Genomic DNA, 72,089 nt, shown 5'->3' on the forward strand with positions numbered 1-72,089 from the left:
TACATGTACATATGCAAACTATAATATAAATCAAAAGCACAAATGGCTTGTTTCAAATTAAATGCTTCTAATGTAAAGTTTAAAACGTTTTTATCAAAAAGTATAGAGATTTTTCTATCACTTGAGATTGGTTTGTTGTTTGAGGTGATGTTATTGCCAGGACGTTTTTTTAGATTGACATTGGCAAAACTTGATCGTTATTGAAATGCTCAAAAGAAAAGACATCTTTTTCTTTTGAGCGTTTTACCCACGATCAATTTTGCCGACTTTTCTTGAAGTTTATGCAACTTCAAGAAAAAGTTACCAAAGAAAAATCCCTTACTTTACCTGGGATTCGTTAAGAGCAACACTCCGAGGCAGTTCAATTAAAAGTTTTACGAAGCTTAACGGTACATTCTATATCACTCACGCTTTTTGAATGGATACTTATTGAATGTACACACGTATTCTGTGTTTAGGTCAAACGATGAATAGTTTTTTAGCTAAGACAACGTATACGTTTAGTAAAAACAATTTTAAGACGTTTTAAACATTCAACATTCCGACGTTGATTCAACACGGAATCAACGTCGGAAAACTATTCGTCACGGGCTAGCCGGGTCACGCACTCAAGGATTTTCGCCACGCACATACAAAACAACACGCTGTTTTTGTTTTGTATGTGCGTGGCGAAAATCCTTGCGCGCGTGACCCGGCAAGCCCGTGCTATTAATCGTATAGCAGTGTAAATCAAATTTGACCAAACCTTTAGAAAAGTCGTTGACAAAATTATTTTGCCGATGGTGGTAATAACAACGCTTATGAATTATGAAAATATGAGGTTTACCTCTATGGCTTTGAATAAAGTGATTTTCTAAAGCGATAACAACCGTTTCGGTAGCCGTTGGGCAAAAAAACAGTTCGAATTAACAGTGTTGAGTTCGAGTTATCTATAGCAATTTATCATTACGTGGGAACGGACCAAAGAAACTGTTCGAATTAACCATGTTTTCGAGCTATCCGTGGCCGAGTTATCCATGTTTGACTGTATGTTTAAAATGAACGAAAGGATAAAAAAGCAAGCTCTAACAATCACCCAAAATATATATAAACCCAGAACATGTGTTTGTATCGGTCGGGCGATAGCACGATTCCCAGACATCGCTGATTATCTAGAATCTTAGTTTATTATTAGCGCTTTATGGGTTTTAAGCACCGATTGTTACGGAAAAATGCAGCCTCGATGGCAGTGAAAGGGATCGATGACGTAAGGCTAAATGCTAATTATGACAACAGGTTGTGAGAACCACAAACAAGTGTTTACTTGTTTGTCCGACTGACTGCGCACGGCGTAAGAAAAAATTTATTTTTGTATAACCACTAACCATTTAATGGCAAATTACTCTTAGCTTATCAACTAAAATAGCAGTAAAAAACTAAATTAGTAATGAATAAATTAGAAACATGTTAAAAGGGTCAAGTTACCATAGACCCCATCTTCTGCCACCTGTTGACACGATAATGCCCTGTGGCCACCAGACTAATAGTTTAATTTCTATTAGCTAACGGGTGCCTATTGATATACCATTGTTAATATAACCAGATCTACGGTTATTCTACCGTAATACCAATATATTGCACCTTACTTTTGAAAAGTCGTGTTGCGTGTTCACAACTCGAGTTGTGCAACTCGAGTTGATCAACTCGAGTTGCGAACACGCAACGCGAGGCACTGTAAGGCGCCATACAATGCTTTGTTCACTCGCAGCAGGTCAGGCAAGTGAGTCATCATTGTTTACACTGAAAGAATCAAGAGTCATTGTTGTTGCTACTTGTAATTTGACATAACTACTAAAGTACACAAGATATTTGTTTCAAATTTTAGATACAAAGCTTATACACTATGAATTTCCGGCCCTGCAAATTTATAAACATAAAGTTGAATATCTCATATGAAAAGTGCGAGTAAAAGTGTATATTGATGTAGTACATGTATTCCCAAAAGATATTGCAAAATTATCAATGTTGCCATATGCTATGGGCTAACATGTCAGATAGCTAGGTGTACAAACTGATTTCAAATGCATACACACTGGTACATCGTACGCTGATTGCAGTCTGCCATGAATATAAATGTTGGGTCTTGGGTGTTATGCAAACAGCATCAGCAAACTCGTAGAAAACAAGCGACAAATGGTACACTTTTCTAGACATACTGTGAAAGGCTACACATGACTAAAGACGACCAGTCGGCTGAGCCTTGATCTGAGATTCCTTTGTTAGCTGCTACCTTTGTAGCCTCCTGATGAATTATAATCCTGAAATATCTGGAGGTGATATTTTAACTAACGTTGCGCTGTGCAGTGGAACGAGCATGGACATCCCTGATGCAAATTGCTTTGTAAAACCGATGAAAGAGTTTTAGTGACCACCAGCTTGTGTATGTCTGCAGTGATTCCTTGTAAGTCGACACCCTGCCGTATGCTCAGTTCTGAGCCTAGACATATCTTTGTGATGACAGGATGAGGTGGAAACATACCACCTCTATCTTTTACACTGATTAGTATCACATCATCCCCTGATGCGTAAACCTGGACAGGAGGCTATAAAGCTGGTGCAGTCATTGCAGTTGAGTTTTAAGCTCTGTACCTCATAACCTGCTAAATAAATATCATATGCTAATATTATTATAAAAAGCATATGTATCAACCATAAAATAAATTTAACTACATATCGCTGATCTGCTGCAGTATTATTTCAAGCCACTCTGCTTTCTGTATATCTGCTTTATACACTAACAATAAGGGAAAGTAGCTAATACCAAAATACATTTATATACCCAAATTATGCACCACAATATGAGCAGCCATGCAGTTTAGCATATGCAGCAAGGCTGCAATGTGTGCCAGATATTTTGTTTTGTAGAAAACCTGGATATATTGGTCATATTTACCTACCGATGCACTCCACTATGTTCGAGCCAGACCTTGACAGTTCGATTTCCAGCTGTTCGCTTGATTTCAAATCATCATGGAAGTCATCGTCACCTTCTACATGACTCTTTCTTGGTTTAGATGAGAGAAGTAGAGGCAGGAGCCATCTGTGTCATTAAAATCACGTTTTAATTGCATAACACAATTGCAAAGAATGTTATTTTTAATAAATTTCGGTAGGTCTCAGGATCTTTTCATGAGTGACATCGGAATACTGTGCCAAAACTTATCCAAAGTTTCCAAACCCGCCATTGTACCTACCACTTAGATTTAATAGCAATTAATTTTAAAAATATTATTAAATTCACATAAAAGCTTTGCATCCATAAAGCTGGTTGCCGTATGACATTAAATAATACTCAGCATTTAGGTGGCTGAATGGCATGTGGTAGAGTCGCAAGTGGTGATAAGTGAGCATGCTAGTCACAGTAAATGTAATAAACATGGGCTAGTTAAGTTGAATCAAAAAGCACTAGAAACAGTATTGCTGTTTTTCTAGCAAAAAAGCCATTTTAAAGCTGATCTAAAAAATAGGTGCGAGCTTAGCAACAAGGGTAGTTACCATTTTTAGAACACATTCTCCTATTCTGTAATATATTTGATTGTTAATGTGTTTGCTTGCAGATTTCGATGCCATCTACCAAGTCCAGCATACTAATAAGTTAAGACGAAGAATCATAGTGCTATACTTTTAAAATTATAAAATAAAACACATTTGTCTACCTTTGGGTTGTTATGTATAGAGTTCCATTATAACATGTTTTATAGAGAAAACAAATAAAGCAATTGAGGATTTCAGGCCTATGCCAACAATAATAAGTCTGACAAAGATACTGATGCTCAGCAAACCAAGCCAATCAAGGATTAACCAGATTTTTGAGAATACAATAGAAACACTCATGAAGAGATCTGCCATCTTACAATATTCAGTTATGAGATACACAGTTTTACAAGCAACTTGTGTGGAGTATAGTATAGAAGTTAGTGATGTACTTGCGGTTATTATACAATGTATATAGTTAAAATCAATACACTCAGATTTTCAACAGTTTTGCTGGAAACAATTTGCTGTTAGAAAGTTGCTGGCAGCAAAATCACAAACTACTATCTACAACCACCACAAACATGCTGCTTCAGTAATGAACTTGTCAATTGAATAGTTCACTGATGACATAGAAATTGTAATGACCCTCTGTTTAAAGGATTATTAACTTTAAGTGCTGGATTGGTGGTTCAAGTAGTTGGTTTATGATTTGCGAATTTATAAAGGACTGTATTTTAGGTGTAGATTTAATGTCAAGAATTAGACTGGTTTGTTTTAGTTAAAAAACTTTAAAACAGAATATATTTATTAAAAATTCAAACTTTCAATTGCAAAAACATGAAATATATGAAGGCTAATCAAGTCAATGGCCGATGCTCATTGCGCAAGTCTAAAAATATAAAGAGTGATACAAGAGCAGAGTGATACGTAGAGCGTGAGTAAAATATGGAGTTCGAATTGTTTCTGATCTACACAGGCTTATATATGTTTGCCTAATCAGTCAGGCAATCGTCACATCCGTAGATCACAGACGATTGGGCGCTGCAAAGCTTCCTAGGCAGTAAGCGAGTAAGTACAAGGAAGCAGATAACATTTATGCTAAGCAGTAAAATAGCAGGTGCTAGGAAGTTGGAATAATAAATCTGCGTGTCAGGCTAGCAAGTAGCCTGGGCATGGCTCTCGTGGGGATTGGGAGAGAGAGCCTGGGACACATCGCAACACGCGGGGAAGACAACTCTAAAAGCCGACTTCTGAAGTCGCTAATATCACAATCGTTATTTCCAAAGGAGTATCATGTGACGGTCTTATTTATGATCTTCGCGAGTATTATGTATTATTTTTAATCTGAATTGGCAGCAAACAAACGCTGGTTAGTAAGTATGAAATGTTGGTTGCATAATAAATCAATAACGACAGTTATATTATTTCATATGTTCAATTAATTATGTTTTGATTTAATTATAATAAAAAATTGAATCAATTGAATAAAAAAAATTCACAATAACAATACAAACATAGCAAACGAATAGCAATAGAACAACAAAAATGAATTGCACGCTGCTAGTAAAGAAAAGTTTATCTAGTAAAAAGTAATCTCAGTTTTATTTTACTCACGAGTATTATTATTCGCGACAGTTATTATGAACAACTCGGATCTACCACTGCAAAACGGTGCCATCTGAAAGCAAATACTCTTTCCGAAGCCAATAGGAAGAACTATAAATTGGTCAAAACCTGCGATAATATGTTGTAAAACTTGAGACTGTTTTGGTCTCAGTGTGACTATGCCTAGCTTTGATAGATGAATTTTGAATGGCTCCATTTTCATCAGTATAGGAAATGAAACTGCTAACGTGAAAACGCAAGAGAATAGTAGCCTATGGTTCCTATCGTTTTATTATCAAACGAGGTATTTCGTAACCACCAAGCCTATCAAAAAAATAGCGCTTTTTACTAGATCAAGTCACGTTACCGTGACAATAAGCTTTTAAACGCGCCACATCTAATACATCGTGAGATACGAATCTAACGACACGCTTTCATTAGTATCAGTCTGAGCGTCATATGTAACATATGTCGCTTGTTTTGCAGAAGTTATCTTACCTTTTTTTCGCTATGTGTCCCAGGCTCTCTCTCCATATCCACCACGAGAGCCATGCCCAGGCTAGCTAGCAAGAGTCCAGAAAGCTGTTTCCTAATCACATCAGAAATGGTTAAATAAAAGGGGATGAGTGGTTATGTAAGAGGTGTATAATACTCTTAAGACAGGATGCATAAATACTAATATAGAAGTTGAATAACATGATGAGTTCCTTTGTTTCACAATGACAAGTATTCATGGGGTGTGTAACTGAAGATTACAAATGCTGGTCGCTTCACAAAATGGCACCACAATGCACGATTATATTAGCTCAAAATTCAAAGGCAGACACTACCACTGAAGCTGCAATAAATTAGAACTGGAAACAATTGCCAAAAATGAACTAAAGTCAGATATATGCTTCTACTGAGAATACCCTCTAGAGAAGAAAAAAAACATCAGTTTCTATTAAGCCCCTACAACAAACTAATAAGCATTAAACCTGACACCACTGCCCTACTAGAGCAGATACACGATGTGACCAACCAACAATATTCGTTATAATAGCTTTTGCATAACATAAGTTTCCTCCTAAAAGCAGAAAGCTAAATCTAACAGACTAAAGCTGCGGTCACAGCAGCCGATTTTGGGTCAATTCTCTGACCAATTTTTCTACTGACCGAGAATCGTATCGTGTGAACAGCGCAAACAAGCCTGATACCGATATAGTCCAAAGAGAAAATTTTTTTTCAAAGCCGATATTTTATTTGAGTAGCCAATGACATCTTTTTTACCGTGAGTCATAGTGTCATTAAAGCCTGGTTTCCATATGACAGCACAATGATTGTGCGCAGCCCAGTGATCGTGCACAATGCATTTTATAGGCCGCAATGCGGTGTTTCCATCTCGCGCGTAGGCACCACGCTTGCATTGGACAGAGTGGATAATTTCCTTACTTTTTCGTAGGAGAGACAGATTTCTTCGGAAAACAGCCCTCCGTTTGAATTATGGGATGGGTTGACAAGGTCTAGCGGTGTATTGTGGGATACATAATCGTGCGCACCCATCGCAAGGACCCATTCTGTTGGATCCTTGCGATTAGCGTACGCATGTCGCGCTATCGTCGTGTGTTGAAGTTTCCATATCACAGCTGGCCTACGCACGCAGGACGTCGCGGCCTTGTGCTGTCATATGGAAACCAGGCTTTAATATGAACACCATATTTGTCTTCACACCTGTGTATGCTATTGTCATAGCTTCACTCATGAGTAACAGCAACCCGGAAAACTGCTGTTATTATAATAGTTGAAGCACATTATGTTAGCAAAAGATCGTCCTCCTTATGGTTATCCATTATTAGCGATGAGCAGTGCAAAATAATCGGGCAGCTTGCTAAAAAAGTTCACTAAAAACATTGTAGGAAACAGTCAGCAAAATTCAAGGAGTGACTCACTAAAATATATCAGCTAAAGTTATCTGACCCTGCAAATAAAAAACGGACAAAATCACCCACTCTCAGATCAAACTTGGCCTCTGCACAATGGCTGATCTGAACGCAGATTAATACTAAAGCCTGGTTCACATATCGATCTCGAAACTCCGGCGGTAACTTGCGCAGCAAAACGCTTGCGGCACTAGGCTCGGTGGCATATGTTCACATATAAGCTACATCGCTAAACATAATCGAGGAATCACATAAAATGTTCGCTCGCCATGCCGTTTCTATAATGGTGACCTTCACCTGTACGAGCATTACATGAAGTTTTTGCCTGCGGCCTTTTGCGACATTTGAACAGCCCTAAACTATTGCGAGGCCGTCTGCAACTATCGGCGGTCCTTGGCTGTACCCGGTGCATAGGTTCCCATTTCACCGCTAATAGCATGCGGTGCTGTCGCCAGTACTTTGCGACGTGTATGGGAACAGGTGAGTGACCAGAGCACACATACACACACACAAACAAACTGCTTATGAATCATTCAATAAACTAGTGGACAACCAAAGCGACACAAATGATTGTCCATCCTGGTTAGGTTATTAAACTATTGAGGCACTCTGCTTGCGCAAACTCTAGTGCGTTCTATACAAGAGGTCAGAGGCTTTTCTGCTCCTTCCAACCTCGGACAAACAGCACAAACAAGCCTAATTGCCAAAGAAATAAGTATAACATCATAATTCATGTAGTAATTGGACAAGCACTGATCATTTTTAGTACCAAAGATAGCTGTGATTCTTTGTAAAGTGCTTAACCTCATCCTATTCTGATATTCGATATTCTAGAGCACTTGCACTATTTAATTGAAAAAATAAAATAAAAATCATGACTAGGCTGAATTATTAATAACAGTGACTATATACATGTAGAAACGTGTGTATACAAAGGTTACTGCTGCAGCAGAAGCTACTTTGAAAAACTATCGAAAAAGTTTTTATGGACGATACCAGTACAAATGTATAGCAATGAAGCACACCACGGTACTTTGTAGATTTAGCGATTGCTTTATAAGAAACCAAAAATAGGAATGTAGCAGGACATCTGAAATTGAAACGTCACATTAAAAGAGAGGTAATGGATTTTAAAATGACTTTATAAAAATGAAACAAATGGTAATATTAGTTAATAGTAAAAATTACATATACATTTAGTTAGTAACCTACAATCGCAATACGGATACTGAAAAAAAGATGGCCGAAAATCACAATCTTGTGGCTAGTTATGCGTGTTTGCAAACTTGCGATTACAATCTTCGCAAGTTTAAATCCTCTGCGAAGCGAATTTTTTATTACTAAAACTATCCGTATACAACTGGACCGACCGACAAACGCTCACATTTATATATAGATTGAATGTCATCCGCTGCTTACAGTATTGCATTTTAACATATTGCGCAATTTATTTTACCATTGCTTTAACTTATTGAATAATTATATTAATTACACTAACTATCATGGTTGTTTTACTTTAATTTTGGTCAGCTGCCAATGACATCTTCGATAACATAACGACTTTGGAGAGACCTCTGCAAAAGGCTATGTAATATTGTATAGCCCTTCGGACCTCTATAGAACCTCTCAGCTATGTATGCATGTATGGACCACGTGATGTAATGGAAGGTGCACCAGTAATAGATTCGCTTACTTGAAACACAGCCTTTTAGTAATGTTGCAAAGGTGACACGCTAAAGCCGTGGTCACGCGATGACCGAACTGACTTAGGTTTGGAGGTTAGTTTACTTTGGGTCGGCTAAGCCACATGTCACATGGCATCTGAAGTCAGTTCGCCTCCTAGATACCATACGCATGGAGACAGGACACTGTTTCATTGGTAGTTTTTATGTATTTAAACTAAATATTTCTATTGTAAACAAAAAACTTTGAGGAACAATTATTAATTATTATTACACAGCAGACTTATCAGAAGATCGTTCAGCTGCTCAGAATAAATCACTCGATAGAAAAATTTTGCCAAACCTTCCATCAACAAAATTATACTTTTTGTTAATAGATGAATGTTTTTCTATGCTGAGTACATAACAAACAAAAACAGTCTTCATCATAGTACTGTGGTTTTACATAAATAAAACAGGCAACGATTATTCATCATGATGAGTATGACACATTACTTATATTCTACAGGAAATAAAACCACAACCATTTTTTAACATTTATGCAAAACTCAAGCACAACATCTTACATTCATGCAACACAATCACAAGTCCGGGAGAGCCTGGTCATACAACTGACAGCGACGTTGTTTTGTGTCATTTAGTTCATTTCGGCTCTCACGTGACCACTGACCACCCTTAAAGAGTATTGATGAGTAAGAAATTTGTAAGCTGCGAGTCTAAGATACACTGGTAACTGCTCAGTTGAGCGATAATCCCATTGAAATACAATTCTTGGATAATACTGTGATAGTGTGGCATCATGCGGATCGATCACCCATAGACTCCCCTTCAATCTATTGCATGTGCGTTTCTATTAATAAGACAAAACTGTCACCATAGAGCTATAAGCTGGGCTGACTAATACTTTTTAACGAATGCCATAGCTGTTTAGTAGTTAAAAGTTACCGGAGAAGTGGAATTGTCTGCTCCAAGGAGAGATAGCTTTATTGTTGCAACAGTATGTGTAGACGTGAACAGAGCCGTATAGCACCCATGTGAGCTCTACGACTCTGAGAGTGAATTTTAAAAAGCTGAAGTTTTTGTTGTTGATGAAAAGCAGCTTAGCCTCCAAAGCTTTAGTTTTAGTTTTAAAGGTTGACTTGCGACAAAATTCACATTACAGTTATTTGGTATCAAAAGATTCACCATGTCTTACATTGTTGTGTTGTAGGTGCCAAATATGTGGAAATGTGATTACAAGCTCTTGAAAGCTCAAAAACAAAAAGCCGCCGTAAATTGGAATCTGTTTATTTCTCTGACGTAGTTCTGACAGTTTGGTTATTGTCTTGTTACGTGATGTTGTCATGTGAATTGAAAGGCCAATAAAAAGCTCCATATAAAACTTATCGTAGCACTAGTTTATGACAAACACTTCGGGTTTTACCGAAGACCCCATATCAAATATAGATGCGCGCTACTTTCAATTTTGTTTTGGCTTGATTTAATCAAGTCGTAATCTGATCATGTGACCCAATACTTCGCAAATAATTTTTGCAGCAATTTTCGAATATCACATGTGACCAACAGGCTCGTCATGATTATCAGACAATGATATGTACGCCTTCGAACTAAGGATAGAAAGTTTAACGACTTTTTACGGTAAGTTATAATATATCAGAGCTAAAAGTGACTGCATTACAATGACGATAAAATAGACGCGTAAGAACAATAGACCTGGTTTTATTGAATGTGTGAAATATATTTGTGAAAATATTTCGACGAATGAGGTTGCATGAAAGTGTAAACAGAAACCATCCTGTAACAACTACGTCCCGTTTGAGCCGCTTTGGAAAGAGAATTCAAACTACGGCGGTCTCATGTGGCTGCGATTAACTGTTGGTTTTTTTAGCTTTTAAAAGCTTTTAATCACATTCCCATATAATTTGCACCTACAACACAACAGAATAAGACATGGTGCATCTTTTGATATCAAATAACTGTAATGTGAATTTTGTTGCAAGTCAACCTTTAACAATAGGTCATATATAACAATCTTATTTTTTGTTCATGAAATGACGAGAACACCTATTGTAGGTTTTCGTAAACAGTGTTAAATAATACAGTGTGATATTCACTGTTCTTTTGAAACCTTTGGCTCAGTTTTTGTCGTTGCTTGTCACAGTAGATATTACAAATAATTAACAAAACAATGAAGTGTTCAGTTATTGTTATTAGCTTGCTTATATGACATTGTCAATTTACTAAACAAATCTTCCTTTTGCAATTACAAAATAGTTTGCGCCCATCTGGGGCATTGGTCAGTAATGACACAAGAAACAACCATCGTAACCGAGACTGTCAACTTGCAGAAAATTCTCACATAGATGATTTATACAGCTTAAAGGCAATTACGCGGCTATATCAAACAGTCAGTTCACATACCCGTTGAAATGATTGTTGTATTGTCAGATTTGCTCTTTACAAAATAAGAAAAAGGGGGATGCACCTTCAAAAAAATTTCCAAACCTTTATGCAATCTTGTTGTTGAATTTAACTCGAAGAGAGATTATCTCATTTATATCAAATTGTAAAAATCACAATTAGATAAATTACAGAATTTAAAACTTACAGTTACTACATGGTCATGTCATAATAATTAGTCTACATGTATTTGCTAGAATAGACCATGGATCCGCATAAAGTTACTTCCACTTGGCAATGCTTAAATAATTTTGGCAAAGATAAATTTTCTTAGAATCGTGTAACATATTAGCAGACAAATCACTGAAAATTATGTTTTTTTGCAAGGAATGTTAGAAGTGAAAAGGTTGCTTTGCTTGTTGTCTGATGGATTATTTTTGGACTCAACAAAGTTTCATGCTGTAAATAAAAAATGATTATTGAGTCTTGACTGACAACTTGCAACTTCGTTTTTCTTTTCAGTCTGTACAATAAATAGTTGTGTAACATAAACATGATGTACTGCTCACAAAAGAATCACCTCAAAATCTCTTTCTCATAAAAGAGTCTTCAACTTATTCACTACGTAATTCATTTTAGGTTGAACATAATTAATTTGTATCAACAAAAGCCATTCAAACAGCTGCTCACAAAATGGGTCAGGCCAAACAAGGCAAGTCTTCGTCGGATGCGATGAAATTCGTATGCTCTCTACGAGCGCGTTTCAGAGCTTTTGTGCTTATAGATGTTGGGAATCATCCGAAATTAACGTTTCACATGAAATGAATACAATGTAATAAAAAAAGTGGGCGACAATTACGACACCGAGTTTCCACCATTGTCGTCGCAGAACAAAACCCTTAAAACAGAAATGATAGCCCTAAAAAGGGCTGAGGTGGTTGGTGAGACTACTGGCACTCAAAAATCGATTTTGACTGGTAGCCCGAGAGGGTCACTGTCGTCCCCGATAGGATCTACTGATGGGCGAATGGTCTTGGACCCGACTTCATGCTTGTAAAAGCGAATGAGCTGTCAATCAGTGTGTACCCGTAATTGTAGACGTCAGAATGCGCAAGAGTTGATGACGTCTTTTCTAAGCCTATAATCCGGCAGCTTCAAATTGCTAACTCAACGGATCTATATTACGTTCATCGCAATTCAGACAAATTTGAATAGTCATTTATAAGGCGCACGCTTAACACTTGTTCAATGTAGAGTGTATGTATGTGTGATACTAGCAATTTTTTTTATGTTAACCATTTATTACCATATTGTTCTAAGATTTGCATGTTACTATACAGACACAAAAAAAATTATTATTACTCGTATTGCGTGATTAGTTAGTGACAAATGTTATCGTTTTTGTATTCGAAATATGTTATTGTGGAATTGGTTGACCTGATTACTGTGCAGCCAATCAATTTGTGGATTTTTCTTGGGATTGCTATATAACCTGCCAGTTTGATCATTGTTGTTGTGTTACTGCTTGGTACTGAGAGATATAACACCAATAAAGATACTGCGTTCTTTACAAACAAGCTCTGCTTGAGTTGAAAAGCAAATAGGTATAACATTCTTGTCACTGTTTCTGACTTTAGCATTGTGATATTAGCCAGCGTATCATAGCTGCATTCACTATAAGTGCTATCGACCGAACATCAAGAATTATTGCGCTTGGCTTGCTAGGGTGTAATAGTTGAGAAAAGTCACCATCGAGTCTGTTTATCGGCTCACCATCGAGTCTGTTTATCGGCTCACCATCGAGTCTGTTTATCAGCTCACTCTCGAGTCTGTTTATCGGCTCACTCTCGAGTCTGTTTATCGGCTCACCATCGAGTCTGTTTATCGGCTCACCATCGAGTCTGTTTATCGGCTCACCATCGAGTCTGTTTATCGGCTCACCATCGAGTCTGTTTATCGGCTCACCATCGAGTCTGTTTATCGGCTCACCATCGAGTCTGTTTATCGGCTCACCATCGAGTCTGTTTATCGGCTCACCCGCGAGTCTGTTTATCGGCTCACCCGCGAGTCTGTTTATCGGCTCACTCTCGAGTCTGTTTATCGGCTCACTCTCGAGTCTGTTTATCGGCTCACTCTCGAGTCTGTTTATCGGCTCACCCACAAGTCTGTTTATTGACTCATCAAGTTGTGTGAACTCGCTCTTGAGTTGGGAGTTGTCTATCCTTGTCGAGTAGAATTTACTTCACTGGTGGCAGCAGTGGGATATTTCTGCTAGAGCAATCTAGACGAACCCAGAATGCCTACACGCACTCGACGACAGAGGTTAGAAAAGGAAAGGTTAGAGAAAGAGAGGCTAGAAATGGAACGGGGGTGTCGTGACCATTACAGTGGTGATGAGGAAGAAATAGGGCGACCACACATGAAGGTAGCTGTCCCACCACATCATCCAATCCCCGCACCCACATTTGATGGAACAGAAGATGTAGACACATTCATCACTAGCTATGAAGCCATTGCTAAACATAATAGATGGAGTGATGCTGAGAAGAAGCTACGTCTTCGGCTATCCCTAAAGGGCCCTGCTACAATGGGAACTAATGGCGACTCATGTGAGGAAGTGTACGATAAGCTACAATCGCAGTATGAACTCACTACAGATATGGCAAATACTCTTTTGCGGGGGTTGAAGTTAAAACCTAAAGAAAGCATTCATAAATTTGGGGAAAAAGTAATGACATTGGTGAAAAAGGCGTACCCAAATTTAACGACTGATCAACAGGATCAACAAGCGAAACAGGAAGTTCTGTGTGCAGTGTCAACAATGCCACAATTGGCATGGACATTACGGTTGTCACCACCAAGTTCTCTCGCAGAGGCAGTCGATATCATCCATAAATATCGCTCAATGACAACTGCCGATGTAGGGATCCACCGGTTAGAGACAGAGGACGTCCAAGACCTGAAGAAGCAAATAGAGCTGCAGGCTGAAGAGTTTCGCAACTCTCAAAAGGAAATGCTGGATAAATTTGCTTCCATGCAAATGGAACTAACCCAGAAATTGGTGGAATCACAAAGACAGTTGGCAACCTCCCAGCGTGAGCTGTTAAATGGACTGGCGGCTAACCGGAGGCCTCGAACCACCAAGGACATACGCTGCTACAATTGCCAGGGTTTAGGACATATTTCTCGTGACTGCAGACAAAAGAAGGCGGGAAACGAATCAGTTCAGCAGTCATAGGCCCCGGACAAGCTGAACCAAACCTAAGGGGTGACACACTAGTTAGTTTCTGTCAACCTTCCGAGGCCACATCGTATTATGTTCGGGCTCAGGTAGGAAAGACAAAATTTACGCTTCTTCTCGATAGTGGTTGTTCCCGATCCATAATTCCTAAAAGAGTCCTACAACAGCTACCCCCGTCTTCCTTCACCCACCCCCTACCTGTTGAAGGCCAGGGTGTGCTTGCAGATGGCCAACGAATTCCATTGGAAGGGACAACAAAAGTCACATTGAAGTTGGGCAATGAAGTATTTGTAACGAACTTCATCATTGCCGAAATAGATAACCATATCCTGCTGGGTTTTGACTTCTTCAAGAACTTTAACTGCAAGATTGATTTCAAGAACAATTAGCTGGTCTGCCAAGGACAGAAGATCGATTGCTGCGCTGCCAACGGAGAGCCCTTGCAGGTCAAGGTACAGGCCAAATACACTACATCCATTCCACCCCGTAGTGAGAAGCTCGTTCAAGCTAGGTTGAATCGCGTTTGGAGGCATGGGGCAGCGTGTATAGAGCACACTGGTGGGCTGCCAGGGCTAGTAGTGGCCTCATCCATACATCAACCGAAAAATCAAGATGTCTGTATACGCATAATGAACTATTCAGATGCGGAAATGGAGCTGAAGTCGGGACAGGTCATAGCAAGCTGTTCCATAGTTGGGGCGGTGGAAGATAACCCAAACATGGGGCCGACCAACGGAGCGCTTCCGGAAGACCTTGAGAATGCTTTTCAACAATGGTGCCATAGGTTGGACGATAACCATGTAAAAAGGGCAATGGGATTATTGCAGAAAAATCAGTCAATTTTCAGTACAGGCAAGTATGATCTTGGAAGGACAGCTGTTGTCCAGCATACCATTCCTTTGGTTAGAGATGCACGACCCATCAAACAAAGGCCTTATCGGCATGGCCCGGTTCAAGAGGCAGAAATCGAAAAGCAAGTGCAAGAGCTCAAGGAACATGGCCTAGTCAAGGAGGGCCATGGCGCTTGGAGCTCCCCAGTTGTGTTGGTGAAAAAGAAAGACGGCAGCTGGCGCTTCTGTGTGGACTACCGTAAGCTGAACGAACTCACCACCAAGGATGCATACCCTCTCCCTAGAATTGATGATAGCTTGGATGCCTTGGGTGGTAGCAAGTGGTTCAGTACTCTAGATGTTGCCAGTGGCTATTGGCAAGTGGAGCTAGAAAGTTCTGCCAAGGAAGCTGCCGCTTTTACTACTAGATCCGGTCTTTGGGAGTGGCAAGTTCTTCCTTTTGGCCTTACCTCAGCACCATCTACATTCGAACGATTAATGGAAACAGTTCTACGGGGCTTGCATTGGCGCACACTGTTGATCTACCTAGATGACATAATTGTGTTCTCTGCCGATTTTGACCCTCACCTAGAATGCTTAGAAGAGGTCTTTCACAGACTCCAGGCTGCCGGATTAAAGCTGAAGCCATCTAAATGCACGCTTTTCGGGGAGAGGGTACATTACCTGGGGCATGTGGTGAGCGCTGATGGGGTGGAAACCGATGCGACCAAAATTGAAGCTGTTAGCGAATGGCCCTTGCCCAAGCATAAGTCTGATGTCAGGGCCTTTCTGGTCACTTGTGGGTATTACCGCAGGTTCATTGCAAATTATGCAGAGTTATCTCGACCACTCAGCCAGTTGTGTTCTACCCGAGCAGAATTTTGCTGGGACAACGAGTGTCAGCATGCCTTTCAGACTCTCAAGAATCATCTGACAACTGCGCCGGTGCTGGCCTATCCGGACTACTCGAAACCATTCATTCTAGATACGGACGCAAGCCAAGTGGCTTCTGGAGCGGTCCTGGCACAAGAACAAGGTGGTCAAGAGAGAGTAATTGCATACTATTCTAAGATGCACTCACCGGAAGAAGCGAACTATTGTGTGACGCGGCTGGAGCTACTGGCTATTGTGAAGGCCCTAAAACATTTCCGTCCGCAACTATATGGACGGAGATTTGAGATACGCACTGACCATGCCAGCTTGCCATGGTTACTGCGAGCTTCAACGCCGACAGGTCAGCTAGCCCGATGGTTTGAGGTACTCTCGGAATTCGAATTTACCTTGAAGCACCGCAAGGGGCTGAAACATAATAATGCAGACGGACTAAGTCGGCAGATCTGCCAAGATTGCAAGCAATGCCAACGCTACCTTGTTCCCGAAGCATCCCAAATGCAGCCAGTACGCATTGATGCAGTATCCACTCATCTAGCGGGACAGCAAATTGATTTGGCCAAGGCTCAGGAGTTGGATGAGCACATTGGCGATGTGTATCATGGGGTCCGGGAACAGAAACCCCCTTCAGACCGGTACCTGGGATGGCAGGCAGAAAAGCTAGTTAAATTATGGGAGCACCTAAAATTAGACGAATCTGGTGTGCTGCACGTAGAGTTGCCTTATCAAAGTAGATGAGTCTCAAGGGTGATATGTCCCCGTGTTAAACAAGCAGAGGTAACACAGACCGCGCACCAATCAGCCCATCTTGGTTTTAATAAGACCCTGGCCATAATCCGCCAAAATTGGTTTTGGCCTGGCATGACGAGTTATGTCAGGAAGTGGGTGAATGGATGTGTTGCTTGTCAGAAAGCAAAACCAGCACTCCACCGACACTCTGATCCCCAAAACAAGCTGGGGGCCGGAAGACCCTGGCAGGTTATTGCGGTAGATTTATGTGGGCCCCTGCCAGAGACTACCGACGGTAACACCCAGATTTTAGTCCTCGCAGATCATTTCACCAGATGGGACGACGCCATTCCAATCCGTGATGGGCAGGCCTCAACAGTAGCTAAGGTTCTAGATGAGCGAGTGTTTAGCTACTTTGGGATCCCTGAAACAATACACACGGACCAAGGAGCACAGTTTGAGTCAGCTCTATTTAGGGCCTGCTGTGAATTATGGAACTGCAAGAAAACCCGTTGCGCTCCCTATCATCCCCAGGGAAATTCGATAGTGGAAAGATTGAACCGGACACTGGGAAATTCCTTGAGGGCTATGCTGGCCGAGTCAGAACACCAGGAATGGGATCGCCTAGTGCCCCAAATCATGCGGATCATACGGGCTACGCCACATCGAAGCACTGGAGAGACGCCCAACTCATTGATGCTAGGGCGAAATGTCCGACTGCCGCATGACCTCCTGGTCAACTACCCAACCGGGTTGGATTTTACAGGGGATGAGTATGCTGCACAACTACAAAAAGACATGCAGACCGCATACATAAAACTACGACAGCATCAAAAATGCAAACCTCGGACGGATGACAGTGAAGAAGAGCCAAAATTTGTCAAAGGTGATCAAATCTGGCTCAAATCATACTTTAAGACAAAAGGTAGAGGAACAAAACTTCAACCCAAGTATGTCGGGCCTTACCGCATTACGAAATCTCTGCCCTATCAAACGTACGAAATGGAGCGAAACGGAAAATTGTCTGTACAGCACGAAGGCCGGATTAAACTGTACCAGGAAGCTGGTACAAGCGCTCCTCCGGGAGAGAATGCTCGGGCTCGCAGACCAAGCTTTGTGGGAAGTGCAGAAGAGGTAGCAACTAGTTTTGAGCCCGAACCCCCTGCCGCGGAAACGTCAGTGAAGCCAACCAACCCTGACGTAAAGCAGCGACCTTCTAGGGTAAGAAAGAAGCCAATGCATCTACAAAATTATTGGCTCAACAAAATGCAAACAGACAATGATAAGCTATCAGCCATTCTGAGACAGAATTCTGCCTTAGGAGGGGACAGTGTAATAAAAAAAGTGGACGACAATTACGACACCGAGTTTTCACCATTGTCGTCGCAGAACAAAACCCTTAAAACGGAAATGATAGCCCTAAAAAGGGCTGAGGTGGTTGGTGAGACTACTGGCACTCAAAAATCGATTTTGACTGGTAGCCCGAGAGGGTCACTGTCGTCCCCGATAGGATCTACCGATGGGCGAATGGTCTTGGACCCGACTTCATGCTTGTAAAAGCGAATGAGCTGTCAATCAGTGTGTACCCGTAATTGTAGACGTCAGAATGCGCAAGAGCTGATGACGTCTTTTCTAAGCCTATAATCCGGCAGCTTCAAATTGCTAACTCAACGGATCTATATTACGTTCATCGCAATTCAGACAAATTTGAATAGTCATTTATAAGGCGCACGCTTAACACTTGTTCAATGTAGAGTGTATGTATGTGTGATACTAGCAATTTTTTTTATGTTAACCATTTATTACCATATTGTTCTAAGATTTGCATGTTACTATACAGACACAAAAAAAATTATTATTACTCGTATTGCGTGATTAGTTAGTGACAAATGTTATCGTTTTTGTATTCGAAATATGTTATTGTGGAATTGGTTGACCTGATTACTGTGCAGCCAATCAATTTGTAGATTTTTCTTGGGATTGCTATATAACCTGCCAGTTTGATCATTGTTGTTGTGTTACTGCTTGGTACTGAGAGATGTAACACCAATAAAGATACTGCGTTCTTTACAAACAAGCTCTGCTTGAGTTGAAAAGCAAATAGGTATAACATTCTTGTCACTGTTTCTGACTTTAGCATTGTGATATTAGCCAGCGTATCATAGCTGCATTCACTATAAGTGCTATCGACCGAACATCAAGAATTATTGCGCTTGGCTTGCTAGGGTGTAATAGTTGAGAAAAGTCACCATCGAGTCTGTTTATCGGCTCACCATCGAGTCTGTTTATCGGCTCACCATCGAGTCTGTTTATCGGCTCACTCTCGAGTCTGTTTATCGGCTCACTCTCAAGTCTGTTTATCGGCTCACCATCGAGTCTGTTTATCGGCTCACCATCGAGTCTGTTTATCGGCTCACCATCGAGTCTGTTTATCGGCTCACCATCGAGTCTGTTTATCGGCTCACTCTCGAGTCTGTTTATCGGCTCACTCTCGAGTCTGTTTATCGGCTCACCCACAAGTCTGTTTATTGACTCATCAAGTTGTGTGAACTCGCTCTTGAGTTGGGAGTTGTCTATCCTTGTCGAGTAGAATTTACTTCAACAAATGCTATATATATAATACTTATAAGAATCCTTTACTGTCAGTTTCACATGAGCACACACTACAATAGTCTCCATACTAAGCATTTGAACCAAGAAAATTTGAATCCATTCACTTGTAGCGACAAAAAGAGAACCAAACCACATAATATAAAAAAGCTCCAATGAGGGGCTTCCGTCTGATTTAAATTGTCTGTAAGCCCCACAGAGGGGCTTATAGTAGTGCATGAGTTAAATCGGTCACCACAAGGCAAATATGGTATTCATTATTCGATATCAAGTTGATTTCAACCATTCGGGCACCATTTTCGCAGGTTTGCGAGTGTGCAGTGGCTTTGTGTAAGGCAGTTTTGTAACTGATCAACAATTTGAGGTTTCTTACCAAATAGCGTCAAATCACGTCCATTAGTAGTGAATAAATCACTCGGCGATATTTATTCAGAACTCTTTTAGCAGTTTTAACACAACATCATGAGTACAGGCAGCGGTAATCACATGGGTAGTTTCAGAAAAAATCACCAACTTGTCGGAATCTCCAACAGGTATTCGGCGTTAAGTATGACTCGCTTGGTCTTCCATAACCGTGGTTTTACGACGTTTTGTCAGTTTACGTCTATTAAATCTTTACAAAGAGATTAAACGCGTTTTTGTATTACTGTATAATGAACCAAAATATCAACCGAGAATGTTTGTGGGCATATACATAGAATTAAGTTATAACTTTTCGGAATTTATGAAGTTCGATGCGTGGGAAAGCTAAAAATCCGCATCGTACTCCTTCGAAAGATTTCAAAGGTATGCATTTACATCGTATTATGCCTGAAAATATCGGACAAGGCAAAACTAGGAGTAGGAAATATCCGCCATATGATTTATTTTTCCGGTTGTTGTAGTTTAATTAATGATTTAACGATGCTTAACTCATCTGCAATACTTGCAATAAAATTCACAATATAGTAATAATTGATATTGACGCTTTTTGCGATCGTTATTGCAGGTGAGTAAAGTTGTTTGCATTGGTACAAATTCAAGTTTTTCTCTGTAAATAAAACCGAGTGTTAAAGACTGTGTTTCTAAATAATTGCACTCCATGGTGGTAAACTGCAGTGGATTATCGTTCTTGGATGCGTTTGACGTTGGAAAACAGCTTGAAAAGCATTTGCGAGTCATAGAATGGATATAATTTGTCTTTAAAATGTCACGCTTCTGTAAACAGGAATTCATTAAAAAGAGTAGGCCTATTGCACTAAAAGGGTTACATATTGCTTTCGTTCTTTAACTGTACCTCTGTGCTTTAAGAGAAGTACAACTTTTAATATGATTTTTTTCACGTATCACAGCGATGTTATCGAATGTCTTGCTCTATCTAGTTATCCTGTTAATTAGTTATGATAAGTATTTACAAGCTATAAATCAAAGACAACTAGAGAGCACATTGACTCACCAAAGTACTTAGGCTTGCGACTTGTTGCAGGGCTCGTTGGTACGTCTACCTCTGAGTGTTGTCCAACTTCAAGTCTGTGGAGCTCACTGAGATTGGGAGCTGCAGATTTCTTATTCTAAAATCAACCACTCAGAGGCAGTATCTAGAAACTGGTAGGCTGTCTTTACCCTTATTTGAGCCATAAGGGATCCAATGCTGTGTGTCTTTCAAGGTTAAATTATTCATTCTTACATCAGCATTGGTTCCGTTGAAGTATGTATAATTAGATGGTAATACTTAGTTCATAGGATATGCCAGTCATGAATCGTGGCTTATGTTTCGGAAGGGTAACTGCGTTAGCTATAGCCTACTATGTATAATTTGTAGTCCTTTGTTTCTATGTGCTAATCAGGTATACTAATTTTGCACATATCATACACCCGCAGTTTAAAACATATTAGTCCCTAATATGAAAAACAAAAATGACATGATCATAATAAAGTAATAATTATAAAATAAGGTCCCACCAAATCAGAGGGTGGAAACCGAAACTACGGAGATTAAAAAAAAAACAATAATTGTACGGTTCACTTAGGCTATTTACGCATGCGTAAACAACATACGCATGGTCGTACTCAGCACTACAGGTACACTACACACTGCTATCCAAAACACTACTATGTCACTGCAAAACCAGTTTATTCTAGCTACATTCATAATCAATTATGCTACTGCTACTTCTACACCTTTTGTAAGTATTAAAATAAAAACATAATTGTGAAGAAACATCATATTTCTTGATCAGGCCGTCATTGCATCTTTTCACAAAGCCGTTATGTACTCTTTTTTTTTGTGCTTGGCCAAAAATATGGCTTTGAGACCGAGAAAGTTTTTTTTTTTCTCGGAATTTTCTTCAAAAATTACATTTACCAGATTATATTAGCTTTAGATTACTCAAGGCACACCTGTGCTCACATAAATGCCTTTTACATTACATATAACTGAATGAATAGTGCACTCGCTATCCATGAGTGCAAGAGTGTACAAACGGTCCCTAACTACCAGGAAGGTAATAGCAACGCCTCACCACTTTCCCAGAAATTTGGTTATCAATATAAGCAGCGTAAGCGTGGCTATGTTTCTAGTTAAAATAAAAATAGCAAAATAAAAATGTATGTTTGTATGCATAGAAAACAGGCTCTAGATATACTATCCATTGCAATACCTAGAAGTGATTGGCGCGTGACTATTTCCTTCCGACTTAATTATCAGATTAGAAACACTTGTAAAGGATGGAGGGGTGTCACAGAGTGTGTCACAACACTGAAGCGTCTTACAACACTGAAGCCTCCTACTACAGCTCCGTTTGTGTTTACATCTACAGCTGAATTGCCACTAGCTATCGGTAATTGTGCTAAGCAATTTATAGTTTACAAATTTATTTATTTACCTTTTTCAGTTCTGCTAGTCATGTCATGTGTAAAAGAATTTCGGATCAATTTACATCAACACACAAGAGTAGCTTGATATATATATATGGTATTCTCTATTGTATTTGTTATCATTGTAGATTGGTCAGTGGTTGGGCCGATAGTGGCAGTCGGTGCCATGGTCCTACTTGTGGGTACAATTTTTTTTTGCTACTTACATAGAAGATGCCAGCGTGCACCCATCCAAATTGAATTAGCACAAGTTGATGCCTAATTGTGTATATAAATAATTCAATAAAAGTAATCGTGTTTACACATCCAGTCTATTTGGTTCTTAATAATGTCTTTGGTTAAAGATAATGCGGTTATATGCGATTATAAAATGACAGATGCCAAGGTTAGTCTATTGGCTGGAGTAGAGAAAGCCTTTCTCTCGTTTTTGCTTTGGCTTCCTCCGCAGACCATATCTGTTTGCTCTTTGCTCGTTAGTGGTGGTAGGGTTGCTGCCTGTTTCAGACTTTGCTACAGACTCTTGATCTGTCGCCAATTTGTTTGCGAGTTTTGTCGAATGTTGCAGCTGACTTCTTGTGTTTGCAGGTTGTTTGTTGTTTGATTGTTGAGCTACTAACTCTTTCTTTTTAATTGTAGGTTTGCTATTTGCCATAGAGCTATCGCTTAGTTCATCACTTCGGCTAATATCTATTGTTGATGCGCTAGTATCATCATCCGACTCGGATTCACTGCTAACGTTTCTTTCCGAATCTCCATCGGTGTCGCTATCAGGTGAGTAACCAAGATCTAGACTCATCTCATGACTACTTCCTCGTACTAGTGGTCCAAGATATAGCTTGAGCGTGTTTAAATGTACTCGGAAGGGTGGCTCATCCGGGTCATCAAAATGCTGGATGTCGGCATTAGTGTCGGATATACTCTTGATTATGTATATTCCTGTCCATCGCTTAATTAGCTTAGAGGTACGATTTTTGTATCCTCTGGGTGTGTAATATAGAACTGCATCACCCACTTGCAAGCTTGAAGGCTTCGCCTTCTTATCATACTGATGCTTCTGCATGAGCTTTCCTTTCTCTATAGCTTCCCTAGCTCGTTGCCAAACCTGGGACATTTTCTCATGTAGTTGAGCAGCAAATGTTCCTGGTTCAATTCTCTCAGATAGTTCAGGTTTAGTTAGGTCGTAAGGTAATCGCATTTCTCGACACATCAGGAGTAGGCTTGGAGAGGCGTTTATTATTGTATGTCGGGAAGAATTGTGAGCCAGTTGGCAAAATGGAATGAACTCATCCCAGTTTTTGTGATTCTCAGCTACGACATGTGATAGCATGTTTCCGATGCTCCGATTGTAAACTTCAACCTGACCGTTTGTTTGTGGGTGATACGGGGTGGTCAATCGATGATCGACTTTTAACAACTTGTTGATATTTGAGATTACATCACTCAAAAAGTTCTTTGCTCGATCGCTGATTAGAATCTTGCTAGCTCCAAATCGACAGAAAATTCTGTGTATGTACGATCGAGCTACCGTTGCGGCGGATTGGTCCTTGGTGGCTTCCATTTCACACCATTTAGTGAAATGGTCTACCCATACCAGAATGTGTTTGTTACCTGACTCGCTTTCAACATATGGGCCTTGAAAATCAACCGAAACTACATGAAAAGGGTGTTGTGCCATCTGATTTTTCAGTGGTACTCTCATTGGTACTTTTGGGTTTTTCTTCTGTTGGCATGATCCACATTGGGCAATGTGACGGCCAACTTCTTTTCGCATTTTCGGAAACCAATAACGATCAGCCAAGGTTAACATTGTTTTTGTCAGGCCAGGATGCATGGACATCACGGACTCGTGTGCCGCATGTAGCAACTCCTTCCTTTGAGAGGATGGTATTGCCAGTAACAGCTTGTCATCTCTAACACGGTATAACACTGTTTTCACTACTTTGAAATGCTTGCTTTTCTCTTTAATGACGTTAATATCTCGTTTTCCGGCATCTATTGGGAATTTTCTTTTCTGGAGATACAAGAGGATTGGTGAGAGATAGTAATCTTTTGCTTGGGCAGCTGATGTTGCCCTATCATTTTCAGTAATCTCGTCATCCAATTCGACTAAAGCAACTTCTGCTCTGGATAGAGCGTCTGCTACTACATTCTCTTTTCCAGGTTTGTGGCTGATGTCAAATGAGTAGTCAGCTAGCTGCACTGCCCACCTAGCTAGTCTTGGTGATAAGTCGCCTTTCTTTACAATGAATGTGCAGGCTATATTGTCTGTTAGCACCTTGAAGTGCGCGTTCATGAGGAATGCCTTGTAGTGCTTTATTGCACATAAAATGGCGTAGAGCTCCTGTTCACAAGCATCCCATTTTTGTTCTGCAGCTGAGAGGGCTTTCGAGTAGAAGGAGATTGGGTGCATTTTCCCATCCTCTCCCTTCTGTGAAAGCACTGCTCCCACTGCAGTTGCTGATGCATCCGTAGTCAGTACAAATTCTTGTTTAAAATTTGGGAATGCTAGAACTGGTGCTGAACATATTCTGTCCTTGAGCGTAATGGCAGCTTTCTCACATTCTTCTGTCCAAATGAAGGGACTGCACTCCTTGGTGAGGGCTATCAATGGTGCCGCTAGTTTACTGAAGTTCTGGATGTAGGACCGGTAGAATCCGAACAATCCTAAGAGTCTCCGAACTCCTGTTTTATCTTTCGGCGTGGGAAATTCCTGTATTTTCACAGTGTTATGTGGTGACACAGTTATACCACTTTGTGAAATCACATGACCGAGATACGTTATCTCCTTTTGGCAAAAGTAACTCTTGCTGAAGCGATATTTTATGCCTGCATATCGCAAACGTGTGAATACTGTGGTCAGTAGTTTGATGTGGTGATCAAAATCTTTGGAAGTGAGTAGCCAATCATCTATATAAACGCAAGAGTTTCCAGCACTAATCAGATCAGCAGTTATGGCTAACGCTAACCGTGTGAATGTGCTAGGGCTTCCGGATGCACCCATAGGCATAACTGTCCATGCGTAGGATCCCCATGGTGTTATAAAGCTACTCTTCTCTTGAGAATCCTTGTGGAGGGCTACCTGATAGAATCCGGAGCTTAAGTCGATGCTGCTGAAATACTTCTTCCCATGCATCACTTCCATGGCATTTTCTATGTTAGATAAGGCCATAGAGTGCTTGACAGTGACAGCATTCAATTTGCGGTAATCGACACAGAATCTCCAACTACCATCCTTTTTCTTAACTAATACTATTGGAGAGCTCCAATTACCTGTGCTCATTCTTATCAGGCCATGTTCTAGCATTTCATCAATCTGAGATTTCACTTCGGCTTTTAGATGTACCGGTATGTTGTAGGGTCTGCTCCGTACAGGTGTTGCTCCTGGTACAGTTTCAATAACATGCTCGACAATGGTAGTTCTTCCGAGCTCTGAGACATTTTCTCCAATTATGTCACTAAAATTGTTTATCAGTGTTCTTAGTCGACCCATTTCACTATCGGTCAGATCTGTGTTCTCTTGCTTCAGGGTGTCTCCTGGGTTAGTAGACTCCTTGGTTCTCGCAGGAACTGATTTCAGATTGAGTATAGGCAAGTCTTGCTCTAAAGTTTCTACATTGCCTACGAACGTACCTTCTTGCAGTGTATAGGATGATGGTCCGGCATTCATCACTGGAATGCGAATTTTTTCTCTATCAACTTTACACACTGACTTTCCCATAATTACACGTCGAGATCCAGCTTTTGAATCTCCTTCGAATATGCAGTCACGTCCATCAATGTTTGATGATTTAACCTGGGCTTCTACTAGTGTCACAGAAAATGGAGGCAGTTCGGTGTTGTGTACAACTTTTACTGCACAGACCATATGATCTGTCCTCGACACTGTGCAAGCCTTGACAGCTTTGTTGTCCATAGGTAGCGTCTCTCCATTGACTCGTATCGTGCATTTGTCAAAGTTATAGGCGACCTCACCCAACTTGGCCAAGAAATCAGTACCCAAGATTATTTCGTGAGAAATTTTATCAGCAACATAAAAACATTGCTGATACTCATGTCTTCCAAGTTTCACAAGTGCTGCGGTACGACCAACAATAGCTAATGCGTCATTGGTTACTCCAGTTGCACAAAGTTTATGTTTATGCAGTGGTAGATTTAGTTCTTGAGCAATGTTCAATCGCATTAGGGTAATAGTGGCTCCTGCATCTGCTAAAGCCATATAATTGCGACTGGCTATGCTCACTTTCACCAATGCATTCTTGCATCGTCTACCGCTATTGACTCCGAAAACTTGTGAGATGTTGAATGGGTCGGCCTCTAGTCAAAATTCTTCTGTGAAGTAAGTTGGAAATGTTACTTCCGGTATCATGGTCAAAGGTTCCTGGGCATACACTTCTGATTCTGTTGGAGCAGATGGTAGTTCCCAGGAGGTCGTGGCGCTACACGGGAGTAACATGGTTTCCTGCTCATTTGTGGCCAGAACTAGATCGTTTGCATCTTGGAAAGCTGGAGTCTGGTCAACAATTACTTCTAGTTCTTCCTCATCATTGTTCTGCGCTCTAATAGCATTTACTGACTCTCTACGGGGTCCAAACCGTGGAATACAACATTTAAGGAGACAGCCATATCCTAGGAGTGCTATAGAAATAACACTAACAATCATGTTGACTGCTAAGGTCCAGAGTTCGAAGCCTGAGGCGACATGTCCTCCAAATAAGAAAGCCATGAAGGACCTGCCTAGGACCTCTTCCTTGGACTCGACTACATTTTCCTCAAATGATTTATGGGGAGAGGTGGCCACTCCCATAGCGTGTAGAACTTGATGCTGTCGGCTGAATGTGGCAAGCATATCATTCAGAGCGCTATGGTCACTGAATTCTTGCCAATTGAGACGATGGGCGAGACTGAAAATACTTTCATGAATCTCTACTGGATGGGCACCTAAATGGATATTTGGCAGAGTAAGGTTGTGAGTTACTTTTGCTACTTCCAGGGTTCCATCCAGTTTGTACTTATATATTGTGTCATTTAGCTGTACTAATGCCTCTTCTTGTAACTCGCATTTTACTTGCATGCTTTTGGAATGAACGACATTCATTACTGGATCCAAGAATCCTGTATGTGTCTTGCCACCAATAGTAACATTCATTGGAAGGTACTCGGTGCAGTTATCCTTGGGCATTGCCACAAAGTTGTACATGCCTGCAGACAGTTGGGTGCAAGGGTAGACTTGCACAAAACTTGGGCCGGCTTTGGCGGTTATGTTTGGATTTTTCAGCATGTATCGAGCGCTAATTGTGGGATGTTGAGACATCAGCAGACTTACTATTTTCAGAGTAGCTGCAATATTCTGGCAAGTGTATGCGTAGTTGTCCCAAAATTGTTTCCGTTCTGATGTTGCAAGATCAGTTGCTACGTCCTGTATCATTGCGTTGAGTAACGCCGTATCATCTCCCCATGCTGTATACTCATTTACAACATGATCATCTAGGGTGATATTTGGTAAAGGTGTCAAGAACCGCACAAGGAGTCCTTGGTCCGTCATGGATGCGACTCTTCCTTGACAGTCCTTGTGATGATGCAGTCCATGTTTAGTGAAAGTAAAGGCGAGATCGAAATCATCACTCACAAAATGTCCATCAAAGTATGTGCCATTGACTGAAAAGTCTGGCTCAAACTCACAGGTGACATTTTCGTTCTTTTCCCAAACGAGCATGGTGCCATCAGCCAGTAGGCAACTACCATGGTCATAATTGCAGTGAGATACGTCTCCTGCAGGTGACTCAAAGTACTGAGTGCCATGCCTTTTATACACGGTTGTTTCGATTGTGCTGCATTGATCAGCACTGAAGTCGTGTTTCTTGCAGCAGTATTTGTATTCTGCATCAATAGGGTTCTTGGTTAGGTAAACACCTTGTTCTCCATAGAGATTTCCATCTTTGCATTCATGGTTGCTGACCATGGTCAAACATTCTTCTTTCGCTATCGAGAGTGGTTCAGAGCTTGTTGTTTTGGTTTTTATATCAGTGAAGAAACTAACTTCTGTGGTAATAGTTTGTCGAAATTTGCTGCATTGATAGGCTAGGCTGTTCCATTTCACTAAATTTCTTTGGTAGACCATCATGCGTAAGGGGGCAGGTTTCAGTGTAGCATTCTGCACCCTACTATCACAGTGGTAGTTTGTATTAACTCGAAAAATGTGAGGACTGTCCTCTTTCCTTGATCCACATATCAATGGGCCTCTAGGATGCACAGCTTCTCCGCCTACAAACTGACAGAGCAGTGTCATCAATGCTAACGACGCGTAAGTGGTCGGAGTTATGCCACTACCTTTCCCTTTCCGATTACGGCGTCGTTTTGGTTTTTCGTCCATCACCACATTTACATGTTCCTTTTCTTCTGCCGGTTGGCACAACATCTCCGCAAACTGATCATCACTCATTTCAGCTGTTACTTCATGGTTTGTGTCAAGGTCCACCGCGTTCACACCTCGCTTGACCTTGTAGCATTTAGCGATATCATGACCAGGTACACGGCAATGTGTACAAAAGAGTCTAGACTTCGGCTGGCTATTAGCAAAGTTTCGAGTTTCACGAGGGTTATTCGCTGATGTTGTATTCTTATGCTGAAATTTTTGCTGATTCTGAGCTTTCGGAACCCATTTCGAGTTGCTGCCTTTCCCCGAACCATTTGATGGAAAACTATGCTTGGAAGATTCATGGCTTTTGGGTGGCCTTGCAGTTTGGGCTCTTACCAACTCAGTTAAAGCACTCATTTGCTGAGTAAGGGCTTGTAGTTGGTCAGGGTTATCCTGAACACAATTTACATGTCCTTGGGATGCTGCCACCAGCTTCTGACCTTTACCGATTGTATCGGTATACTCCACTCTTTTCGCTATGTCCAAAGCCTTTTCAAGAGACACGTCTCCACTGGCCAAAATCTTGTCCTGATACTTGTCTTTGAGTCCATTGATGAATGCATCTCGTATAATGCGATTTTTGTAGTCAGCTGGCATATCAGCATATGCTGATTTGCCTGCGGTCACCACCTCATCATAGAATGTGCCCACGCTCTTTTTCCCTTGTGATAGAGTAAATATACTTCGTCCTTTCATCGGCTTATGCCTCAAAAAGGCGCTGCTCAGTTCACTTTTGAGCTTTGCATAGTCACGAATGGCGGGGCTTCCGGCCTTCACCAAACCTATGTAAGTTTGATACGCTGACCCTTTTAATGACTTTGGTAAGCACTGGGCTAGCTGCAGTTCATCCAGACCAAAGGTCATCATTCCTATCTCCCAACGCTCGATGAATCCTTCCCAGCTCTCTGTCGGTTCATCGGCGAATGTCTCCTTCACATCAAAATTGGGTAGAATGATAGTACCGCTTGCCTTTTGGTCTTTATTATTGACGGATGCGGTTAGGGGCAACTCGTCGCTTAGCACTCGGTTTATTTCCTTAAGCTGGCTTTGAGCTCCTGGTCTTTGAGCCATCCGTTCTTGCTGATTCTCGTATGGGGGTCGAGAAAAGCGTGGCGGAGGCATTCCTGGTGCGCCAAAGATTTTGCCTGGGTGGCCATAGCCATGCCTAGGGTTGTTCGGACGAGGGTGAGCACCCGTGAAGTTCGGCCGAGGCGGTGGTGCTGGAGGGACGAGTGGTGTGCTATGCACAGGAGCTCCATTCATTGTTAATATATATGCTTTCAAGTCATTAGGTATAGAGTTCCATACTGCTAATGCTTGATGTTCTCTGGAAATGTTTGTGTTAGCTTGTGCTGAGCTAGTCGGTGGGATTGCTCCATTTACTGGTTGGCTATCTACCACTGACTGCTGAAAATTTTGATTAGATAATCGAGCATTACACATACCTCCAGAAGCCATATTTATCGGTGGTATGGGAGATGTACCAAAAGATGCTGCCATTTGTATTTGCTGATTTGGTTGCAGTGATGGTGGCTGAGTGATAGTAGAGGTGGTCAGATTGGTAAGCTGCATGTCTTGTACAGACATGTTGGATGGTAGAGGGGGTGTGGCTGAAGGTGCTTGCTGGGCTTGGCTCTCACGTATTTTATCCAGCAAGTCCCTTGGCCTTTGGTAAGGTGTGGATGAATGAAGAGGTGTAGATAAAGGATTAGGAGTATATGAGACTGTAGAGGCAGTGGTGACGAGAGGGGTTGAATTGGTACTAGTGGCTTCTGACGCCATCACTGTTACTGATTCAGTTGATACAGCTTTATATGTGGTTCCACCACGAGTTCTACCACCTACTAAGTTTTTGTACCAGTCAGATGAAAACATTTGATGGTTATGTTCTGTGAGCAAATTGCAAGACAGTCAGCTGTGAAAATTGAATTAATTGATTATTTTACTTTTAGGTGAATATATTAACTGCCAGTTGCTATGTAAATACACTCTTGGCGAATGCGGGTTCACTAAGATAAATGGAAATTGTTTAAATAATATGAACTGCACTCAAGCCAATGGTAATTGCTCAAACAGACAAATTCGCTTCGCTCTCTTGACAGTTTATCAAGTCCTTTCAGAGCTTAGTGTGGGGATTAAATGTATTTTTAATCTACCCTTTAGTTATCTATCAAAAATTTATTGATTAGATAATTGCTAATGACACAGCGCAGTCAGGTTGCCGGTTCCCTGTCAGGCGTATATTAGCTTGTCAGAATTACTCAATTGCGGTCTAATTCAACAACCTTTTAAATTGTTAAAAAAAAAGATTTCCCAGGCCTAGGATTTCTGCTTGCCTAGAAGCGTTATCAAGCGTGCTCCCTGCCCTATTTGAGCGGTACTACACGCGACAACAGCAACAAGGCAACTGACTACAAGAGCAATTAATCTTTTGGTTGGATGGGGGCTATTCCACCAGAGATCTCAAATATATTGTATGTGCAAAAATGTTTTTACACAAGCTTGGCTGCTGGTGCACAGGAAAGTTACCCGGCGCCTCCACCAAAATGCTCTATCTAGTTATCATGTTAATTAGTTATGATAAGTATTTACAAGCTATAAATCAAAGACAACTAGAGAGCACATTGACTCACCAAAGTACTTAGGCTTGCGACTTGTTGCAGGGCTCGTTGGTACGTCTACCTCTGAGTGTTGTCCAACTTCAAGTCTGTGGAGCTCACTGAGATTGGGAGCTGCAGATTTCTTATTCTAAAATCAACCACTCAGAGGCAGTATCTAGAAACTGGTAGGCTGTCTTTACCCTTATTTGAGCCATAAGGGATCCAATGCTGTGTGTCTTTCAAGGTTAAATTATTCATTCTTACATCAGCATTGGTTCCGTTGAAGTATGTATAATTAGATGGTAATACTTAGTTCATAAGATATGCCAGTCATGAATTGTGGCTTATGTTTCGGAAGGGTAACTGCGTTAGCTATAGCCTACTATGTATAATTTGTAGTCCTTTGTTTCTATGTGCTAATCAGGTATACTAATTTTGCACATATCAGTCTTAATAACTGATAAAAACACTTGCTGGTTGAGCGAGCTTTTGCTAATAGAATTGAAATGGCTTTGAAGCCATATATGCGTAGAAAAATGTGTAAAGCATGTTACTGAGTAGTAGCATGTATCTTTTGATTTCATTACCTACTTCAGAGGCATTGTTGATAATAAATCTCATTGCGAGTGACTGTGTGCTGTGTACAAACGGAGTAATGGTGAATCATTAATAGTTTTTGACTGCCATAAAATAGAGAAGACAACTCTGATGTGACAAACTCTGATACAAGTTTGAACGCCATTTCCTAAACTTAATTTGAAGAATTCTTTCTTTGCCATTATTTTTGTCTCCAAAATTGTCTCCATAAAGATGAAGATCTATACGCATATATCAAATGAGTAAAGACATGTTTGTTAGTCACTGAGCTACTAAACTTGTTATTCAGTTGGAAAATGTTGAGCAATATTAGTAGTGACCAACCAGCAGTTTTTAGTGGCCAGATTTAGGGTTTGCAACTACAAGGTTATCGGTTCAATCTCAGTCCAAGTCCATAATCATTAGATTCTTACCATATAGATAGTTTATCGATTTGTTGTTTGCAAGATCTCTAATGTGGTTTGTTTGCGATTTTTTAGAATGAATCTCACAAGATCTGGCCATTATCCTTGCAACTAATCATCTAATCGTTATCTAGTCAATCACCACTACTATGGTCAATTTGCCAACCATACACCGGTTCGGCTCAACAGTAAATTCTCCATAACCAATTGAATCGGTATCAATAAATGTGGGACAGGTGAGATCTAGACATATTTCTTGCATTTTTCCATCACTATTGCAAATTTTCCATGTCTGTGTTTTTATTATACATGTTGTAGGCTTACTAATATGTTATCAATATGCTTTAATTCAGCTACATGGAAAGTTTGTTTATTTGTGCCCTAAGCCCTTAACGTCGTGACAACCATATCAAATCCGATAAACATACCATATAATATTCAGTACATAAGACCAGTCCTTCTACTGCAATGTCGCCTCGCGCACTGACTAGTGTGTATTTATGCTACACCTACAAGATTCCAGCTCGCTGCGCTGGAAGATGTTACCATAGAGCATTTGTGTTTGAATCCCAACAGTGACTTCGTTTCTTTCATGAATTTAAATAGTATTGCTGCGGTGTCTGCACAAAAATATGACGGTAATGTAATTCATGGCACGATTTCTAGTAAAATTCAACTTCAAAAACCGTTGCAAATCAAAATTACATGATATCACATATAGGAATTTATTTATAAAATAGTGAAATACCAGTAATCCTACTCAATGTGAGCTGATTGGAACACCAGGTCCCCATTATTCACCATTCGAAATGTCATCACTAGGATTCTCTTCTGGAATTACGTGATATGTTTTGAATTTGATGTTGGTTTTTGTAGTATCTGCCTACAAGGCCACACTTCAGTAATCCATTTGACACATCCACTATTGGGCATTCACACCTTTTTCTTGTACATGAATCACGATTTCTGACAGAAATCTGTCTTGCGGCATTGCTACTCTGTTGAATACCTATTATCCGAGGTAGCGGTTTTGTTCTTGTATTGAGGTGAACCAGTACGTTGGTTAAGGGCTTGTTTTTTGTTCTCTGTGATCTTCACTATAACATGCTACTCTCAGGCTTTTGTTAATTGTAGTATTCTCGACGGCGCCAAAAAAGGCATCCTTACTGATGGTGTTTTGAATGCCATTTCTTCAGCTACGCATTGCCCGCCTCTGATCCCGATTGAACTATTAGCGAATAAAAGATTTGGGCCATGGAAGAGGTCATGGTATGTACATGTCAAAACCAGGATTTTCGAACCAAACTTCAGATCTCGACTTGTACTCTTGAATTTACGATAGATCTATAGTTACTCTCCCTTTAACTGTGATTTTTGTTATTGAAAGTTGGAAAAATTAGTTTCAAATTTAGAAATGCTGTAGTACAAAACGTAGATTTTTTTGGCAGATTGGAAGCACATTTCAACACTAACTACCTAGCACATCAGAATTTTAAGCAGAGAAAATATGGATATCTAAGAGTTGTGTGCACGTGTACATAATTAAGAAAGCAACTCTTGAAAGTTTGCATTGTGTTAGATTATGTATAACTTGTAATAAGCATGTTAGGTTGAGAATCGTGCTGCCTTTTACCAAAATGGCAACTTAGAGCTAGTAGTGCGATGTAATTTCTTTTTTTCTTTTTATGACATGATTTTCAGCTATTTGATTGTGATATAAGATAAGTATGATTGAAGAATTTGACAATATGTAAGAGGCAACAATAGCTGATTGACTATGTATTTTTAAAAGAGTGTACGCGCTAATTCAAACAAGATTATAAAGGAAATCGAAAAGGCAGGCTGCTCGCATACTTCTAGATCAACTAAAACTTACAAAATCTTATCGTTTAATTTTTCATTAAATATCTGCACGGCGTTTCTTAAAGCTTTGGAACAATCTGCAATAGCATTAGCAGTGCTTCTCATTTACCTGCGTATATAGCTGTTTGCACATATAGCGTCTCATCAGAAAGGTTAACCTCCAAGTAAATAACTCGACTAATGCGGAGTTGTTAGCTTACAGTTTGTTATTATTTTTTAATGGATATGTCCAAGTTCGTGTTTTTTGCTACATGAGATTTACTAATTAATTTACCGCATTGCTATTCTACAACAACTCTTTTTAAATTTCAAATTATTAAAATGATAATTCAGCATAAGAACAATGCGACTAGGACATTAGTTGTTTCTGAAGAAACTTACTATTAGCGCAACCCTAAATATGATATGCTTGTGCATTTTTTCATAATATGCCAATATGAAGTTGCAGCCTTATAGGAAGCTCAGTTATGAAGCCACTAAATAAAAAGCTGATTAGGATGATTTTGAAAATATGGTGGTTGTGCACTCTTGTATCCACCTGTGCCTATTATGAGGAATCGCGATTCCAAAAACTTGAATGAGTGGACAATATTACCTTATTATATATAGAGTGCCCACAAATAGTGAAAAGAAAAGTATTGCTGGTACTATTTCATGTATCTAGCAAATGACACTGTGATGTGGCAGATCAACCTCGATGTTCATAATTACTTTGTTTACAGGTTGTTGCCATATTTAGTTTATACTCATATTTGCTTTGTTTGTATTCGGTACTTTTTAGCAGTTCTCATCTGCTAATATAAATGCTTCTTCACATTTCAGGGCTGAAAGGATTGTACTGTAATCTGAATTGTTGGATGAAAGAACAGCCTTCGCCACCACAATCCAAGGACGGACGAGCTGGAAAAACTTTAGTCTAATGTGGTAAAGCATTTGGTGGACTGTAGCATTATTCACAAATATGATCATAGCTTTGCTTGTTTGTCTCTGTGTATCATTGATATATAATTTATTCTGGTGTAAAGGTTGTGGTATTTTTCTGCCATGTTTTGATGATGACAATATATATAGAGTTTAGTCATTTTATAGCTATATTTTTATTGTGTTTTATATTATTTTTTGTTATTATATCATGCAACTGTTTGTACCAAAATATACAGCTTCGGAACCATGCCCTAACTATTGAGATGCTCACAAAGATTATTTTAAGAATAATCTAGTAAAAGTCTTCGTATATATCTAAGGTGCAATATTTGTTGAATGTCTGTCAGCCTTGAGAAGAGATGTTGTGTGAAGGTTAAGCATGGCACATTATAGAAAAATTAGGTTGCTTCGGAGACGTAATGTTGGCGGAATGTTGTATAGCTTAAGGAAAGAATATTGTCGACGGTTATGCTCGGTACATTATAGTAACATTGTACGCAATTCATTAGAGGAACATTCTGTGAAACATCAAAATGTTAGAAATTGTCTACACAGTTACATCCCACTAATGTTCTGCACGAAAACGTTCCTGGAATGTTAGCTAATATCTTTGAGGCAACATCATGAAAGGCATGCTTGTGGAATGTTCTGTAACATTCTCCCCATGTCGCAGGAATTTTGCACCAGATCATCTGCTGAATGTTCCATAATGGTGAAATGCCATACTGTTCCGAATATATTAGAAGACAATATTATGTGAATGCTTATACCCAGACATTTCAAAGTAGCAATCCTGTAACATTGCTGGGACATTCGATAACAATGTTTTGTAACAACGTTATAATAACGTTAGCAAACTTTTTCCTCGTTCTAACGTTCTAGCTAGAATGGTACAAAAATGCATGATTCATTTTTTGGAAGCTGTCCCCCTTTCATAACAAAAAATTATTTAAAATGAAACAAATTAAAAATGTTATAGATTTTTCATTACAGATATAAAAACAAACAAAACAATGAAAAGAAAATAATGATAAATTTGACTGATTTATGTAAATGAAATAAAAAGTCACTACAAATTTCTATTTTCGCACTTCATTAGACATATCGCAAAAATGACTAGGGTCCATTAGCTCTGTCCATCCGCTAAACGGGTCAATGTCAAACGCAAGAAGGTGAACTCTTCGCAACTGACCAAGTCGCCACATATACATGTTGTGTCAGATATTTGGTGATTGTCTATGTACCGATTGATTAACGCTACGTGTCGTCTGACAAGCCGACGCGTATGTGAATCATTTCGTTAGTAGAGCGAAGCCATTGCCCATTAACTTGCATGCCCTTATAATTATATTTCGTTTTAGCTCAACGAGATTACCGCGGCATTGAAAGCCATGCACATTAGCTAGGAATATTGTATAATAAAGATGGAAATCCCTACGCATCAATGTCCCACCAATGTTCTATGCGTAACCTTCCTGGGATGTTAGCTAATAGCCTTGAGACAATATTATGTAAGAAATGTTCGTGGAATATTACGCAATGTTCTCCCAATATTGTGGGAATGTTATGCAGGATCATTTGCTAACATTCCAGCAACGTAATTCCCACAACGTTGCTGGGACGTTGTGGGAAATACGTTGCTGGAACGTATTTCCCACAACGTTGTAGGGACATTATGGGAAATATGTTCCAGCAAAGTAATTCCCACAACATTGATGGAACGTTTTGAGAGTTACGTTCCAGCAATGTTTTTCCCACAACGTTGCTGGAACGTTGAAAATGTGTCTACAAATAATCTTGTGACAACGTTACGATGTAACGTTTCTGGGACTTTTCGGAACCTCCCTGGAACGTTCTGGGAACGTAAAATTGTTAGTTGGGGATCTCTACACTCAGTCTATGATATTACATAAAGAGATACCGTTACAATATCTTTGCATTTGCATTGCAAAAATTGAACAGTCTCTACATGCAATCTTTAGTCTCAGGCTAAATATATTAGAGACACTATTAAAAATCTTTGTGTACTGAGCTGGTAATTGTTAGTCAGTCTCTAGATGCCTGATCTGCTCTCAGGCTAAAACATCATAGAAACACTGTCACAGTATCTCTGTTTATATAACTTGCATTTTTGCTACTCCAAAACGTTTAGCACCGCCAAATTTTAGTCAGCGATTAAAATAATATTCATTTCAATTTTTCTTATTATTATCAGATTACACAATTTAATATGTTAATCATTCTGATGTCTCTCATATGTTGAGTAGTTATATGAGTAATCAAGGCTTAATTATTTAAATTAAATGAGAAAGTAATATTTCAATTTACTCTTTTCTAGGATGTTGTACTGTGCTGCCTACATGCACATATTTTATTACACCATACAAATATTTTATTACAATTTGTAAGTGTGTCATTATGTTGTTATATTATTAATGTTTCAGGTGAAAAGCGTGAGATTGAGCTGAAGATTGTTTCAGCTGATGACATAGTAGTTAACAGTAACCAGCACGCTGTAGTTCCTCAACCACCACAACTTCCTGTATCCACTCCTCCAAAGTCTATAACTCTACTCAAGTCCATAAAACTACCATCATGGCTTGTATCAGTATGTCAGCATGAAGGAGTTACATATGTAGGATTGATTAATGGTACAGTCAGTAGAATTGATAGCAACTACCCAACTAACAATTTTACGTTCCCAGAACGTTCCAGGGATGTTCCGAAAAGTCCCAGAAACGTTACATCGTAACGTTGTCACAAGATTATTTGTAGACACATTTTCAACGTTCCAGCAACGTTGTGGGAAAAACATTGCTGGAACGTAACTCTTAAAACGTTCCATCAATGTTGTGGGAATTACTTTGTTGGAACGTATTTCCCATAATGTCCCTACAACGTTGTGGGAAATACGTTGCTGGGACGTATTTCCCACAACGTCCCAGCAACGTTGTGGGAATTACGTTGCTGGAATGTTAGCAAATGATCCCCCATAACATTCCCACAATATTGGGAGAACATTACGTAATATTCCACGAACATTTCTTCCATAATATTGTCTCAAGGCTATTAGCTAACATCCCAGGAAGGTTACGTATAGAACATTGGTGGGACATTGATGCGGAGGGATATTCCATCTTTATTATACAATATTCCTAGCTACTGCGCATCGCTTTCCTTGCCGCGATAATCTCGTTGAGCTAAAAAGAATTATAATTATAAGGGCATACAAGTTAAAGGGCATTGGGTTCGCTCTTCTAACGAAATGATATACATACGCGTCGGCTTGTCGGACGACACGGAACGTTCATCAATCGGTGGATAGACTATCACCATCCATCTGACACAACATGTATATGTGGCGAACTGATCAGTTGCGATGTGTTCACACTGTCGCGTCTTACTTTGACACGTTTAACGCATGGTCATAGCCTAATGGACCCTAGTCATTTTTGCGATATGTCTAATAAAGTGCGAAAATATAAATTTGTAGTGACTTTTCATTTCATTTACATAAATCATTCAAATTTATTATTATTTTTTATTATTATTTTGTTTGTTTTTATATATGTAATAAAAAATCTATAACATTTTTAATTTGCTTCATTTTAAATAATTTTTTGTTATGAAAGGGGGACAACTTCCAAAAAATGAATCATGCGTTTTTGTACCACTCTAGCTAGAACGTTAGAGGAAAAGGTTTGCTAACGTTATTATAACGTTATTGCAAAACATTGTTATCGAATGTCTCAGCAATGTTACAGGATTGCTACTTTGAAATGTCTGGGTATAAACATTCACATAATATTGTCTTCTAATATATTCGGAACAGTATGGCATTTCACCATTATGGAACATTCAGCAGATGATCTGGTGCAAAATTCCTGCGACATGGGGAGAATGTTACAGAACATTCCACAAGCATGCCTTTCATGATGTTGCCTCAAAGATATTAGCTAACATCCCAGGAACGTTTTCGTGCAGAACATTAGTGGGGTGTAACTGTGTAGACAATTTCTAACATTTTGATGTTTCACAGAATGTTCTTCTAATGAATTGCGTACAATGTTACTATAATGTACTGAGCATAACCGTCGACAATATTATTTCCTTAAGCTATACAACATTCCACCAACATTACGTCTCCGAAGCAACCTAATTTTTCTATAATGTGCCATGCTTAACCTTCACACAACATCTCTTCTCAAGGCTGCCGGACATTCAACAAATATTGCACCTTAGATATATACGAAGACTTTTACTAGATTATTCTTAAAATAATCTTTGTGAGCATCTCAATAGTTAGGGCATGGTTCCGAAGCTGTATATTTTGGTACAAACAGTTGCATGATATAATAACAAAAAATAATATGAAACACAATAAAAATATGGCTATAAAATGACTAAACTCTATATATATTGCCATCATCAAAACATGGCAGAAAAATACCACAACCTTTACACCAGAATAAATTATATATCAATGATACACAGAGACAAACAAGCAAAGCTATGATCATATTTGTGAATAATGCTACAGTCCACCAAATGCATTACCACATTAGACTAAAGTTTTTCCAGCTCGTCCGTCCTTGGATTGTGGTGGCGAAGGCTGTTCTTTCATCCAACAATTCAGATTACAGTACAATCCTTTAAGCCCTAAAATGTGAAGAAGCATTTATATTAGCAGATGAGAACTGCTAAAAAGTACAGAATACAAACAAAGCAAATATGAGTATAAACTAAATATGGCAACACCCTGTTAACAATGTAATTATGAACATCGAGGTTGATCTGCCACATCACAGTGTCACTTGCTAGATACATGAAATAGTACCAGCAATACTTTTCTTTTCACTATTTGTGGGCACTCTATAATAAGGTAATATTGTTCACTCATTCAAGTTTTTGGAATCGCGATTCCTCATAATAGGCACAGGTGGATACAAGAGTGCACAACCACCACATTTTCAAAATTATCCTAATCAGCTTTTTATTTAATGGCTTCATAAATGAGCTTCCTATAAGGCTGCAACTTCATATTGGCATATTATGAAAAATGCACAAGCATATCATATTTAGGGTTGCGCTAATAGTAAGTTTCTTCAGAAGCAACTAATGTCCTAGTCACATCGTTCTTATGCTGAATTATCATTTTAATAATTTGAAATTTAAAAAAAAAAGTTGTTGTAGAATAGCAATGCGGTAAATTAATTAGTAAATCTCATGTAGCAAAAAACACGAACTTGGACATATCCATTAAAAAATAATAACAAACTGTAAGCTAACAACTCCGCATTAGTCGAGTTATTCACTTGGAGTAAACCTTTCTGATGAGACGCTATATGTGCAAACAGCTATATACACAGGTAAATGAGAAGCACTGCTAATGCTATTGCAGATTGTTCCAAAGCTTTAAGAAACGCCGTGCAGATATTTAATGAAAAATTAAACGATAAGATTTTGTAAGTTTTAGTTGATCTAGAAGTATGCGAGCAGCCTGCCTTTTCAATTTCCTTTATAAGCTTGTTTGAATTAGCGCGTACACTCTTTTAAAAAGACATAGTCAATCGGCTATTGTTGCCTCTTACATATTGTCAAATCCTTCAATCATACCTATCTTATATCACAATCAAATAGCTGAAAATCATGTCATAAAAAGAGAAAAAGAAATTACATCGCACTACTAGCTCTAAGTTGAGATTTTGGTAAAAGGCAGCACGATTCTCAACCTAACATGCTTATCACAAGTTATACATAATCTAACACAATGCGAACTTTCAAGAGTTGCTTTCTTAATTATCTACATGTGCACACAACTCTTAGATTTCCATATTTTCTCTGCTTAAAATTCTGATGTGCTAGGTAGTTTGTGTTGAAATGTGCTTCCAATCTGCCAAAAAAATCTACGTTTTGTACTACAGCATTTCTAAATTTGAAACTAATTTTTCCAACTTTCAATAACAAAAATCGCAGTTAAAGGGAGAGTAACTATAGATCTATCGTAAATTCAAGAGTACAAGTCGAGATCTGAAGTTTGGTTCGAAAATCCTGGTTTTGACATGTACATACCGTGACCTCTTCCATGGCCCAAATCTTTTATTCGCTAATAGTTCAATCGGGATCAGAGGCGGGCAATGCGTAGCTGAAGAAATGGCATTCAAAACACCATCAGTAAGGACGCCTTTTTTGGCGCCGTCGGGAATACTACAATTAACAAAAGCCTGAGAGTAGCATGTTATAGTGAAGATCACAGAGAACAAAAAACAAGCACTTAACCAACGTACTGGTTCACCTCAATACAATAACAAAACCGCTACCTCGGATAATAGGTATTCAACAGTGTAGCAATGCCGCAAGACAGATTTCTGTCAGAAATCGTGATTCATGTACAAGAAAAAGGTGTGAATGCCCAATAGTGGATGTGTCAAATGGATTACTGAAGTGTGGCTTTGTAGGCAGATACTACAAAAACCAACATCAAAATCAAAACATATCACGTAATTCCAGAAGAGAATCCTAGTGATGACATTTCGAATGGTGAATAATGGGGACCTGGTGTTCCAATCAGCTCACATTGAGTAGGATTACTGGTATTGCAGTATTTTATAAATAAATTCCTATATGTGATATCATGTAATTTTGATTCGCAACGGTTTTTTGAAGTATTATACAATATTCCTAGCTACTGCGCATCGCTTTCCTTGCCGCGATAATCTCGTTGAGCTAAAAAGAATTATAATTATAAGGGCATACAAGTTAAAGGGCATTGGGTTCGCTCTTCTAACGAAATGATATACATACGCGTCGGCTTGTCGGACGACACGGAACGTTCATCAATCGGTGGATAGACTATCACCATCCATCTGACACAACATGTATATGTGGCGAACTGATCAGTTGCGATGTGTTCACACTGTCGCGTCTTACTTTGACACGTTTAACGCATGGTCATAGCCTAATGGACCCTAGTCATTTTTGCGATATGTCTAATAAAGTGCGAAAATATAAATTTGTAGTGACTTTTCATTTCATTTACATAAATCATTCAAATTTATTATTATTTTTTATTATTATTTTGTTTGTTTTTATATATGTAATAAAAAATCTATAACATTTTTAATTTGCTTCATTTTAAATAATTTTTTGTTATGAAAGGGGGACAACTTCCAAAAAATGAATCATGCGTTTTTGTACCACTCTAGCTAGAACGTTAGAGGAAAAGGTTTGCTAACGTTATTATAACGCTATTGCAAAACATTGTTATCGAATGTCTCAGCAATGTTACAGGATTGCTACTTTGAAATGTCTGGGTATAAACATTCACATAATATTGTCTTCTAATATATTCGGAACAGTATGGCATTTCACCATTATGGAACATTCAGCAGATGATCTGGTGCAAAATTCCTGCGACATGGGGAGAATGTTACAGAACATTCCACAAGCATGCCTTTCATGATGTTGCCTCAAAGATATTAGCTAACATCCCAGGAACGTTTTCGTGCAGAACATTAGTGGGGTGTAACTGTGTAGACAATTTCTAACATTTTGATGTTTCACAGAATGTTCTTCTAATGAATTGCGTACAATGTTACTATAATGTACTGAGCATAACCGTCGACAATATTATTTCCTTAAGCTATACAACATTCCACCAACATTACGTCTCCGAAGCAACCTAATTTTTCTATAATGTGCCATGCTTAACCTTCACACAACATCTCTTCTCAAGGCTGCCGGACATTCAACAAATATTGCACCTTAGATATATACGAAGACTTTTACTAGATTATTCTTAAAATAATCTTTGTGAGCATCTCAATAGTTAGGGCATGGTTCCGAAGCTGTATATTTTGGTACAAACAGTTGCATGATATAATAACAAAAAATAATATGAAACACAATAAAAATATGGCTATAAAATGACTAAACTCTATATATATTGCCATCATCAAAACATGGCAGAAAAATACCACAACCTTTACACCAGAATAAATTATATATCAATGATACACAGAGACAAACAAGCAAAGCTATGATCATATTTGTGAATAATGCTACAGTCCACCAAATGCATTACCACATTAGACTAAAGTTTTTCCAGCTCGTCCGTCCTTGGATTGTGGTGGCGAAGGCTGTTCTTTCATCCAACAATTCAGATTACAGTACAATCCTTTAAGCCCTAAAATGTGAAGAAGCATTTATATTAGCAGATGAGAACTGCTAAAAAGTACAGAATACAAACAAAGCAAATATGAGTATAAACTAAATATGGCAACACCCTGTTAACAATGTAATTATGAACATCGAGGTTGATCTGCCACATCACAGTGTCACTTGCTAGATACATGAAATAGTACCAGCAATACTTTTCTTTTCACTATTTGTGGGCACTCTATAATAAGGTAATATTGTTCACTCATTCAAGTTTTTGGAATCGCGATTCCTCATAATAGGCACAGGTGGATACAAGAGTGCACAACCACCACATTTTCAAAATTATCCTAATCAGCTTTTTATTTAATGGCTTCATAAATGAGCTTCCTATAAGGCTGCAACTTCATATTGGCATATTATGAAAAATGCACAAGCATATCATATTTAGGGTTGCGCTAATAGTAAGTTTCTTCAGAAGCAACTAATGTCCTAGTCACATCGTTCTTATGCTGAATTATCATTTTAATAATTTGAAATTTAAAAAAAAAAGTTGTTGTAGAATAGCAATGCGGTAAATTAATTAGTAAATCTCATGTAGCAAAAAACACGAACTTGGACATATCCATTAAAAAATAATAACAAACTGTAAGCTAACAACTCCGCATTAGTCGAGTTATTCACTTGGAGTAAACCTTTCTGATGAGACGCTATATGTGCAAACAGCTATATACACAGGTAAATGAGAAGCACTGCTAATGCTATTGCAGATTGTTCCAAAGCTTTAAGAAACGCCGTGCAGATATTTAATGAAAAATTAAACGATAAGATTTTGTAAGTTTTAGTTGATCTAGAAGTATGCGAGCAGCCTGCCTTTTCAATTTCCTTTATAAGCTTGTTTGAATTAGCGCGTACACTCTTTTAAAAAGACATAGTCAATCGGCTATTGTTGCCTCTTACATATTGTCAAATCCTTCAATCATACCTATCTTATATCACAATCAAATAGCTGAAAATCATGTCATAAAAAGAGAAAAAGAAATTACATCGCACTACTAGCTCTAAGTTGAGATTTTGGTAAAAGGCAGCACGATTCTCAACCTAACATGCTTATCACAAGTTATACATAATCTAACACAATGCGAACTTTCAAGAGTTGCTTTCTTAATTATCTACATGTGCACACAACTCTTAGATTTCCATATTTTCTCTGCTTAAAATTCTGATGTGCTAGGTAGTTTGTGTTGAAATGTGCTTCCAATCTGCCAAAAAAATCTACGTTTTGTACTACAGCATTTCTAAATTTGAAACTAATTTTTCCAACTTTCAATAACAAAAATCGCAGTTAAAGGGAGAGTAACTATAGATCTATCGTAAATTCAAGAGTACAAGTCGAGATCTGAAGTTTGGTTCGAAAATCCTGGTTTTGACATGTACATACCGTGACCTCTTCCATGGCCCAAATCTTTTATTCGCTAATAGTTCAATCGGGATCAGAGGCGGGCAATGCGTAGCTGAAGAAATGGCATTCAAAACACCATCAGTAAGGACGCCTTTTTTGGCGCCGTCGGGAATACTACAATTAACAAAAGCCTGAGAGTAGCATGTTATAGTGAAGATCACAGAGAACAAAAAACAAGCACTTAACCAACGTACTGGTTCACCTCAATACAATAACAAAACCGCTACCTCGGATAATAGGTATTCAACAGTGTAGCAATGCCGCAAGACAGATTTCTGTCAGAAATCGTGATTCATGTACAAGAAAAAGGTGTGAATGCCCAATAGTGGATGTGTCAAATGGATTACTGAAGTGTGGCTTTGTAGGCAGATACTACAAAAACCAACATCAAAATCAAAACATATCACGTAATTCCAGAAGAGAATCCTAGTGATGACATTTCGAATGGTGAATAATGGGGACCTGGTGTTCCAATCAGCTCACATTGAGTAGGATTACTGGTATTGCAGTATTTTATAAATAAATTCCTATATGTGATATCATGTAATTTTGATTCGCAACGGTTTTTTGAAGTTGAATTTTACTAGAAATCGTGCCATGAATTACATTACCGTCGTATTTTTGTGCAGACACCGCAGCAATACTATTTAAATTCATGAAAGAAACGAAGTCACTGTTGGGATTCAAACACAAATGCTCTATGGTAACATCTTCCAGCGCAGCGAGCTGGAAGCTTGTAGGTGTAGCATAAATACACACTGGTCAGTGCGCAAGGCGACATTGCAGTAGAAGGACTGGTCTTATGTACTGAATATTATATGGTATGTTTATCGAATTTGATATGGTTGTCACGACGTCACAAGGGCTTAGGGCACAAATAAACAAACTTTCCATGTAGCTGAATTAAAGCATATTGATAACATATTAGTAAGCCTACAACATGTATAATAAAAACACAGACATGTAAAATTTGCAATATTGATGGAAAAATGCAAGAAATATGTCTAGATCTCACCTGTCCCACAGTTATTGATACCGATTCAATTGGTTATGGAGAATTTACTGTTGAGCCGAACCGGTGTATGGTTGGCAAATTGACCATAGTAGTGGTGATTGACTAGATAGCGATTAGACGATTAGTTGCAAGGATAATGGCCAGATCTTGTGAGATTCATTCTAAAAAATCGCAAACAAACTACATTAGAGATCTTGCAAACAGCAAATCGATAAACTATCTATATGGTAAGAATCTAATGGTTATGGACTTGGACTGAGATTGAACCGATAACCTTGTAGTTGCAAACCCTAAATCTGGCCACTAAAAACTGCTGGTTGGTCACTACTAATATTGCTCAACATTTTCCAACTGAATAACAAGTTTAGTAGCTCAGTGGCTAACAAACATGTCTTTACTCATTTGATATATGCGTATAGATCTTCATCTTTATGAAATTTTGGAGACAAAAATAATGGCAAAGAAAGATTTCTTCAAATTAAGTTTAGGAAATGGCGTTCAAACTTGTATCAGAGTTTGTCACATCAGAGTTGTCTTCTCTATTTTATGGCAGTCAAAAACTATTAATGATTCACCATTACTCCGTTTGTACACAACACACAGTCACTCGCAATGATATTTATTATCAACAATGCCTCTGAAGTAGGTAATGAAATCAAAAGATAATGCTACTACTCAGTAACATGCTTTACACATTTTTCTACGCATATATGGCTTCAAAGCCATTTCAATTCTATTAGCAAAAGCTCGCTCAACCAGCAAAAGTGTTTTTATCAGTTATTAAGACATTTGATAACATCGCTGTGATACGTGAAAAAAATCATTTTAAAAGTTGTACTTCTCTTAAAGCACAGAGGTACAGTTAAAGAACGAAAGCAATATGTAACCCTTTTAGTGCCATAGGCCTACTCTTTTTAATGAATTCCTGTTTACAGAAGCGTGACATTTTAAAGACAAATTATATCCATTCTATGACTCGCAAATGCTTTTCAAGCTGTTTTCCAACGTCAAACGCATCCAAGAACGATAATCCACTGCAGTTTACCACCATGGAGTGCAATTATTTATAAACACAGTCTTTAACACTCGGTTTTATTTACGGAGAAAAACTTGAATTTGTACCAATGCAAAAAACTTTACTCACCTGCAATAACGATCACAAAGAGCGTCAATATCATTTATTACTATATTGTGAATTTTATTGCAAGTATTGCAGATGAGTTAAGCATCGTTAAATCATTAATTGAACTACAACAACCGGAAAAATAAATCAGTATGGCGGATATTTCCTCCTCCTAGTTTTGCCTTGTCCGATATTTTCAGGCATAATACGATGTAAATGCATACCTTCGAAATCTTTCGAAGGAGTACGATGCGGATTTTTAGCTTTCCCACGCATCGAACTTCATAAATTCAGAAAAGTTATAACTGAATTGTATGTATATGCCCACAAACAATCTCGGTTGATATTTTGGTTCATAATACAGTAATACAAAAAAGCGTTTAATCTCTTTGTAAAGATTTAATAGACGTAAACTGACAAAACGTCGTAAAACCACGGTTATGGAAGACCAAGCGAGTCATACTTAACGCCGAATACCTGTTGGAGATTCCGACAAGTTGGTGATTTTTTCTGAAACTACCGATGTGATTACCGCTGCCTATACTCATGATGTTGTGTTAAAACTACTAAAAGAGTTCTGAATAAATATCGCCGAGTGATTTATTCACTACTAATGGACGTGATTTGACGCTATTTGGTAAGAAACCTCAAATTGTTGATCAGTTACAAAACTGCCTTACACAAAGCCACTGCACACTCGCAGACCTGCGAAAATGGTGCCCGAAGGGTTGAAATCAACTTGATATCGAATAATGAATACCATATTTGCCTTGTGGTGACCGATTTAACTCATGCACTACTATAAGCCCCTCTGTGGGGCTTACAGACAATTTAAATCAGACGGAAGCCCCTCACTGGAGCTTTTTTTATATTATGTGGTTTGGTTCTCTTTTTGTAGCTACAAGTGAATGGATTCAAATTTTCTTGGTTCAAATGCTTAGTATGGAGACTATTGTAGTGTGTGCTCATGTGAAACTGACAGTAAAGGATTCTTATAAGTATTATATATATAGCATTTGAATTCATTTCATGTGAAACGTTAACTGCGGATGATTCCCAACATCTATAAGCACAAAAGCTCTGAAACGCGATCGTAGAGAGCATACGAATTTCATCGCATCTGACGAAGACTTGCCTTGTTTGGCCTGACCCATTTTGTGAGCAGCTGTTTGAATGGCTTTTGTTGACACAAATTAATTATGTTCAACCTAAAATGAATTACGTAGTGAATAAGTTGAAGACTCTTTTATGAGAAAGAGATTTTGAGGTGATTTTTTTGTGAGCAGTACATCATGTTTATGTTACAAAACTATTTATTGTACTGACTGAAAAGAAAAACGAAGTTGCAAGTTGTCAGTCAAGACTCAATAATCATTTTTTATTTACAGCATGAAACTTTGTTGAGTCCAAAAATAATCCGTCAGACAACAAGCAAAGCAACCTTTTCACTTCTAACATTCCTTGCAAAAAACATAATTTTCAGTGATTTGTCTGCTAATATGTTACACAATTCTAAGAAAATTTATCTTTGCCAAAATTATTTAAGCATTGCCAAGTGGAAGTAACTTTATGCGGATCCATGGTCTATTCTAGCAAATTCAGTAGACTAATTATTATGACATGACCATGTAGTAACTGTAATTTTTAATTTCTGTAATTTATCTAATTGTAATTTTTACAATTTGATATAAATGAGATAATCTTTCTTCGAGTTAAATTCAACAACAAGATTGCATAAAGGTTTGGAAATTTTTTTGAAGGTGCATCCCCCTTTTTCTTATTTTGTAAAGAGCAAATCTGACAATACAACAATCATTTCAACGGGTATGTGAACTGACTGTTTGATATAGCCGCGTAATTGCCTTTAAGCTGTATAAATCATCTATGTGAGAATTTTCTGCAAGTTGACAGGCTCGGTTACGATGGTTGTTTCTTGTGTCATTACTGACCAATGCCCCAGATGGGCGCAAACTATTTTGTAATTGCAAAAGGAAGATTTGTTTAGTAAATTGACAATGTCATATAAGCAAGCTAATAACAATAACTGAACACTTCATTGTTTTGTTAATTATTTGTAATATCTACTGTGACAAGCAACAACAAAAAACGGAGACGGCAAAATTCTCAAATGTTAGTATGCAAGTATTCTTGGCGGTCATAGTCTAAACCTTCAGGTTTTATCACATTCGGCAGTCCATTGATACCTTCGAGTCTTACATCATACATCATGGCAGGGGAGTCTAGATACGTCTGAACTTTTACTTTTCCTAAACCAAACAAAAACATGGCTGTGCATCAAAGTGACTCTGGTAGCATGGTTAGCAAACAGTACACACAACAATCTATGAGAATAACCTGTCATTGTACCGGGGTAAGCTTGGCTGAATAAAAACTTGTGAAAGCTCTTAATTCCTTTAATTTAGAATTATATCCTTAAATTCCTTTAAATTAAATTCCTTTAATTTAGAATTTTCTTTAATTCCTAATTAATTTAGAAAAAATCTAAAAAATGAGCTAATGAGGTGATTGGCAACGGATTCTGACTCTGAGACACTTTTACAAGTAATAGACTTCGTGGCTTAGTGATCGTGTGACCAAGGGATTGATTGCTCATGCCATAGGGTTAATGTCAGCAGGCAAAAAAATAAATACACAAACATTGACACATTGAATAACTCATGTGGCAACTGGCAATCAATTATGAGTGAAAACACACTTAACTCAAGCCTGTGAGTACGACTGATCACAGTGATGTATTGTAGGATGTAATTTTATGTGACTCGGGGAGGCATACGCTGAACCAGCAACTAGTAAGCTACTACACCCATACTATTACTACCAAAAACAAACAGGATAGATCAGAAAAAAAATTCAATAAGACTCACCATGATATTTAAAGTTGCATACTGACCTTTTTCTGATCTTCTCCTTAAGCTCGAAAGGTTTTGTGGTGTTCCCATCATCCACACGAGTAGAAATTCGGACCATGATAATCAAATTTTACTCTGTCTTTGAAATTCCTTTAATGTAAGTCAGCTGACTGAGAATCAGAGTTCTGTCAAAGTTTTTGATGCAGTCACACTTGCAACTGAAGCTAATAGGTTCATCAGACACCATAGGATGAGCTGGTAAGCTGGCAGCAGGTGATTCGGAGTCATTAACCGGAGTATTATACGATTGAATAACAGTTAATCCTTCGGTAAGTTCAACATCGTCCTCTTGTCATCAATAAATTCGGGCATCCGAGCTTGCAGGTCATCAGTAACATGAAAATCTAGGTCTCTAGACATTGTTTCTCCATATTCAGCATCAATTTCATCGAGCAATGTGCCAAGTTCCTCAGAAAAAAAGTTTTTCGAAGGTTTAATTTTTTCACGAGTCGCCATTTTGATGACGTCACGATCGCATAGCAACGACTACGATCGCAAATTTTCGGTATAATGAGCCAATGAAGTCACTTTTTGACTTCAGAAATGAATTCCTCACACTCTGATTGGTTTAGGGTGAAATAATAAACAAAATAGCCATGTGCTCCCCAATAAACCTAATGCAAACTTCGAAGCTTCATTACTAACGATAGTGAATGCCGACTTTTGGTCGATTTTCATGCGAGAGGTCACATATGTATTTTTACTATTAACTAATATCACCATTTGTTTCATTTTTATAAAGTCATTTTAAAATCCATTACCTCTCTTTTAATGTGACGTTTCAATTTCAGATGTCCTGCTACACTCATATTTTCGGTTTCTTATAAAGCAATCGCTAAATCTACAAAGAACCGTGGTGCGCTTCATTGCTATACATTTGTACTGGTATCGTCCATAAAAACTTTTTCAATAGTTTTTCAAAGTAGCTTCTGCTGCAGCAGTAACCTTTGTATACACACGTTTCTACATGTATATAGTCACTGTTATTAATAATTCAGCCTAGTCATGATTTTTATTTTATTTTTTCAATTAAATTGTGCAAGTGCTCTAGAATATCGAATATCAGAATAGGATGAGGTTAAGCACTTTACAAAGAATCACAGCCATCTTTGGTACTAAAAATGATCAGTGCTTGTCCAATTACTACATGAATTATGATGTTATACTTATTTCTTTGGCAATTAGGCTTATTTGTGCTGTTTGTCCGAGGTTGGAAGGAGCAGAAAAGCCTCTGACCTCTTGTATAGAACGCACTAGAGTTTGCGCAAGCAGAGTGCCTCAATAGTTTAATAACCTAACCAGTATGGACAATCATTTGTGTCGCTTTGGTTGTCCACTAGTTTATTGAATGATTCATAAGCAGTTTGTTTGTGTGTGTGTATGTGTGCTCTGGTCACTCGCCTGTTCCCATACACGTCACAAAGTACTGGCGACAGCACCGCATGCTATTAGCGGTAAAATGGGAACCTATGCGCCGGGTACAGCCAAGGACCGCCGATAGTTGCAGACGGCCTCGCAATAGTTTATGGCTGTTCAAATGTCGCAAAAGGCCGCAGGCAAAACCTTCATGTAATGCTCGTACAGGTGAAGGTCACCATTATAGAAACGGCATGGCGAGCGAACATTTTATGTGATTCCTCGATTATGTTTAGCGATGTAGCTTATATGTGAACATATGCCACCGAGCCTAGTGCCGCAAGGGTTTTGCTGCGCAAGTTACCGCCAGAGTTTCGCAATCAATATGTGAACCAGGCTTTAGTATTAAGCTGCGTTCAGATCAGCCGTTGTGCAGAGGCCAAGTTTGATCTGAGGGTGGGTGATTTTGTCCGTTTTTTATTTGCAGGGTCAGATAACTTTAGCTGATATATTTTAGTGAGTCACTCCTTGAATTTTGCTGACTGTTTCCTACAATGTTTTTAGTGAACTTTTTTAGCAAGCTGCCCGATTATTTTGCAGTGCTCATCGCTAATAATGGATAACCATAAGGAGGACGATCTTTTGCTAACATAATGTGCTTCAACTATTATAATAACAGCAGTTTTCCGGGTTGCTGTTACTCATGAGTGAAGCTATGACAATGGCATACACAGATGTGAAGACAAATATGGTGTTCATATTAAAGCCTGGTTTTCATATGACAGCACAAGGCCGCGACGTCCTGCGTGCGTAGGCCAGCTGTGATATGGAAACTTCAACACACGACGATAGCGCAACGTGCGTACGCTAATCGCAAGGATCCAACAGAATGGGTCCTTGCGATGGGTGCGCACGATTATGTATCCCACAATACACCGCTAGACCTTGTCAACCCATCCCATAATTCAAACGGAGGGCTGTTTTCCGAAGAAATCCGTCTCTCCTACGAAAAAGTAAGGAAATTATCCACTCTGTCCAATGCAAGCGTGGTGCCTACGCGCGATATGGAAACACCGCATTGCGGCCCATGAAATGCATTGTGCACGATCACTGGGCTGCGCACGATCATTGTGCTGTCATATGGAAACCAGGCTTTAATGACACTATGGCTCACGGTAAAAAAGATGTCATTGGCTACTCAAATAGAATATCGGCTTTGAAAAAAAATTTTCTCTTTGGACTATATCGGTATCAGGCTTGTTTGCGCTGTTCACACGATACGATTCTCGGTCAGTAGAAAAATTGGTCAGAGAATTGACCCAAAATCGGCTGCTGTGACCGCAGCTTTAGTCCGTTAGATTTAGCTTTCTGCTTTTAGGAGGAAACTTATGTTATGCAAAAGCTATTATAACGAATATTGTTGGTTGGTCACATCGTGTATCTGCTCTAGTAGGGCAGTGGTGTCAGGTTTAATGCTTATTAGTTTGTTGTAGGGGCCTAATAGAAACTGATGTTTTTTTTTTCTTCTCTAGAGGGTATTCTCAGTAGAAGCATATATCTGACTTTCGTTAATTTTTGGCAATTGTTTCCAGTTCTAATTTATTGCAGCTTCAGTGGTAGTGTCTGCCTTTGAATTTTGAGCTAATATAATCGTGCATTGTGGTGCCATTTTGTGAAGCGACCAGCATTTGTAATCTTTAGTTACACACCCCATGAATACTTGTCATTGTGAAACAAAGGAACTCATCATGTTATTCAACTTCTATATTAGTATTTATGCATCCTGTCTTAAGAGTATTATACACATCTTACATAACCACTCATCCCCTTTTATTTAACCATTTCTGATGTGATTAGGAAACAGCTTTCTGGACTCTTGCTAGCTAGCCTGGGCATGGCTCTCGTGGTGGATATGGAGAGAGAGCCTGGGACACATAGCGAAAAAAAGGTAAGATAACTTCTGCAAAACGAGCGACATATGTTACATATGACGCTCAGACTGATACTAATGGAAGCGTGTCGTTAGATTCGTATCTCACGATGTATTAGATGTGGCGCGTTTAAAAGCCTATTGTCACGGTAACGTGACTTGATCTAGTAAAAAGCGCTATTTTTTTGATAGGCTGGGTGGTTACGAAATACCTCGTTTGATAATAAAACGATAGGAACCATAGGCTACTATTCTCTTGCGTTTTCACGTTAGCAGTTTCATTTCCTATACTGATAAAAATGGAGCCATTCAAAAATTACTATCAAAGCTAGGCATAGTCACACTGAGACCAGAACAGTCTCAAGCTTTACAACATATTATCGCAGGTTTTGACCAATTTGTAGTTCTTCCTACTGGCTTCGGAAAGAGTATTTGCTTTCAGATGGCACCGTTTTGCAGTGGTAGGTCCGAGTTGTTCATAATAACTGTCGCGAGTAATAATACTCGTGAGTAAAATAAAACTGAGATTACTTTTTACCAGATAAACTTTTCTTTATTAGCAGCGTGCAATTCATTTTTGTTGTTCTATTGCTATTCGTTTGTTATGTTTGTATTGTTATTGTGAATTTTTTTTATTCAGATGATTCAAATTTTTATTATAATTAAATCAAAACATAATGAATTGAACATATGAAATAATAAAACTGTCGTTATTGATTTATTATGCAACCAACATTTCATACTTACTAACCAGCGTTTGTTTGCTGCCAATTCAGATTGAAAATAATAGATAATACTCGCGTAGATCATAAATAAGACCGTCACATGATACTCCTTCGGAAATAATGATTGTGATATTAGCGACTTCAGAAGTCGGCTTTTAGAGTTGTCTTCCCCGCATGTTGCGATGTGTCCCAGGCTCTCTCTCCCAATCCCCACGAGAGCCATGCCCAGGCTACTTGCTAGCCTTACTGCCTAGGAAGCTTTGCAGCGCCCAATCGTCTGTGATCTACGGATGTGACGATTGCCTGACTGATTAGGCAAACATATATAAGCCTGTGTAGATCAGAAACAATTCGAACTCCATATTTTACTCACGCTCTATGTATCACTCTGCTCTTGTATCACTCTTTATATTTTTAGACTTGCGGAATGAGCATCGGCCATTGACTTGATTAGCCTTCATATATTTTATGTTTTTGCAATTGAAAGTTGGAATTTTTAATAAATATATTCCGTTTTAAAGTTTTTTAACTAAAACAAACCAGACTAATTCTTGACATTAAATCTACACCTAAAATACAGTCCTTTATAAATTCGCAAATCATACACCAACTGCTTGAACCACCAATCCAGCACTTATAGTTAATAATCCTTTAAACAGAGGGTCATTACAATTTCTATGTCATCAGTCAACTATTCAATTGACAAGTTCATTACTGAAGCAGCATGTTTGTGGTGGTTGTAGATAGTAGTTTGTGATTTTGCTGCCAGCAACTTTCTAACAGCAAATTTTTTCCAGCAAAACTGTTGAAAATCTGAGTGTATTGATTTTAACTATATACATTGTATAATAACCGCAAGTACATCACTAACTTCCATACTATACTCCACACAAGTTGCTTGTAAAACTGTGTATCTCATAACTGAATATTGTAAGAAGGCAGATCTCTTCATGAGTGTTTCTATTGTATTCTCAAAAATCTGGTTAATCATTGATTGGCTTGGTTTGCTGAGCATTAGTATCTTTGTCAGACTTATTATTGTCGGCATAGGCCTGAAATCATCAATTGCTTTATTTGTTTTCTCTATAAAACATGTTATAATGGAACTCTATACATAACAACCCAAAGGTAGACAAATGTATTTTATTTTATAATTTTAAAAGTAAAGCACTATGATTCTTCGTCTTAACTTATTAGTATGCTGGACTTGGTAGATGGCATCGAAATCTGCAAGCAAACACATTAACAATCAAATATATTACAGAATAGGAGAATGTGTTCTAAAAATGGTAACTACCCTTGTTGCTAAGCTCGCACCTATTTTTTGGATCAGCTTTAAAATGGCTTTTTTGCTAGAAAAACAGCAATACTGTTTCTAGTGCTTTTTGATTCAACTTAACTAGCCCATGTTTATTACATTTACTGTGACTAGCATGCTCACTTATCACCACTTGCGACTCTACTACATGCCATTCAGCCACCTAAATGCTGAGTATTATTTAATGTCATACGGCAACCAGCTTTATGGATGCAAAGCTTTTATGTGAATTTAATAATATTTTTAAAATTAATTGCTATTAAATCTAAGTGGTAGGTACAATGGCTGGTTTGGAAACTTTGGATAAATTTTGGCACAGTATTCCGATGTAACTCATGAAAAGATCCTGAGACCTTCCGAAATTTATTAAAAATAGCATTCTTTGCAATTGTGTTATGCAATTAAAACTTGATTTTAATGACACAGATGGCTCCTGCCCCTACTTCTCTCATCTAAACCAAGAAAGAGTCATGTAGAAGGTGACGATGACTTCCATAATGATTTGGAATCAAGCGAACAGCTGGAAATCGAACTGTCAAGGTCTGGCTCGAACATAGTGGAGTGCATCGGTAGGTAAATATGACCAATATATCCAGGTTTTCTACAAAACAAAATATCTGGCACACATTGCAGCCTTGCTGCATATGCTAAACTGCATGGCTGCTCATATTGTGGTGCATAATTTGGGTATATAAATGTATTTTGGTATTAGCTACTTTCACTTATTGTTAGTGTATAAAGCAGATATACAGAAAGCAGAGTGGCTTGAAATAATACTGCAGCAGATCAGTGAAATGTAGGTAAATTTATTTTATGGTTGATACATATGCTTTTTATAATAATATTAGCATATGGTATTTATTTAGCAGGTTATGAGGTACAGAGCTTAAAACTCAACTGCAATGACTGCACCAGCTTTATAGCCTCCTGTCCAGGTTTACGCATCAGGGGATGATGCGATACTAATCAGTGTAAAAGATAGAGGTGGTATGTTTCCACCTCATCCTGTCATCACAAAGATATGTCTAGGCTCAGAACTGAGCATACGGCAGGGTGTCGACTTACAAGGAATCACTGCAGACATACACAAGCTGGTGGTCACTAAAACTCTTTCATCGGTTTTACAAAGCAATTTGCATCAGGGATTTCCATGCTCGTTCCACTGCACAGCGCAACGTTAGTTAAAATATCACCTCCAGATATTTCAGGATTATAATTCATCAGGAGGCTACAAAGGTAGCAGCTAACAAGAAAATCTCAGATCATGGCTCAGCCGACTGGTCGTCTTTAGTCATGTGTAGCCTTTCACAGTATGTCTAGAAAAGTGTACCATTTGTCGCTTGTTTTCTACGAGTTTGCTGATGCTGTTTGCATAACACCCAAGACCCAACATTTATATTCATGGCAGACTGCAATCAGCGTACGATGTACCAGTGTGTATGCATTTGAAATCAGTTTGTACACCTAGCTATCTGACATGTTAGCCCATAGCATATGGCAACATTGATAATTTTGCAATATCTTTTGGAATACATGTGCATCAATATACACTTTTACTCGCACTTTTTATATGAAATATTCAACTTTATGTTTATAAATTTGCAGGGTAGGAAATACATAGTGTATAAGCGTTGTATCTAAAATTTGAAACAAATATCTTGCGTGCTTTAGTAGTTATATCGAATTACATGTAGCAACAAAAATGTCTCTTGATTCTTTCAGTGTAAACAATGATGACTCACTTGCCTGACCAGCTGCAAGTGAACAAAGCATTGCCCTTCTGTCACAAAGCATGCGGCTATTTATATAGGACATCACGGCTTTGCATTGCCCAGTCTCCTATAGCTAATAGGTCTTAAATAGGCTCGTAAATGTCACCTTCAAGAAAGGGTAGTGAGCTTCAGCCAGCGCATTGGCATTTAAAATACACCAAAGGTCAAGCTGAGAATTAAACATGAGTAGCAGTACGCAGACCAACACACACAGGCACACATACATATTGAGCTATCCCTGCTACTTCACTCTGTATGGGGTATAAGTGGTAACATCACTTATGAGTTCAATATAGTGTCAGGGTCAGTCATGTAGTAGGACACTCCCCTGGTCATGAATATAATCTCCAACATATCTATGGCAAAACAGTCTTCAGCCATTTTGCAGCTGTTTAACTATGTGAATACAATTGTGAGAACTTTTCAAATTTATGCAATTCAAGTTAGTTTATTTTTATCCTATAAAGTTCTGATCAGACATCAGCTGTAATCAGCAATTTGGATTTAAATGCTCTCTGTTGTGTCCTTATGAGGCTTACAGCGTACCCATACCCGTGGTTTTATAGGACTATTTTGACTATTAGGACTAAAAATGGCTTGAGACAGCTGGAACAAACATTTACTGAACCAAAATGAATCGAACAATATTAGAGCATGAGCGTTTAATTAATCTAGCAAAAGGGCTACCCAAATATTGCAGCAGTAATATTAGGTGCTCAAAATTAGCCAGTTCAACCTTCTTAGGAGGGTTTTTGACATACACTATTTTCCCATGATGGGCAGTGCTTCGGAGTTGCGCCCTTTCCGAATCATGGAAACGGCGTCTTCGCACTGAAATCACTGCGCACTGATCAGTGCGAAGTCTGTGCAAATTTGCAACAAGGAAACAGCAACTGCGCAGTGGCTGCACATATCTCCCATGCCATGAAAACGGATTCTTCGAGGGCCATGAAATAGTACAAAAGCTATCCTGCTAATCTTGTTTTTTTCTAATCTGATTTTCTTTCACCTATATTTAATTATGGTCTGCGCCCACAAGGATGAGGTGATTACTTTCCCAGACTTTGTTATCGACGCCAACACCTTTTGAGAAACAGGAGGCACGTCCTAAATAACGTTTAAATAATATATTGCTTAAAAAATTCTTATTAAAAATATATTACTTTGTAAAAATTGTGTTAAGTTTTGTAAAACATTGTGATTGTGTATTGTAAATAAAAGTATAATGATGACAGAAGCATAAAAAGACCTTTTCTGATGTTCGGTATCCATGATCGATTCAATTTCTCCATCAGGCGATTCGATTTATACAATGTATCTTCTCTGGCTAATTTGCTGAAAACCGCTGCGCAGCATGGTAACGTGTCAATCCCTTCGACTTCGGAGGGGGCTGCATCGCAGTACTGCGCACCATGGAAACATAGTTATAGTCCTTTTAACATTGCTCTAACAATAGACCGATCTTTAAACAGAGCAGCTCGTTTATTGTGAACGATATTTGCAATAAGGTTTCCTTTTATACATTTGGAAAATTTGCAGGTATTTTATAACCATAAAACAGCTAAAGATTTTTGCTTAGATTTTAAAATAACCTATCTAAAGTTTTTTTTAAATTCTGCAACTGAATAAAGCATTGTTGCAGAAAAACAGTGATATCTTATAGAGATGTTGTTTTCATTGCATGAAGCAAGACTAAAGCTGAATAAGGATACTTCATTAATAATAATTTTGTTTGTGTTTTAAAGAACATTGTTAAATATTAAAATGGTTTTCTATTCTGTGCTAAAGTTTTGCATGCAAACAATAAAATAGAAGGAACTTAAATGACAACATAGGTGAAACAAGTGCAGGCCTCGATTGAGTAAAATGTTGATGTATTGTACCTAAGTTCACTTGAAATGTAGAAAAGAGTAAATTGAATGTAATAAAATCCTGCAAAAGTGCTCTCAACTTCAATGAGGAATTAGTACGAGTGACTGCGCGTTACAATCAGAGAATATGAATAATTAAGCATTTTGCTATGTACACACTGTACTCTGCAATCGAGCGTTTCAATAAACACTTGCTGATGTGGATTTAACACCAGGCTTGACCTCATAGGTCAAGTACTAGCCTAATTAATGACTTAATAAATAGCCAAACAGTCTTGTCCCCGCTAAGCCCCGCAGCAATGATTCGGAAGGTTGGCACATTGAGACTGCTGAAATGGAAATAGAAACGACTGAATCGTGAAAATGTTTTTAATGTGATTGTCGTCGATATTCTAATGCACATTAATAACACTAGTGCCGTTTCCATAATTGGCAAGAACAATGGATTCGATAATGTTTTGTAGATCGCAAAACTCGCTTAGTTTGCGGATTTATGCCGTTTCTATGACGCAGATAACTTGTGGATTGGCTCAGTTTGCAAATTATGAGCGTCATGGAAACGCAGCTATTGTCTGTTAATTCTCTAGCATGTTGAACTCTTCTCTAGTTGAGCTCTAAGAGATGAGCGAATTAATCACATCCTTCAAATAGCACTACAGTAGATGGTCTCACTGTCAAGGACTGTTACACAGGCTGAGGATGTCTGACTGCTAACATGAGCTCAGTCCGTTGACTATCTTTGCATCGACTATCTATGCCATCTCACCGTGCGGTGCAATCTAACCATAATGTTTTGGAATGTTGCATATATGTTACAGCCATTCTAAAAATAGAAATACACACAAATTTTTATTAATCATTTTGATACTTATGTGGCTACAACATATAATGGCACTGTTTTGAAGCTGTCTTCCATTATATTTGCAGATGTGTCAAAGGTTGGCTTGCAATAAAATTCACATTACAGTTATTTGGTATTAAAAGATTCACCATGTCTTACTCTGTTATGTTGTAGGTGCAAAATATGTGAAAAGGGATTACAAGCTCTTAAAAGCTCAAAAACGAAAAGCCGCCATAGCTTAGAATCTCTTTATTTCGATGACGTAACCACGAAGTTTGGTTATTGTCTTGTCACGAATGTTCTCACGCGAATTGAAAGGCCAATACAAAGCTCAATATAAAACTTATCGTAGTATTAGTTTATGACAAACACTTTGGGTTTTACCAAAGACCGCATATCAAATATAGATGCTCACTACTTTACAGTTTTGCTTCGGCCTGGTCTAATTGGCAAGTCATAATCTGATAATGTGACCCAACACTTCGCAAATAAATTTTGCAGCGCTTTTCGATCATCAAAGGTGACCAACAGGCTCGTCATGATTATCAGACAATGATATGTACTCCTTCGGGGTAAGGTTAAAATATTTAATGAACTTTTGCGATAAGTTATAAGATATCAGTGCTAAAAGTGACAGCATTACAATGACGATAAAACTGACGCGTAAGAACAATAGACATAGTTTGATTGAATGCGTGAAGTATATTTGTGAAAACATTTTGACGAATAAGATTGCATGAAAGTGTAAACAGAATCCATCTCTCACAACTACATCACGTTTGAGCCGTTTTGGAAAGGGAATCCAAACTACGGCGGTCTCGTGGGGCTGCGATTTTATGTTCGTTTTTGAGCTTTTAAGAGCTTGTAATCACATTTCCACATCTTTTGCACCTACAACACAACAGAGTAAGACATAGTGAATATTTTCATATCAAATAACGGTAATGTGAATTTTGTTGCAAGTCAACCTTTAACAACTAAACACCTGGCCAGACATTTAGTTGTGCTGCCAAAATAGATGACTATGGTATATTTAAACCCACCAGTCTCATGTGCATCGCATCTCCATCATTCGCTCATTGAGCAATGCTATGGCTGTCCCAAAGTAGGTATTATTCATGGAGTAAGCTCTATGACTGCATGAACAGTAATCAATCAAAAGTTTACTATTTTAGTCATGTTTACCAGTTTGCCTCTTCGCTATGACATCACTCAATAGGCTTACAGTGGAAATGTCTTACCTTGTGTTTACACTGCAGCAACTACTATCAATTTTAGTTGCACATGAAATTGGCTGCAATCACATAGCTGCAACTTCCTACAACTCCACCGATGATTGCACAGTAAAATTTTAGATTTACCAGACTTATTTGTTTTTTGAAACATGTAAACAGTTAGAATTTATATTTTCGAAGCTTGATGCAGTTGCGCGAGTGCATTGGGCGGAGTCAATGACTATCTTTGACATCAAACATCTTTGTAAGCTTTTTCCCTTACAGATGTTGTCACCCGCAGCTAAAGCTTGGAACATCAGCAGAATATATAACAAAATCTTTGTGATAGCTTTTGTCATGTTGTGGAGGATTTTGTTCACCCAACCTCAGACAAGCTGACTATTTTACAGCGCTTATTGCTTGCAGTTTGAATTTTTCACCTTTATTGCTCTTCTATATGAATAAACATGTTTCACCAATCATTGCAAATGCTAGTTGACTTTGATCATGTCTCATCGCTTTTCTTCTTTTCACAGTGTATGACTTAGTATGAGGCTTCCTAGTTCATCTACTAGCAAAGTTATGGTAGGGATACTTAACAATAACTTTCAATACGTCTACTTCATTTAAAAGCTACAGAGTGACAAATCTAAACATCTGAGGTATGCATGAGTTGACATTAACTGACTTGCCCTTAATTCGATTATGGAGCAAACTTTGAAGGCATGGTATCAAATGAAACCATATACATGTACCTCTGAAAGGTGTTATGAGGTCACTTAAGTTAAAGTTAAACTAAGCCAAAATAAATTTGGGCCTACAAAAACAACACTTGAGCTAAGGTTAAAATGGTCCGCTGCTTCTGTAAAAAGTATTCACAAAATTAGCCATTATTCTTCTTTGAGGTGGGTTTTCAGATAATATGTCACATATTTCAAACATTCATCTTGTTCATTGCTAATAAGACTAATATGCTCATTGCTAATATGATTAATTTATCTCTGCAAAACAATCCAGTTCATTAGAACATTGTCAAGACATGCACAACGCTTCATTTATTACTAGGTGAATGCCCTGCGTTGCAAGGGTAATAGAACTGCTTATAAACACTACATTACCTACTACATTACAATTACAGTACATTATCTGCAACTGTTTATAAGTTGTTTTATTACCCCTGCAATGCCAGGCATTCAGCTAGTGAGGCTATGAGCCCTGAAGCTAGATGGTAATTATTATCATTGCTATAACAGGACTACACTTAGACACAGATTAATATATATATATATAAATATATATATATATACATATATATATATATATATATATATATATATATATATATATATATATATTGTAATGGCTTGGCCGGTAGCTGAGCCAGCCTTACTATCCTAACAAGCCGGTGCAGCCTGAACTCTGGGCCTTCCCCTCGTCGGCCTGCCTGACACACCTAGTGGTCTGATCAGGCCACGGCTGGTTGCCCCAATCTCAGGCTCACTTGGAACGCTAACACAGCCTGCTCTCTGAGACCCTATCTAGGCGAGTCTAGGTTCCGGGCTAGCTTACTGTAGGGCCTGATCTCTAATGCTATGGCATTTCTGATCAGGTCCTGTTGTAGCGTAGCCAACCCTTAGCCTTCCTTAGGTATCTCCCAAGCAGTCCTTACTTGAAGCTAGATCAGTTTTGGTAGAATGGTCCTGACTAAGCCACCCAGGCAGGCATAAACGTGATCAGTCGGTGTGAGTGAATTTAGCCTATTTATTATATATAATCATGAATACATGTTGCACAGTGTCGCCCACTTACATAATGATTACATAACACCTAATTACGTTGCGGCAAGCCTGTGAGGCAGGCCTAGATATGCAGTGTTACATAATAGGGTATAATAGAAAAGCACACATAAGGTTGTAATACAGAACATTGATATCTAAAGATAAGAGCATAGTTAATACATTTGTCTAGTCCTCCACAATATATATATATATAAAAAATTGTTTCCTCACCCCGGATACCCCGTATGGGTGGTAAATTCTGCTCTAACTCGGGTCTCCTACCAGAGACCTGGGAGTTTGAGCACTCGCCTCAAGATCTTAGCTGTTCCCAATAGCGCACTTTTCTGCAACTCACCTGAGTTGATTGCTGTTGGTATTTGGGCAAGCCACATTTTATGCGCCGGTGTTATTGCGCCCAGTGCCCCAATGACTACTGGGATTACAGTTGTTCTTACATTCCAGCATTTTTCAATTTCTTCTCCAGAAAGGGAGATATTTATATATCTATGTATGTATCTATTTATATATCTATTTATGGATGTATATATATATACATATATATATACATACATATATATATATATATATATATATATATATAAAGTTTATTAAAAACTACAGGTTAAAATCATTACTAGTATTAGTTTCATGCAATCGTGTTGCAATCTTCAGGTAGAATGACTAAAATGTATAATGTACAAGCTATAAAATTACTTAATAAAGCTGAGGGCTTAATACTATTGTGTGATATATATTATAGTATACAGCAAATTATGTAGTCAAATTATGTTATTGAGCTAATTAGATGTTTTCTGGCATGCCGGCATGTGGATATTAGCTCACTTCTAGTGTTAAGGCTGGCTAACTTCGGTTCGAATATGATGAAGTACTTTTTCCATAGACATAACTGGCAAGATTTTGTTGATGTGTTCTAAGATCGCGCTCTTTTGATGATCTTCCAGGTTATATTATAGCGAATGTTCTTGTCTTAAGTCCCATATGTATTTACTCAATTCTGTTTGTAGCCTTTTAGTAGGATATTTAAAGGATGTATTGTGGTTGGCTAGTCTTGTTTTAAAAGTTGTTTCGGTTAGGCCTACATACGTTTGTTTCTCTTGCCCATCGCGTTCTTCAGACTCTACGGTTGCCTGATATACTATGCATTTTGAAAGGCATTCTCCATGTAGAGGGCAATTTTCCCGATTTTTGCAATTGCATTTTCTGTCGATGTTGGTTGGTTGTGATAGTGCTTGTTTATTGTGCCCGCTAATTATGTGGTTGATATTAGAAGCACAGCTATAACTTAGTTTTACGGAGTTTTTGTTGAAGATTTTGTGTAATTTGTGTTCTGGTGGAAATTTACTCTCCAGGATCTGGAAAAATTGTTTACCGATCATGGTGTTAACAGCTTTGTTGTTGTGTAATTTGTGTTCTGGTGGAAATTCACTCTCCATTTGTGGTTGCATCATCATCATGCTCTAATTGACTCAATTATTGAGCACTTTACAGTGTAAACCACATATATATATGTGGTTTACACTGTACACCATATATATATATACATATATATGTATATATATATATATATATATATATATATATATATATATATATATATATATATATATATATATATATATATATATATATATATATATATATATATATAGACTGTTGTTTATTATTCATTAGGCTCAGCTTACTTTTGTAGTCTATCAAGAATCACATGTAAGCCCATGTCTATTATTTTAGTGACATCTGTGATTGACTGGTTTAGAACATCAACTAGCCAGATATGCAAAAAAACAGAAAATAAACGCTCCATTTGCAGATTATGGTTATGTACATAGTGTTGACACAAAATTTTGCATAAAACACGCAAATAAAATCACAAGGAAAATGATAGCAAGTAGGCAAGCAAATACCAAATGTGTCGACAAGCCTGAACAATGATGTTGTGTCTTCTAATATACAACCCTGATTTCTAAAGCTAAGAGCTGTCTGATGTGGACTACTGAGCCGTAGCGATACTAACTGGTAGTCTAAACATTTTACTTGAACATTATATTTATAGTAAATGGATTATGATATACCTTAAATGCACAAACCCTATTACCCAAACAGACAATAGAAAAACCATTTGTGGTTGCATTGTACTATAGACATTTCGCTTAGTATCAAATCTACATATGATGTATTTTAACAATTCTAAAGCCAAATTAATCTAGCTTATCCTTCAGTGTCCTATTTGGATCTGAACTGCAACATGATAAAAATGAATTTTTTAAAACTAATTTAATGTGAACTTGTTAAAGATTTTCATAAACATGACTTGACTTGGAGCTCTCTACATGCACATGTATTTTTCTATGTAATGCAAAAACACTGATTCAGTTCAAGCATGTACTCAGCTGCAATCTATTTCAATAACAGATTACCCAGTTTTTTCCAGTTAGAGTTTTCCCTCCTTGGAAGGTTTCATCTATGAGGTGTTAATCATGCCTCATAGCATTTCTCTAGAATTACTAGCAATTATCTGATACAACCTCCGGTAACTTGTCTTACTGCACCCTAAAACTTATGCTTAGTACCATGTGATTCTGCAAAAGAGTTGAAACCTGACAACAACAGAAGCTATGAAACATCCTGATAAAATACACCACAGTATAACAACTCCTTACCAGTTCTTTAGTATAACTACTAAATTGATGAAAACTGCCATATTTGGTAAAATCATCATTTATTATTATTCTAACATTATGACAGAACTAAATTATTTAGCGGAATGAAAGGTATATACTTTCGGTACTATGTTATGCAAATAAAATGTATGAATAAATCGAGTATTGAATAGTAATTTGAAAGTATTCAAACAATGTTGTTTTGGTATAATAAATCAAAACTCAAACCAAAAATGTTTAAAAATATTACACAGGCTCACAACAGCAGACTCAAGTCTTTTGAAATAATTTCAACAAAATACATTTTTAATTAATTGGTTAAAAACATTTAACTTACAAAACAAAATGTAAACATGAAAAATTTGTTTAAAATGTACTAATACACATATTAAACTTACTTGTATTTCGTCTATATAATTTGTAAAAGCTTTTAATGATAAAAAACAAATATCTGGCAAGCCAATTGCATTATCGTTTTTGGAATTTCAGTACTTAATGCTACAATTTTTAAAACCTTGCCGTAGTATTATTAACTCCCCTAAAACATATCAGTTGATGTTACACACATAGAATCAAAGTACTTGTTAATAAAATGTCGTTTGTCAAATTATATAAAGACTGTTTTTTTGCATCATCATTACTTCTAAGAATTACAATTGTAGCTGAATGCTTTATGCCTATTTACCAAATGTATATGTAGAACAGTCTAAACAGATGCAACTACTGTGAACTAGTAAGTGCTGCAGCTTTATAACCTCGTTACATTTATATTACTGCTACACTTTCCTCTTTAGAAACTCTTTGTTTGCATTCAAACTTCTTTGCGTTGGCCTGTTATCAAATTAGCTAATGTTTTACTTTTTCAGCGCTCTCTGAAGTGAGTACCAGTATCAGTTGGTATTATTTTTGAAATTTGCTCTTTTCAACTATATTTGCATTTATCTCAAATTTTTAACAGGTTACTAATGAGGTTTTAACTACATTACTAATGAGTTTATGGTCAAAACGCATACAGCGGTAGTCTGTCATTCTTGCTATAAACTTTGTAGTATTATTTTACATACCTAGTATTTAGGATCTTCAGTTAATAGCATCTATAAACTGTATGCAAAGTGAATACAGTGTCTTTCTTTTCGTGAATTTTAGCAAGTCAATAATCTTACTTTCCATTTTATTGACTACTGCAGTTTAACTATGTTAGTTTCAAAAAATTGCAAGCATCAACTATTATAGCAATTTAATAAAAACGAGTTAATGTGAAACTAAAAGTTGTCCTTTTGTTAAAGCGTAGTGGTACAACTCCCAAATTATTAAAACATCACTTGAAGTTACTGTATCTTGCTGCAAAATGAGAAGGTAACTTCTATGTAATTTTGTATGCAAAATATAAATATTGTGTGGCGTGCTCCGAGCAAATATGTCAACAGCATTGTTGCTTTTAGATGCAAGCTCATAATTTGTTTAAATAGGTTTCTTTCTAAATATTATTGCATATCTCCCAGCTGAAAATTTGGGATCTAGAAGCGACCACTAGCGGTGGAAACCGTCATGGTCAGGATACACTTGCCTGACCATAATGTTCCTGATTGCAACTCATAATTAATCACATTTGGCTAATGTCTAAAACTCTCTGTACCATTGTGCTCGATTTCTCAAAATAATGAATATCGATAGAGCTATTAATAATTCCCATACAAAAATGAGAAAAGTAAAATGATTGCAGACAGCTGTTATGATGAAAAAGACAAATGATTGCTATCAATTGGTTTTAGTCAAAACAATATTTGCATAGGAGGATGGCAAAATGGGTAAAACTAAAATTAATCTTTTTTTTAATAGTTTGTTGTTCGCCTATTTATTAAACTACCAACAAAAGCTCTAATAGAACCAGTTATACAACTATGTACATATGTTACACCATAATGTTATAGCAACATAGCAAGCCAATGTTATACGCATGTTTACACTCCAACATCCTAAAGTAATGTTTTTGTAACATTGCTGGGACATTTATTTGAAAGTAAAAACAATATAACACCATAATGTTTTAACTACATTGCAAGGCAACGTTATATAAATGTTTACGCTGGAACATTCAAAGGTAATATTTTGGGAATATTCCTGGGACATTCATTTGAATGTAAATATGATGTCACACCATAATATTCCAACTACATAGCAAGCCAATGTTATATGAATGTTAACACTCAAACATTCCAGAGTAACGTTCCTGTGACATTTCTGGGACATTCATTTGAAGTTAATGATGATGTCACACCATAATATTCTAGCTACATTGCTAGCCAATGTTATTTGAATGTTTTCACTCGAACATTCCAGAGTAACGTTCCTGGGACGTTCCTAAGACATTCATTTGAAGTTAAATATGCCGTCACACCATAATATTCTAGTTACAATGCCAGCCAACGTTATGTGAATGTTTTCAATTGAACATTCCAAAGTAACGTTCCTGGGACATTCCTAAGACATTCATTTGAAGTTAAATATGATGTAACACCATAATATTCTAACTACATTACAAGCCAATGTTATATGAACATTAACTCTCGAACATTCCAAAGTAACATTCTTGAAACATTGTTGGGACAATTATTTGAATGTAAATATGATGTCACTCCATAATATTCCAGTTACATTTCAAGCCAATGTTATATGAATGTTTTCACTTGAACATTCCAGAGTAACGTTGCTGGGACATTCCTGGGACATTCATTAATAATGTTCGCTAACGACGTTATGAAAACGTTTCCAAAGTATATTCCTGTAACATTCTGCTGAACGTTATGATAATATTATTGCACAACATTCTATGCAACGTTCCTGCGACATTGTTGGAACATAATTCCACAATGATCATCAAATAACGTTTGTAGAACGTTATCACAATGTTTTTTTGGAACGTTATTTCAGCGTAACGTTACGGAACATCCCAGGAATGTCGTTGTTAGTTGGATATCCTGGTGAATGACAGGAGTTGCCCATTGTATTAGCAATTGCGAATGCAGTATAGAGTAGATATGCTGCTTTTACAATTATATTATATTCATGAATAAACTAACTTCTATTCATGAATAAAATATCAAATATATCCTGGGACATTCCTATGAAATTCATTTAAAGTTAAATATGATGTTACACCATAATATTCTAGTTACATTGCAAGCTAATGTTATATGAATGTTAACCCTCGAACATTCCAAATTAACATTTTTGTAACACTGCTAGGACATTCATTTGAAAGTAAAATTGAGGTAACACCATAATATTCCAACTACATTGCTAACCAATGTTATAATAATGTTTGCACTCGAACATTCAAAAGTAACATTCCTGAAACATTGCTAGAAAATTCATTTGAAGTTAAATATGATGTCACACCATAATATTCTAGCTACATTGCTAGCCAATGTTATATGAATGTTTTCACTCGAACATTCAAAAGTAACATTTCTGTAACATTGCTAGGACAATCATTTGAAAGTAAAATTTATGTAACACCATAATGTTCTAACTACATTACAAGCCAATGTTATGTGAACATTAACTCTCGAACATTCAAAAGTAACATTCCTGAAACATTGTTGGGACAATTATTTGAATGTAAATATGATGTCACCCCATAATATTCCAGCTACATTTCAAGCCAATGTTATATGAATGTTTTCACTCGAACTTTCGAGAGTAACGTTGCTGGGACATTCCTGGAACATTCATTTGAAGGTAAATATGACGTCACACCATAATATTCTAGCTACATTGCCAGCCAACGTCATGTGAATGTTTTCACTTGAACATTCCAGAGTAACGTTCCCTGGACATTTCTAAGACATCCGTTTGAAGTTAATTATGATGTCACACCGTAATATTCTAGTTACATTGCAAGCCAATGTTATGTGAATGTTAACACTCAAACATTCAAAAGTAACATTCCTGAAAAATTGCTAGAAAATTCATTTGAAGTTAAATATGATGTCGCGCCATAATATTCTAGTTACATTGCAAGCCAATGTTATATGAATGTTAACCCTCGAACATTCAAAAGTAACATTTCTGTAACATTGCTAGGACATTCATTTGAAAGTAAAATTGATGTAACACCATAATGTTCTAACTACATTACAAGCCAATGTAATATGAACATCAACTCTCGAACATTCAAAAGTAACATTCCTGAAACATTGTTGGGACAATTATTTGAATGTAAATATGATGTCACCCCATAATATTCCAGTTACATTTCAAGCTAATGTTATATGAATGTTTTCACTCGAACATTCCAGAGTAACGTTGCTGGGACATTCCTGGGACATTCATTAATAATGTTCGCTAACGACGTTATGATAACGTTTCCAAAGTATATTCCTGTAACATTCTGCTGAACGTTATGATAATATTATTGCACAACATTCTATGCAACGGTCCTGCGACATTGTTGGAACATAATTCTACAATGATCATCAAATAACGTTTGTAGAACGTTATGACAATGTTTTTTTGGAACGTTATTTCAGCGTAACGTTACGGAACATCCCAGGAATGTCGTTGTTAGTTGGGTACAAGCTGCATGACTCATTCATCTCTACTTCTGATACTGTTGAGTCCATCAGCATCCATGAGAACAGACTATACATATTGTCTTGTAGTAAGCCTTGTACAGTAAGTGTCTATGATATGTCGGGACGAGTGATCACAACCTGGCAGCACCCTTATCATGGCCATATCTGTAGCATGCTGACTGTAGCAGCATGTAAGGTAGTGGTTGCTGATCCTCCTAACAAGAGACTAACTATTTATTCTCTCACTGGTAAAACACTGCGTAACATCAGCTGCCCCCTTTTAAGTAATAATGAGGTCTCAATATGCGCTGGACATGGTGATGATGTCATCATAGCTGACTATAAGACAAAGAAAGTCTTCAGATTAAACATCACCACTGGGAATGTCATGTGGACTTTCACCCATCCTGATCATCCACTAGGTCTGGTCTGCTATGGAGACTACATACTGGTATAGCTGCACACAACAGCAATATCATCTACACACTCAGCTATGCTACAGGTAAGTTGTATGTATGAGGTGCTGGTTAGTAACATTTATTGAGAGTATCTTGTTAGCTTAGGAAGCATTTCATTATTTAGCATAAGTTTTTGCTTGAAATTGTTCTATTACAAAAAATGTTTTCAAATCCTGGTATAAGTATCTTTAAACCCTTCATAACTTTATGTATGATTTTTAAAATTAAATTACAATATGTTATCATAGTCAAATTGAGCAAAAATTCATTGAAATTTCCTTTCGTTGTTTTTCAATGTTGAATAGGTGAAATGTAATTTACTGTTTATAACTAGTTTAAAAGCAATACAATATATTAGATATTTGATATATAATTTCCTATATATAATTTAGCATGATTAAAAAGCTCACTAACCTAGTAAGACAATACAAAGTGTTTATTAAGTTGTTCTGTCAGGATCAGTTCTCCTTGGAATGATGAGTATACACCACTGAAGTCATGATTATTGTATTTAATATTTATATTAACATATTAACAGACAGAGTCTAGTATTGACTGGTACATCATCCTGTTCCTTGTAATGATAGGTTGTGTTACTTATAGGTTTGAACAAGCGAACACAAAACTGTGACAACTTTTTTCTAGTAAATTTGGCAACTGTCCAAATGAAAGTCTTATCAAATTTTTTATCAAGCAGAGTGGCCATGGCTCAGGTACCAGCTTTAGGTTGTTGCCTAAAGGTCACGATCAATCCTTGACTTACACCTTAATATAAATTTTTAACATATCTGTAGTGATGAAAATTAAAAACTGGCAATAAAAACTTGTTCTATATATCAGCATTGCATTGGTCTTATTCTTATTTTTCGTTTATTTTTATATATGCTCTTGGCTAAAGTTTCATTTGAAGCATTTCCAGTTATTTTATACATAATTACCAGATGTTTGATTCCTTTTATTTTTATATATAATTACAAGATGTTTGAGTCCTTTTATTTTTATATATAATTACCAGATGTATTCATCAATAAAATTTTGATTGTGTATTAAAATAATGAAGTTACAGTAAATTCTAATGAAAATTCTAATGAGAGTATGCACATCATCTTATGGCAATTTTGGCTGCAAAAGAGTCTTAGAAAGCAATAAAACAATTATTCAAATGAATGTTACAGTAACATTTTTAGCGGTTATATAAAAGGTGTGGCAGGGATAGTAGCTACAATAAATGACTCAGCCAAGTCCAGTATTTGGTGGTTGTTTGTTGCTTTCTGACGTTACTACTTTCTAGCAAGATTAGGTTGCTTTCTCAAGACAATTTTCTTCCATAAGTACTATTTTCTTTAATTGAACGATTTATTAAATTGTACCATCCTTGTTTATCTTTGCTGACCAAATGGTTACATGGCTAAACATTTGTTGATCTTCTCGCAAGTAGAACCTGCAACTTATTGTATCTTATTATAGCAAAATATGGGCAATATGGTTTGTTATCACTTACGATGTTATGTTTAATTTAGATTTTTATTAGCTTTTTATTGAAAATGTTGTCAGGTACTCTCTGTGTAGTAATTGTCTATACAAGTATATAAAGATATATTACAAGTATATAATAAGTATGGATGTGATGATTGTACAGTAATAATAATCAAGATATTCATATACTTTTGTTACAGGTGAGAAAGTATCAGAGATGAAAGATGATAGTATTGGTAGTCTCGTCAACCCTTCCTATAGTCTGAGTGTTAGTGCTAACACCTTGGTTGTACCTCAGTGGCGGCCCAAAGCGATGCTCTTCT

At 37.7% G+C, this 72,089-nt stretch overlaps 1 protein-coding gene and 6 long non-coding RNA genes across 8 annotated transcripts; 4 read left to right on the forward strand and 3 right to left on the reverse strand.

Annotated features, from left to right (window-relative positions):
- Positions 1 to 2,368: 2,368 nt before the first annotated feature.
- Positions 2,369 to 19,889, reverse strand: LOC137402107 (uncharacterized). Its single transcript, XR_010979461.1, has 4 exons — positions 19,797 to 19,889; positions 5,620 to 5,710; positions 2,937 to 3,079; positions 2,369 to 2,639 (listed from the first exon to the last, which is right to left on the reverse strand). It is a non-coding gene; the product is annotated as an uncharacterized lncRNA (long non-coding RNA).
- On the forward strand, positions 17,453 to 19,563 carry LOC137401829 (uncharacterized). Its single transcript, XM_068088301.1, has 2 exons — positions 17,453 to 18,034; positions 19,537 to 19,563. The coding sequence occupies exons 1-2, from the start codon at positions 17,453 to 17,455 to the stop codon at positions 19,561 to 19,563; spliced, it is 609 nt and encodes a 202-aa protein (XP_067944402.1).
- A 998-nt stretch (positions 19,890 to 20,887) lies between the features above and the next one.
- LOC137401550 (uncharacterized) lies at positions 20,888 to 31,532 on the forward strand. The gene is made up of 3 exons (XR_010979350.1): positions 20,888 to 21,010; positions 22,916 to 23,050; positions 31,358 to 31,532. It is a non-coding gene; the product is annotated as an uncharacterized lncRNA (long non-coding RNA).
- LOC137401460 (uncharacterized) lies at positions 21,505 to 22,427 on the forward strand. Its single transcript, XR_010979336.1, has 3 exons — positions 21,505 to 21,588; positions 22,110 to 22,242; positions 22,408 to 22,427. It is a non-coding gene; the product is annotated as an uncharacterized lncRNA (long non-coding RNA).
- A 7,858-nt stretch (positions 31,533 to 39,390) lies between the features above and the next one.
- LOC137402054 (uncharacterized) lies at positions 39,391 to 41,555 on the reverse strand. 2 transcript variants are annotated; one of them, XR_010979432.1, is made up of 3 exons: positions 41,403 to 41,555; positions 41,155 to 41,289; positions 39,391 to 39,741 (listed from the first exon to the last, which is right to left on the reverse strand). It is a non-coding gene; the product is annotated as an uncharacterized lncRNA (long non-coding RNA). The 2 variants fall into 2 exon arrangements; XR_010979431.1 differs by lacking the exon at positions 41,403 to 41,555 and having other exon boundaries at positions 41,155 to 41,376.
- Positions 41,556 to 42,916: 1,361 nt separating this feature from the next.
- Positions 42,917 to 47,025, reverse strand: LOC137401549 (uncharacterized). Its single transcript, XR_010979349.1, has 4 exons — positions 46,861 to 47,025; positions 45,717 to 45,877; positions 44,681 to 44,815; positions 42,917 to 43,267 (listed from the first exon to the last, which is right to left on the reverse strand). It is a non-coding gene; the product is annotated as an uncharacterized lncRNA (long non-coding RNA).
- Positions 47,026 to 55,599: 8,574 nt separating this feature from the next.
- Positions 55,600 to 56,734, forward strand: LOC137401940 (uncharacterized). The gene is made up of 2 exons (XR_010979402.1): positions 55,600 to 55,667; positions 55,965 to 56,734. It is a non-coding gene; the product is annotated as an uncharacterized lncRNA (long non-coding RNA).
- Positions 56,735 to 72,089: the final 15,355 nt, after the last annotated feature.

This window comes from Watersipora subatra, chromosome 8 (genome assembly GCF_963576615.1).
Source record: "Watersipora subatra chromosome 8, tzWatSuba1.1, whole genome shotgun sequence".
Taxonomy (NCBI): Eukaryota; Metazoa; Bryozoa; class Gymnolaemata; order Cheilostomatida; family Watersiporidae; genus Watersipora; species Watersipora subatra.

Bases quoted from the DNA above. Each gene is read 5' to 3' on its own strand.
- LOC137401829 (XM_068088301.1), top strand. From the start codon at position 17,453: ATGCGGATCATACGGGCTACGCCACATCGAAGCACTGGAGAGACGCCC. The intron at 18,035-19,536 runs GTAAGAAAGAAG...ATTCACTTGTAG, and splicing joins TAAAGCAGCGACCTTCTAGG to CGACAAAAAGAGAACCAAAC.